General features: G+C 45.0%; 3 protein-coding genes and 1 long non-coding RNA gene across 8 annotated transcripts; 3 read left to right on the forward strand and 1 right to left on the reverse strand.

Annotated features, from left to right (window-relative positions):
- Positions 1–1,326: 1,326 nt before the first annotated feature.
- Positions 1,327–30,320, forward strand: Sephs1 (selenophosphate synthetase 1). Of its 5 annotated transcripts, none has more exons than NM_175400.6 (9): positions 1,327–1,623; positions 4,095–4,368; positions 8,946–9,049; positions 11,350–11,457; positions 12,948–13,102; positions 16,452–16,542; positions 19,227–19,326; positions 25,235–25,447; positions 26,344–30,320. In NM_175400.6, the coding sequence occupies exons 2-9, from the start codon at positions 4,176–4,178 to the stop codon at positions 26,556–26,558; spliced, it is 1,179 nt and encodes a 392-aa protein (NP_780609.4). In that variant the 5' UTR covers positions 1,327–1,623; positions 4,095–4,175; the 3' UTR covers positions 26,559–30,320. The 5 variants fall into 5 exon arrangements, with proteins under 5 accessions (NP_780609.4, NP_001349638.1, NP_001349639.1 ...); NM_001362707.1 differs by lacking the exon at positions 1,327–1,623 and adding an exon at positions 1,990–2,338; NM_001362708.1 differs by lacking the exon at positions 1,327–1,623 and adding an exon at positions 2,601–2,709.
- A 48-nt stretch (positions 30,321–30,368) lies between these two features.
- Positions 30,369–36,219, reverse strand: Gm46728. The gene is made up of 3 exons (XR_001783222.2): positions 35,909–36,219; positions 34,722–34,829; positions 30,369–30,542 (listed from the first exon to the last, which is right to left on the reverse strand). It is a non-coding gene; the product is annotated as a predicted gene, 46728 (long non-coding RNA).
- Positions 36,220–38,758: 2,539 nt separating this feature from the next.
- Phyh (phytanoyl-CoA hydroxylase) lies at positions 38,759–58,506 on the forward strand. Its single transcript, NM_010726.2, has 9 exons — positions 38,759–38,907; positions 42,591–42,649; positions 45,361–45,471; positions 47,113–47,281; positions 48,434–48,515; positions 50,476–50,657; positions 55,732–55,881; positions 57,439–57,573; positions 58,070–58,506. The coding sequence occupies exons 1-9, from the start codon at positions 38,833–38,835 to the stop codon at positions 58,121–58,123; spliced, it is 1,017 nt and encodes a 338-aa protein (NP_034856.1). The 5' UTR covers positions 38,759–38,832; the 3' UTR covers positions 58,124–58,506.
- Positions 58,507–61,847: 3,341 nt separating this feature from the next.
- On the forward strand, positions 61,848–62,312 carry Gm13194 (predicted gene 13194). The gene has a single exon (XM_030252281.1). The coding sequence runs from the start codon at positions 61,937–61,939 to the stop codon at positions 62,306–62,308; it is 372 nt and encodes a 123-aa protein (XP_030108141.1). The 5' UTR covers positions 61,848–61,936; the 3' UTR covers positions 62,309–62,312.
- Positions 62,313–70,345: the final 8,033 nt, after the last annotated feature.

Raw genomic sequence — 70,345 nt, forward strand, 5'->3', positions numbered from 1 at the left:
ACATGGGGTCCTGCTGTGTCATCCACTTTTTTTTTTTCTCATTGTGAAATCTTTTGAAAAAAAAAATCACTTTTTTTTTTAACTAAGTGAGGAACAAAAAAAAGTTACATTGTTTAAAATGCAAAATCAAATTTAAAAGGCAGAACCGGACAAATGTAACTGTATAACCCTTTCCCTCTGGCTTTGGAGTCCTGGTGTGGTATCTGGTGAGGCTGTGTTTGTGTCTTCTGACCATTCAGAAGAAACTCCACGTTCATCAACGATAAATCGATGTCCGAAGTCTGATGCTAAGGAGCCCAGGTGCTACTGTATTCTCCCAAATGTATTGTGGAGAAAAGACACAAAGGCAGGAGATGCCTGTGTCCATCTCGCCACACTTTGCACCCTAGATCCCACTCCTAAGAAACAGGCAAATGGCAATTTCAGGAATGAAAAGGACATCTGCGGGGTGTACGAACCTAAAGACAGCCAAAAGATACAACAGTTCTGCTTCTAAATAATCGGGAAAATGCGAACCTATTCCTAACCAAGTTTGCTCTGCTCAGCTTTCCAGAGAAGTCCTTCGAAGGGACACGCTCTGCACCAGCAATGCAGTACGAAGTCGGAAATCTGAAGTTACTTCAAGTGAAACCGCATTACCAATGTCAATTCAAGCACACAGGATTAGTCTGCCATGTTTACTTGGACATGAGAAGAACAAATGGTATAACCCGGACAACATAAACTCTCCCTCCCCAAAATGCAGATCAAAGATTCAAGAAACTTCACAGAGCATTTGCATATTTCACTGGGACTCCAAAGAAATGCGGAGCTACGCTCAAACAATAGAATGAAGAAAAGATGGGAGTCACTGAGAATGGAGCGCGGGGTTAAGTTGGGTTTTCAAATGTCTCACTGGGGGCGACCTTGGCTCCTACACTCTGCACATTGTTCCCATGGGCACAGTCTCACTGCAGCAGAGATTCGGGAGCAGGTATTGCATCCCGTGGGTGATGCGGGGATCGCACCCAGCCAGGTTGTGCAAAAAACAAAAACACTCTGTTCCCTTCTCGCGGGACAGAGATGCGAAAGTAGGTGGCCCCCATCACTCAAGGTTGCTGCCAGTGCTGCTCGCAACTTTTGAAATCAATCTACCCCCCCCCCTTTTTTTTCCTTTCTTTTTTCTTTTGCATCATGCAACGGATGCCACCGTTCCTGGGGTTTGCAACCCCCCACCCCCTCCCCCGAGACCAATCATTGCCGCGCTCGGGCCTCTGCACAGCGCCCCCGCCCCCTTCCCGGGCCGCACGCAGCCACCACCGCCGCTGCCACCGCCACCAGCAACCCGGAGGCGCTCCGGCCACCGGCCCGCCGCCTTAAAGGGAGGTGGCCGCTCTTAAAGGGACCCTCACGCGCCCGGCCGGCGGGAGCGCGGCGGCCCGGTTCCCGGAGGGCCGCGCCCAGCCTAGGCCGAGCTCCACGCGGCGTCCGAGCGCCCGGCGGTGCCGCCGCCACCGGGAGCAGCATTTTTTTTTTTTTTTTTTTTAAATTCAGGCGACGCTTAAGGGAGCCCAGCGCGCCCGGTGCATTGTGGGAGCGCCGCGGCCCGTTTTCGGGAGGAGGCGGAGGGCGCAAAGCGAGCCGGTAAGCGGCGGGCCTGGCGAGGGGGGGCGAGGCAGCAGGCTTAAAGGGGAATAGCGGGCCGCAGGCCCGGCGCGGCCGTTGCAAATCCCCCTCCGGGCCGCCCGGGACCGCCGGGGAGCCGTGCACCGGGGCCCTTCGCGCGCCCTGCCTGGAGAGGGGGCCGAGCCCAGGCTTTGGTGGGGCCGCTTTAAAAAAGAAGCGCCGCCCGCGCCGCTGCCTCCTCCGCCGTCGCCGCCGCGGCACGCGGGGCCGGGGTTGGGAGGGAGGAGCGGAGGGGGAGGGCGGCGGCGGCCACGCAGGGGTTAATCTTTTCGCCCGCCGACATTTTTGTGTGGCGGCGCGGACGGCGAGCCCGCGCGCGCGCGCGCTCTGCCTTAGCCGCCCAGTGTCCTGGCGCCGAGCCGCGGGCCTCCCCGCCCCCACTCGGCCCTCGGGTCCCTCCGGTCCCCGCCGGCGACGGTCTCCGCGGCAGCGGCGACGCGGGGCCTGCGGTGCAGCATGGCCCTGCCGGTGGCCTGCCCGCGGCAGCCGCGCGGCGCGGTACAAAGAACGCGGCCCGCGCCCGCCGTGCCTTTAAAGGCGGCAGCCTGAGACTTAAGGTGTCCCCTGAGTGGCATCCTCCGCGCCCGGCCCCATGGAGGGCGCGGGGTCCCGGCGCGCACGCCGCGGCGCCCGGGCCTGTGAGCACGCGCGGGGCCTGGGGGCTGGCGGGGAGGTAGGTGTGCTGCCCCACCGCACCCCGCTGCCCGAGCCCGCCTCCCGCGGGAGCGAAGGGGTTAAACGCGGGCTTTAAATATTCATGTCATTGTTTTAAAGGTGTAAACATGTGGCTTCCAGGTCGGACGCACTCCCTCTACCCAAAGCACACCCCAAATTCCATCCTTTTCAAATAGCTGGAGTTTCCTTTGAGGCCAAACCGTGTGACTTAGGTCTCCTTGCACTTGGGAGTTTTTTAACTGCTGAGTTTTCTTGATGTAAGGCGTTTTTAAACTTTCCTAACCAGAAAGTGTAGGGAAAATAAGGTAAAAGAAAGGTGCTCTTCGGAGTCTCTCTCCTGCCTTTTGGTTGAGGCCGTGAGGATTGGAGGTAGGAAAATAGATTCTTTATAAAGGGAAGTCTTCCCGTTTTGTACCAGGTAGAGGTGAGGCAGGCATTTTTTGCAAAATGAATGTGATTTTCCAAACCTTTCTTCGAAGGTGAATTTTAATTCGCACTCTTTCCAAACTGTTAAATGGCTTCAGAATGCCCATTTCGGAAACTTGCTTGGCTCACACTGCTCTGTAGAGAAGTTTGGTTTCTATGAACGATGAGCGAAATCCGTGTCGGTAGTTTCCCGCTGAAATCATTGCTCATGTCATGTTTGTGATGATGGTTTGGATTGCCGAATTTGGGCTTTGTGAAATTTAGTTTAAATGAGTGATGTACTTCCTGGGGGATGGAAAACTATATAAATGGGAATTATGTTTTCAATCATAAATTTTATGGGAGAAACCGACCCTAAAACTTAGGGTGTCTGTAATCCTATGCCCAATAAAGCATCAGTCAGAAAGTGTGTAAACCCCGGGAGCACTTAACTGGGTTTTGAATTAGATGCAACCGGAAGAGCTGGTGCGGAAATGCAGTGCGTGGTACCCAGTGCCAGACGACTAGTGATCTCATGAGATACTGTTTCTTTTTGTAATGAACTAGCGAGTTTTGTCAATGGTGTGTGTACTGGTTTGTTAGGCAGGATGTTTGCTTTCTAGGAATGTTAAAAAACATCAGCGAACTTTGCAAGCACTCTCTTGAACGGCATTGTGTTTTACAGCCATGGGAAGCCTTGGGGGGTTTTGTTGGTTTTTAAGTAGTGTCTCCTTCAGTGACTTCTCCCATTAGTTTGGTACTGTTGGTTCAGAGGGAGACTTGTTTTTTAAATTAGGATTTAGTATCTGGAAGAATTTCACAGGGAATGGTGGTACACACCTTTAATTCCAGCACTCAGGAAGCAAAGGCAGGCACATCACTTTGAGGCCAGTCTCAATTTAAAAAAAAAAAAATGCATGAGATGCGTTTGTGTCCTCCTTTCTACAGTTTCTGGTGACTGTTTTATTTTTCTCTGTGAGAGAGCAAAAGACAGTCAGAGGTTTTTCCAGGAAAGTCGCTGTAGCTAGGATCTCTGCTCTCTAAAGCATAGAACTTTTAAGCTAATACATAGTGAATACCGACCAGTTCTCTTAGCCTGCACCCTAGAACTACTAACTTCAGAGTTTACTGCCCAAGTGGCAGGTGTCACGTGAGTGAGCTTCCCCTTGGAGCCACAGTCATACATTCCCATCCTCCGTGATTCCCCTGATGTCATTATCCATTACTCCAGTTTACCCAGCACCCTAACTAACAAACTATTTCCCGGTGTGTGTCTCTGGTGTGTACTCATTCACTTGATTCTTGAGTCTTTTAACAATGCCTTCTTTTTATGTTTTGGTGGTACCTAGGTGGATCACAAGTAGAAAGCCCAGTGGATCTAGAGAGAGGGAGGGGAGGGGCTGAGCTGTGGAGAGTGCGGCCCCAGAACCATGTCTACTCGAGAGTCCTTTAACCCGGAGACTTATGAATTGGACAAGAGCTTCCGGCTAACCAGGTTTACTGAACTGAAAGGCACAGGCTGCAAAGTGCCCCAAGATGTCCTACAGAAACTGCTGGAATCTTTACAAGAGAACCACTTCCAAGAAGATGAGCAGTTTCTGGGAGCTGTTATGCCACGACTTGGTATGTACACCATCTTTTAACACCCAGAAATGTAGTCAACAGTCAACAACCAGATGCCTCCTCTGTGTTGCTTCAATTCTTGAAGCTCTGTCAGAGGACCTCAGGATCCAGGGTGACTGTTTTTTTGGTTTTCTCTTTTGTTTGTTTGTTTTTTTCCCCAATTTTTAAAATTTTATTAGATATTTGCTTTATTTACATTTCAAATGCTATCCCAAAAATCCCCTATAATCTCCCCCCGGCCTGCTCCCCTACCCACCCACTCCCACTTCTTGGCCCTGGTGTTCCCCTGTACTGGGGCATGTAAAGTTTGCTAGACCAAGGGGCCTCTCTTCCCAATGATGGCCGACTAGGCCATCTTCTGCTACACATGCAGCTAGAGACACGAGCTCCAGGGGTACTGGTTAGTTCATATTGTTGTTCCACTTATAGAGTTGCAGACCCCATCAGCTCCTTGGGTGCTTTCTCTAGCTTCTCCATTGGGGGCCCTGTGTTCCATCTTATAGATGACTGTGAACATCCACTTCTGTATTTGTCAGGCACTGGCATAGCCTCACACGAGACAGCTATATATATCAGTGTCCCTTCAGCAAAATCTTGCTGGCATATGCAATAGTGTCTGGGTTTGGTGGCTGATAATGGGATGGATCCCCGGGTGGGACTCTGGATGGTCCATCCTTTCGTCTTAGCTCCAAACCAGTGTGACTGTTAATGCCACTTAAAGAAAGAATTTAAAAAGCATCAGGGCATGTGGTTGGCAGGTTTGATTTTTAGTTTGTTTGTTTTTGTTTTGTTTTTTGGTTTTTCGAGACAGGGTTTCTCTGTGTAGCCCTGGCTATCCTGGAACTCACTCTGTAGACCAGGCTGGCCTCGAACTCAGAAATCCTCCTGCCTCTGCCTCCCAAGTGCTAGGATTAAAGGCGGGCACTCACTGCCCGGCTCAGGTTTGAGATTATAGAGTATATTGTGACATCATTACCCTACAGTAGGGCATTTTTACTTTAATTTTATGGTTAGCTGAGAACCAGCAGAGCTCCTTTCTGTCTTTTCTCTCAAATGACCTCTACACTGCTGCTCTCTGCATTGCCCTAGTGAGGGTGTTACCTTACGAATCTTCTTCTTTTTTTTTTTTTTAAATTTTAGATTTTATTTATTATTTATTTTATATGTAAGTACATTGTCGCTGTCTTCAGACACACCAGGGGAGGGAGTCAGATGTCATTAAGGATGGTTGTGAGCCACCATGTGGTTGCTGGGATTTGAACTCAGAACCTTCGGAAGAGCAGTCAGTGCTGTTAACCGCTGAGCCATCTCTCCAGCCCCCGCCTTATGAATCTTAAGAACAGCTTTAAGGCCTTTGCAGGATGTATGGGCTGAGGTTTTGAGTGGGCCACACAGACTGTTGCCGACTGGGAAAGTAGCTCAGTTGGGAAAGTTCAAGGGCCTCAGTGAGTTTGATCTCCCAAACCCATATCTTTAGAAACAAAAAGTGTGTGTGTGTGGTGCAGTGTGTCGGAGAGGGGAGGCAGATGTGTTCTGGGCAAGACATTGACAGACTCTGTCTAAGAAAAAGAACTGGCCTCTGAGGTTGTACTCTACCCTGCACATGCATGTACACATATGCAGCTGTACCATATGTACACAGACGCACATACGTGGATTTGAGGTTGATCCCAGAGTGCCTAGTGGAGCTGAGGGCACTCTTGCTTTCTTTCCTGAACTCTGTGTATGGTTAGTGGTTTATCTTTCTCAAACACAGAGCTCCTCCCAAATGCTGGGATTAAAGGAAAGCCCCAGAATGCATGGCTCTGTGAATCTGTTACTTAAAGGATGAGCCTAAACATACTTAAAGATCTACATAATTATTGTATGGCCTCTTAGTGAGGGGCTCTAGTGCTTCGATGAAACACCTTGACCGAGAAGCAGTCTGGGGAGGAAAGGGTTTGCTTGGCTTACTCCACATTGCTGTTCATTATTGAACGAAGAAGTCTGAACAGGAGCCTGGAGGCAGGAGCGGATGCAGGGGCCATGGAGGATGCTGCTTACTGGCTTGTTTTCATGCTTACTCAGCCTGCTTTCTTCTAGAACCCTGGACCACCAGCCCAGGGATGGCACCACCCACAATAGGCTAGGCCTTCTCCCATCAATCACTAGTTGAGAAAATGCCCTGCACCTGGGTTTTGTTTGTTTGTTTGTTTGTTTGTTTGTTTGTTTTTGAGACAGGATTTCTCTGTATAGCCCTAGCTGTCCCAGAACTCACTTTGTAGACCAGGCTGACCTCCAACTCACAGAGATCCACCTGCCTCTGCCTCCCACGTGCTGGGATTAAAGATGCCGGGTACCACCAATGCTTGGCTATGGCTGGATTTTTTTTTTTTTAAAGATTATTCATTTATTTTATGAGTACACTGCAGCTGTCTTCAGACACACCAGAAGGGGACGTTGGATCCCTTGGTTGTGAGCCACCACGTGGTTGCTGGGAATTGAACTTTGGACCCCTGGAAAAATAACTGCTGAGCCATCTCTCCCGCCCCAGAAAGTAGGTGTTTCTTAAAACCAGTCCATTTGTTTTCTATACTTGGAAGCTGTCAAGTATGGGTTATTGGTACAATAGTATTCTTTTATTTATTTGCTCATTCATTCTTATAATTTGGCTTTTTTTGGAACTCACTCTGTAGATCAGGCTGGTCTCGAACTCACAGAGATCTGCCTACTTCTGCCTCCTGAGTGCTGGCATTAAAGGTGTGCGCCACCAGCTCCCAGCAAATGTGTTCTATTGATAGAGGTTTCTGTCTTTGAGAAGACCTAGACTTCGTGTAGCTTAGCATCAGCTTCTCAGCCTTACACATAACCTCCTGGGACCTTCGGAAGAGCAGTTGGCGCTCTTAACCACTGAGCCATCTCGCCAGCCCCCCTCCTCAGGTTTCAAGAGAGTCTCCTCTTCCATGTGCCTCCCTAAGCTTGTCCAGTCTGAACTTTATGTAGGAGTTCTGGCCCCGATTCCACTTACCAAGGTCTCTCCTTTATCTTACTGCATCAGAGTTGTGGCCTTAGGTACAGCTCTGACCTGCCGTGTGTTTGTGAAGAAAATTGCACTGGAATGCAGCCTCACTCAGCATGTCTGTGGCTGCTTTGGTGACACTGGAGTAGAAGCCTGAACTGCTTACTGTTTGTCCCTTATAGAGAAAGTCCTAGTTCTGGTTTGCATTTCTGTTGCTGTGATAAACACCATAACCAAATGCAACGTGGAGAGGAAGGGGTTTATTTAGCTTACAGGTGTTTCCTCATCAAGGAAAGCCAAGGAAGGGGAGTACTGTGTGCTGGCTTGTTCCCCCAGCTTTTTGTTGTTGTTGTTGTTGTTGTTGTTGTTTTTGATCGCCCAGCTCTTTAAAGCAGCGTAGGGCACCTGCTCAGGGATGACACTGCCCACAGTGAGCTGGGCCCTCCTATATCAATTAGGCAGCAACCAAGAAAATGCCCACTAGGCCAGTTCTATGGAGGTAATTCCTTAATTGAGTTTCTCTCTTCCTGACTGTCTAGATTTGTGTCATGATGACAAAAACTAACAAGCATATTGTCAACCATGGCTATCTTTTTAATAGGATCCTGAACTTCCAAAAGATTTTTCCAGCATCAGATTAACCACATCTAAAAAGTCCCCAACTTGCCCACTCCAGGGGCATCAGGAAGTGATTTTGAAACCAAGTACTACAGTACAATACTGGATAAAAGAAATATCATGTTTCACCGAGAGCCATCCTAGCTGAGGCTGAGTTTCTAGGTTCGGTGAGAGGCCTTGTCTTAAAAAATGAGGTGAAAGTAAGGTTGGGAAGAAAGCAGATGTTGACTTCTGTGTCTGGGTGCACATGTGCACATACAGAAGTATGTACGGACACACAAAGGTGAGGAAAGTGCTTTGGGGAAGCAAACAAAGAATTGAATTACCCAGATACTGAGTGATTTGGTCACACTTGGTTGGGAACTTTGTATTTCTGCTTTGTTTCCTTCAGGCTAAATGTAATATTAACTGCCATTTTCTTTATGAGAATATGATACAAATACTATCTAGGAGGTTATAATAACATCCAGTAATTAATATCAAAGTAGCTATAGCAGTTCCATTTGTAGAACTTTATCATGCAGAGAAATTCTATATGAGGCAGCATGGTGGTAGCACCATGCCTTGATAGCACACACGCCTTTATTCCCAGCACTTGGTAGACAGAGACAGGTGGAGCTTTGTGAGTTAGAGGCCAACCTGGTCTACACAGCGAGTCTAGGATAGCCAGGGCATCAATCACAGGGCTCAGGAATATACAGTGTTAAAGACTTCAGTAAGGTTCAGGTTTTGTGCTGTCTTGCAGTCTTGTTGATTAACAATTCACGTCCTCCATCCTATGCTGGTTCTGATTCACAGTCATTTCAGTAGCACTTCTTGATAGCGCACACATAGATTGGTTGGCAGTGTGGGTTTGCTGTCTTGTAGAATTCCTTCCTGCTCAAAGTCCTGCTCATACACGAATAAACGCTTTTCTTCTCTCCTTTTATTTTTTGGGTGCTGGCAATGTCACTCTTGCCAGGCATTGGGATGGATACTTGCGTCATTCCTTTGAGGCATGGTGGTCTTTCCTTGGTTCAGACCACAGATTACATTTATCCTATCGTCGACGACCCGTATATGATGGTAAGTTTGTGCTTTTTGTAATTGGAACTGCCTTGTGCTTTGGTTGTGGTTTCGGCTGCGTTTATGTGTGCCTTTGGGTTTGGGTTTTATGTTTGGCTGTTGTGTTTTTCCACTTTTGCTGAATCCACATTATATTACCGTTCCCTGACTCCTGCCTTGTGGGGCTGACCTTTCTCCTCTCGCTTGACATGGAATGAGCCAAGTGGCGTGGAGAGGGAGACCTGTCTGCTGCCTTCCTAGTGTGTGCAGAACACCTACCATCTGCTGTTTTGAGAGGATACTAAGGGTCGATGGTGTTCTCTGTTTGCTTTCCTTGTACCTATCTCTCTGATGTTCGTAAAAGTCACTGTTCCTGGCTGTTCCTGGCTGTGCTTCATAATAACACTGATTCTAAATGTTTCCTCCCACACAGTAGAGGAACTTGAGAATCTCATCACATGACTCCCCCTGAGGCAGGGTTTCTCTGTGTATCCCTGGCTTTCCTGGAACTGTCTAGTTAGATCCTCACACTCAGAGATCTGCCTGCCTCTGCCTCCCGGTGCTGAGGGCAGAGCACCAGGCCTGGTTTACTTTACAACTAGGCTTCAGGGTAAGTTGGTTACCAGCTACCCAGCCACCTCCATGCGCACTCACCACTGTACCATATGGTACTCTGAGATCTACCTGACTGTGGCATTCATGTTATAGCTGCCAAGGCAAGGGAGATGGCACAGCAAGGAAAAAGTACTTCCCCATGTAAGCAGGAAGACCCCAGTCTCCAAGTAAGAAGCTGAGTGTAGCCGCACATACCTATAGTACTACTCATGCTTAGAAAAACAGACAGGAAAATCCCTGGGACTTGCTGGCCCGCCAGTCTGCCTAATTGTTGAGCTCCAGGTTCAATAAGAGATTTTGTCTTGAAATATAAGGTAGAGTTACTGAGGAAGACACCTAACATCAACTTCTGTCCTCTCCAGCATGCACATGCTCGAACACACAAAGTTGTAGCTACTGGTCATGCCGTCTGCAGACACATTTCCAGCCATGTGTTACATGCTACAGCCAGCAGCCTTTCATCTGCTGCCTAGTCTTTAACCAACCAAGAGAACACTGAAGGAATGGGAATATCCCACTTGTTTAAAAATGTCAGCTATCCTTCCTGGTTTGCAGGGACACTGGATCAAGCTTCACATGTAAGGATGTGGGCCATGGATAGGAAAATGAGTGCAGTATGAGTAGAGGTTATGGAACGTACATTCTCTGTAAAGGAGCACAAGTGGCAGAGGAGTCACCCAGAGTCTGTCCTTCTCCAGCGTCTCTTAGAAGCATGTGAGAGTAGCTAGCTATTGCATGTTTGCCCCATGGCCCGAAACTCAGTCTCTAAGTTCCTCATTGACCAGGCTTGCAGAAGGCTGCAGGGAAGGCTGCCTGGGAGTCCCAAGAACACACACAGCAACTGAAAATGATGTGCTGCGTCCATGAGGATTATCCTGTGTCAGAAGAAAACCCTGTTATTTTTCTCTACTATCTATAAAAAGATAATTTAGACAATGACAACTTAACATTTAAAAATCTTCCAGAGCAGTAGTCTTTATTAGCACATCCTATTGGATGTTGTTTAAACTCCTCATCAAGCAATACAGTTTACTAGGAAATGCTATTTCTCTCTCTCTCTTTTTTTTTTTTCCAAGACAGAGTTTCCTTATACAGTCCTGGCTGTCCTGGAACTCACTTTGTAGACCATGCTGGCCTCGAACTCAGAAATCTGCCTGTCTCTGCCTCCCAAGTGCTGGGATTAAAGGCATGTGCCACCACCACCCGGCAGGAAATGCTATTTCAATTTTACTTCAGGCCTGTGTGTTTCTTATTTCTCCTACTTTTGTTTCCTATTTACCTCTTCAACTTGAAACTGCAAAAGTTTCTGAATCCAACAACGTAAAAATCACCTTTCTGTAACCAGCAGAGGCAACACTTGCTGTGGTCTGCTGAGTGCTGGCTTCCAAGGTTGCCTTGAAATGACTGTATCAGGCCTCTCTCCCAGACCATGGTGCTAACTAACTGCTTCTCTTCCCGATCCCCCACCCTGACCCATCTTGAGCTGGATCTCTGAATCTTAGATGGGAAAAAATGTGAACTCTTTATTCTCCTCCTGTGGGTGAGTGGGCGCCCGACAGGTCACTGAAGGTGCCAGCTGAGAGTCATGTCCGGGAGCCGTCCTGCTGCAAACTCCCACGGTCTTGGAGTTTTGTGTGCCTCATTTTTGGTTCTACAGATGGGGGGAAAAATCCCTGGCTTTTTCACATCTCTGCTCTCTTTCGTAGGGCAGGATAGCATGTGCCAATGTCCTCAGTGACCTTTATGCAATGGGTGTCACGGAGTGTGACAATATGCTGATGCTCCTTGGAGTCAGTAATAAAATGACTGACCGGGTAAGTCACAGACGCACATTCGCCGGTTCCATTGTTTCGCATTTACAGACGGGACCTTCAGTATCGCAGCTTTCCACTTCGGGGCATCGATCTGTAAATTCTAACGAGAGTACCTAGCCTCTTCTTCTCCCACCTGCTCCTCCTAAACTCTTCTCTCTGTCTCTCTGTCTCTCTGTCTCTCTGTCTCTCTCTCTGTTTGTGTGTGTGTGTGTGTGTGTGTGTGAGAAGGGGAGACTTTGTGTGTGTGTGTGTGTGTGTGTGTGTGTGTGTGTGAGAGAGAGAGAGAGAGAGAGAGAGAGAGAGAGAGAGAAGGGGAGACTAAATAAAGCCTAGCTATATTAACAGTCCCTTAGTGCCAGGCGTGTGGGTCAGGTTCAGAACCCATGACCCTCAGGGGGAGAGAGAGCAGCCTCTGCTCAGGGCAAGGCCCTCTCGCTTTCACGTGCTCACGTTTCTGTTACTGCTTGGCACTCTGTTCTTTTACCTGTTCTTCGAACCAAGGATGAATTCCTATTTAGGTTATTTCTATTTATTTTCTTTTATGTGCATGAATATTTGCCAGCATGCACATGAGTCCACTGCATGTGTGCCTGGAACTGCAGCTAGAGATAGTTGTGAGCTGCCATGTGGGTGCTGAGCGCCAAATTTTTATGCATAATCTCAACCATTGAGCCATCTCTGTGACCCAGTTACTTAGTTTATGTTAGCAGGGTGTGTTTATTTCTTTTCTCTTTCTGTATGCGCTCCCTAGTCAGTTTGTCGTGATTTACTGATAGAAAGCCCAGTTGTCTGTGGTCTTTTTTCCTAGCAGTTTGCACTTTAAACAGTAGTTCTCACAGGAAGGGCTTCTCTGAGGATGGGTTACATCGAATCTCTCAGCGAGTCTTCCCACTTCTTGGCAAACAAAATTCTTTTTGAAAACAGGGCTGTGTTTGTATGGTTAGCTTGTCTGGTGTCCTTCAGGACCAGCCAAGAGTTGGCCTCTAATAGTCACCCATGTCTGGGCCAGGCCTGTGGGCAAATGGCACATTATAACCCCTACCAGTTAAGAAACTGGGCTTCGCAGGGCAGTGGTAGCACATGCCTTTAATCCTAGCACTTGGGAGGCAGAGGCAGACGGATTTCTGAGTTCGAAGCCAGCCTGGTATTCATAGTGAGTTCCAGGACAGCCAGGGCTATTCAGAGAAACCCTGTCTCAAAAAAAAAAAGAAAAGAAAAAGAAAGGAAGGAAGAAAGGAAAGAAGGAAAGGAAAGAAGGAAGAAAGAAAGAAGAAAAGAAGCTGGGCTTCATTGTTCACTTTGTAACCCAGAATACACTTGCCAGCATGCTTGCATCAGGAAACATGTCCCTGCTTTATTGCACTCTACCCTGTCTGTCAGCTTCTGCTCTCTAGAGGGTTTTATCTCTTTATAACTGCAAATGTAGAGCCATCCTTTCTGGGGTTTGAACAGAATTCATGACTTTTCATCTCTGTCCTTTTAAACCCTAGGAGAGGGATAAAGTGATACCGCTAATTATACAGGGTTTTAAAGATGCGGCAGAGGAAGCGGGAACCTCTGTAACAGGCGGCCAAACGGTATTAAACCCCTGGATTGTTCTGGGAGGAGTCGCCACAACGGTCTGCCAGCCCAATGAATTTATCATGTAAGTTGGCTTTTGTTCATGTCGGAACCTGTTTTTCTCTCATCCTCTCTAAAAATAAGGTATATTAAGGTGTCATTCAGTTGCTGTACAAGTCACCCATTGAGAGTATGCAGTTCAGTGGGTTTGGGCCTTTCCAGAGCATAGACTCACCAGGATCCCTTCAGCACTTTGATCACCCTGAGTGGAAACTCCCACTGGGGTTATCACTTGCTCATCCTTCAGATACATCTTGGTTGGTTTCACGTCCTGTATTGGCATAGTGTTTTTATTTTCATGCACGTTGTAGCATTTGTCAGTACTTTGATCCTATTCCTGAGCAAATTTAGACTTTGTAAATTTCAGGTGACAAAGACATGTAACATGGTATTCAGCATTTCATGTGTCCGTTTTCTGGTTTGGTTTTTGAAACAAGGTATCACTTTGTGTCTCATGCTGACCTCAAACGCATCCTCCTGCCTCACCTGCTCAGTCCAAGAGTTGTGGGAAGGCTGCCTCCACAGCTTTTCTGATTTGTTTGGTTTCTTGTACCTGGCCTTGAACACAGCTTGTTGTGTCTGCTAAGCGGGTACTGCACCGTAAGCTCTACCTCTGTGTCAGCGTTTTAAGTCTACAGTGGTTTTGTGAGTGCAGGCTTGAATGAGCATCATCCCGTCAGCACCCAGAACGTTGGCTTCCCTTACCCACGCCTGTCCTTATTTGCAGACATTTCTAGTTTGCCCTTCCCGCAGTGTTCTTTGTAAGGGCAGCCTGCTCTGAGCACTGTGATAAATGGAACCGTGCTCTGTAGGACACTTTGTACCTGGCTTTACTTGCTCTCATATCATCAAGTTGTAGCACAAATCCATAGTGCTTTTTTTTTTTTTTTTTTTTTTTACTTTTTTGTTCTGTTTTGTTTTTTTAAAGATTTGCTTATTTTATGTATATGAGTACACTGTAGCTTTCTTCAGACACACCACAAGAGGGCATCAGATCCATTACAGATGGTTGTGAGCCACCATGTGGTTGCTGGGAATTGAACTCAGAACCTCTGGAAGAGCAGTCAGTGCTCTTACCTGCTGAGCCATCACTCCAGCCCTCTTTGTTTTGTTTTTTAAGAGTGAGTTTCTCGGGCTGGTGAGATGGCTCAGCAGGTAAGAGCACCCGACTGCTCTTCCAAAGGTCCTGAGTTCAAATCCCAGCAACCACATGGTGGCTTACAACCATCCGTAACAAGATCTGACTCCCTCTTCTGGTGTGTCTGAAGACAGCTACAGTGTACTTACATATAATAAATAAATAAATAAATAAATCTTTAAAAAAAAAAAAAAAAGAGTGAGTTTCTCTATGTAGTCCTGGCTGTCCTGGAACTTTTTTCTGTATTTGAACTCACACAATCTGCCTCCAGCTCCCATGTTCTGGGTTCAAAGGTGTATGCCACCACCACCACCACAGTACTTTGTTATGGCCTAGTAAGCTATTGTCTGTATATACCTCAAGTTTGTCTGTTGACTGGTGGACTTTTGAGTTGTCTTCTCCTATTACTATAAACCCCCTTCAAGTGCAGTTTTGTTTTGCTCTTTTGTGTGTGTACAGACCCAAGTTCTCCACATCCCCTCTAGAAGTTGTTTTTTGTTTTTTTTAAAGATTTATTTTATTAATATATGTAAGTACACTGTAGCTGTCTTCAGACACTCCAGAAGAGGGAGTCAGATCTTGTTGCGGATGGCTGTGAGCCACCATGTGGTTGCTGGGATTTGAACTCTGGACCTTCGGAAGAGCAGTCGGGTGCTCTTACCCACTGAGCCATCTCACCAGCCCTAGAAGTTGTTTTATGATGCCATTCTCCTTCTGCTCAGAACCAGTGTAGTGGTACCTGCCTACACAGGTGCCATCCCATGTGGCTTTGACTTGCGTTTCTTTAATGAGTAGTGGTGGCAAGCATCTAGTCTTAAAGCTTTGTTTGGGGTGAAAAAACATTTCTCTGTATCCTTTAGAGATGGATTTCAACATAGATTGTCACGTTCCATGTTTGATGTTCAGAGAGGCACCCTGTCCTTCATTTATTTGGTTTAGATTGATTGATTGATTGATTTCTGTGGTGGGAAACCACTTGAAGGACCTGGTTCTTCTCTCCTGGGGAGTCCTAGGAAAGAAATTGAGCCCAGGTTCTGAGAGTTGATGGCAACCAGGTCCAGAGAATTGGTGGCAAGCACCCACTAAGCCATCGACTGACCCTCACTTCAGTTCTTAATTAGTAACTGGCAGGTAGTATGTTGACCTGAGTCAGAATGTAAAAGATGTAAAAAGAATCTACAGTGCAGTGGTCATGATCTGTGTAGAGGCTCAAGTTTCCTGCCAGACTCTCCTCCTGTTAGTTTTGTGTATTTGCTATTGCTGTTTCAATTATGTTTGGTTATTTTGATGCTGTAACTAATGTTCCAGGCATAACCTTGGAGCAGGTCATTGGGACTAGTTCTAAGAATCCCTAGGTCAGGTGGGGTGTGTTAGTAATGCTGAGAGCCTGCCTGTCATAAAGGCTCTGCCAGGTTCCACTCCACAGCAGTGAACAGGCAGGCCAGATTCCCCGGATGGCGATTGCCTGGGTTTACAGACCTGATCTCTGCTCTTCTGCTTTGTGGTTTTGCTTGCTTGCTTGCTTTTCCATAATAGGGAGTTGAACCCCAGACCTGAGTGTGGAAGGCAGTGGCTCTGCTGTTGGCTACATCCTCAGATCTCTACACATCACACACACCCCATCTCTCCCTTTAACTTGTTCCTTAGGGCTGCCATGTCAAGCAGGCTTTGATCTCCCTGCCCTAGTCTCCCAGGCAGCTGAGGTGACAAGTGAGTAGCACCATAATCTTGCTCAGAAGAGAGAAGCTGAGCACATTGTTCATGTTTAGCCATCTTTTCATTAGTGGAAGCTCCTTTTACTCCAGTAGCAGATGGCGTGCCCAGTAAGCATCCTGCATCTATTTGGGGCAAGCATGAGGACCTGAGTTTTGTCTCTAGCAGCCACTTAAAAACTAGTTATTGGCAGTGCTCACCTGTATTGCCATCAGGGAGACAGACACAGTCAAGTCCCTGGAGCTCACTAGCCAAAATGGTAAGTCCTGGGCCCAGTGAGAGACCTTATTTCAAAAACTAAGCTGGAAAATATTAAAGATAATGTTGACTTCTGGCTTCTACCTAACCCACATACATGTGCATTCACACACACACACACACACACACACACACACACACACACACACACACACAGGAAAGGAAGAATTGTTGCAAAACGTTTATTTTAAACAAGATTCCCTTTTTGCTTTACTGTTGCCGCCTCCGTTAGTGTGATCAGAACGTGCTCTTTTCTTTTCTGCAGGCCAGATAATGCAGTACCTGGGGATGTGCTGGTATTGACAAAGCCCCTGGGGACACAGGTTGCAGTTGCTGTGCACCAGTGGCTGGATATTGTAAGTAAAAGCAGTTCAGGACTGGGGCTGGGCTGAGAGTAGGGGTGGGTGGGACAGTTAGCTCTCACAGTTGCTCTTTAGTTTCAGAGTGGTTTGTGCTTTGTTTTGTTTGAAGCGGGGGGGGGGGGGCACTTGTGAAATGAAAACTTTAAATTTTACCTCTATAAAATTATCAGTAAAGTCCTTAGGTGAATTATCCATATTCTCATAAATGAAAATTTAAGCCATATAAAGGGGTGCGAGTCCCAGCTTGAGGAATCAGGTCAGGTGTTGACATAATTGTCATGGAGTTTGGGGGTTTTTTTTGTTTGTTTTTTGTTTGTTTAATTTTTATTTACTTATTTTATGTATATAAGTTACACTGTTGCTGTCTTCACACACCCCACAAGAGGGCATCAGATCCCATTACAGATGGTGTGAGCCACCATGTGGTTGTTGGGAATTGAACTCAGGGCCTCTAGAAGAGGAGTCAGTGCTCTTAACCGCTGAGCCATCTCTGCAGCCCCCGGAGTTGGGGGTTATTGTGATATGTTCGTATTGTCTTTAAATTGATTAATAGTGAAGGACATACAGATGTAGTATGTGTAGTGGAGGACAGACAGGAGGGTATTTTTGCTAAGCACTGACCCGCTGCCGTGTCTCCCTAACAGTCCACAGTGACTAGGATTTTACCCTCACGTATCATGGCGTGTCTAATTTCTACAACTATCGTCTGAAACTTACCAGTCTTGAACAGTTGGAAAAATGATAAAGACTTATATCACTTATTGGCCGTTTATCGTGACTTGATGTAGCCAGTAAGAACCCTTGGAACTGGAGAGGGGTCTCAGCAGCTGAGAGCACAGGCTGCACTGCCAGGGGTCCTGGCTTCTCGTCTCCCTTCCGTGTAGTGGCTAACAAAAGTCTGTAACCCCAGTTCCAGGGGATCCAGTGCCTGCTTTTGGCCATTCTGGACACTCCATGCATATGATGCATAGACATACATACCTATAGGCACAACACCCAGATACATAATATATAAAACATTCTCACTGGGCAGGAGTGATGCATGGCTTTAATTCTGGCACTCAGGAGGCAGAGGCAGGCGGATCTCTGTGAGTTCAAGGCCACCATGGTCTATAGAACAAGTTCTGGAACAGCCAGAGCTACACAAAGATACCCTGTCTTGAAAAATGAAATAAAGTCTTAGAAATGGCCATATTATTTACTTACTTTCCCTCCTTCTCAGTGATGTGAAGCAGTCTGGGAAGTTGCTGAGGGGGCAGTCTACAGAGGTGCTGTCTAGTCTAGTATGGCCTGCACTGTCTCCACTTCTGCTTCACACATCATTGCTTTATTATTGATTTTTGGCAAATATTCAGAATTTTTAAAAGCAAGTTCCAAATGCAGTGTAATAGCATAATGTTTGTTTCTTTAATAAAGGTTAGAGGCATTGCCATATAGTTTTAGAATCTATTGTCTGAGGATCCTGGGTTTTGACAGGCAAAGAATGATAGATACAGATATCAAAGTGGGTGTTACTTCTTTTTTTTTTTTTTTTTTAGATTTATTTATTTATTATATGTAAGTACACTGTAGCTGTCCTCAGCTACTCCAGGAGTGGGCATCAGATTTCGTTACAGATGGTTGTGAGCCACCATGTGGTTGCTGGGATTTGAACTCGGGACCTTCGGAAGAGCAGTCGGTGCTCTTCACCACTGAGCCGTCTCTCCAGCCCGTGGGAGTTACTTCTGAGAGTGCTGGGAAGAATGGGATTAAGGGTAGATCAAGTTAGTCCTAATGTCTAACAGTGACTGGCAAGTATTGGCTTTTGTGATATGGGCACCAAGCTCAGCCTCACGTATGTTAGCAAGTTCTTACCTCAGCACCTCAGGTTTTGTTTATACAGTGTTCAAAACACTTAAGTGAAGATACATGCATCATAGAGCAATTAGTGGTCTGTGGTTCCGTGTACCATGAACCTTTACATCATGATGCTAACTTCTTTCAAAATCAGACAGAGGCCTTTTGTCCTTTTAATGACAACTTTATTTGCTCACCCAAAACTGTCCTCAGCATGGACAGCTGAAAATTTCACATCTGTTTGTATCAAAATCACTTCCCTGCAGGAGTCAGTTAAAGTAGAAAAGGTATAATGTAAAAACAGTGCCATCAGCGTAGTAGAGGAGATGGGAAGGGAACCAAGGACATGGGAAATTCTCTTCTGTTCTTGTAGAACTCAAGGCTTTGTGAATACCGGGCAGGCTCTTGCCTGACATCTCAACCCTTGGAAACAGTGTTAATTACACCTGCCAGATGAGAGCAGGGTGCAGCTGTGTGCCCGTTAGGTGTACATACCCAACAAGCTAGGATATTTACTACAGAAATGTGGGATAAGCCGAAGACAGAATGATAGGTCCCCTGAAAAACACTAACCACGGAAGGGTATCGACTTAAAACACTTCTATGTCTTGACAACTAGGTAAATAAAATTCCCAGTGACTGGGGTGTAGCTCAGTGGTGCAGGAGGTGCTGGATATGTGTGGGACCTTGATATGTGGCTATATCACCAGCAATATGTACGTACATCAACATGCCCAGTCCTGGAAGATGACTAGGAAAAGTATTCATTTTGTACATGGTTAGAAGTAAAAATGAATCACGTTTTCTTTTTCTCTCTCTCTCACCTGTGTTCCTACGGCTAGCCCGAAAAATGGAATAAAATTAAGCTAGTGGTCACCCAAGAAGACGTAGAGTTGGCATACCAAGAGGCAATGATGAACATGGCCCGGCTCAACAGGACAGGTATGGGGCAGAAGCCTTTGTGCTCAGGGCTTAGCAAAGGTTCTGAGAAAGAGAGTAATAGATGGGAACTTGAGGATATCGGCTGCATCTAGTTTTTGTGCATAGTGGGGTTTTTTTGTTTTTGTTTTTTTCCTCAAGTCTTCAGTCATACAAAATAAGGAAATTGAGGCCAGGGGAAGAACGTGACTGGTGACTACACTCCTCCTCTTGGTGTCTACTTTTTTTCTATAGGTTACTGCTGGGAATCTGCAGGCAGGTAGTGTTTCATTTACAGTTTCACTTATGACAGCTTTTCAACTTGTTAATGTCAAAGTGACCTCCGTTGATTGAACCCTGTCGAGAGTTAAGGAGAACCTACATATGACATGTTCTCAGGAAAAAAGTGTTAAATGTGGCTTATATTAGATACTCCTCACTATAATGTCTGCATGTGCCTTCCTCCTCCTTCAAGCTAGTTGTCGGAGTGTGCTTACGAGTCCCACTGGGTGGGCTGGAGAGATGGCTCTGCAGTTAGGAGGGCTGCCTGCTTGCAGAGGCTCAGAGTGGGTGGTTGACCGTCAGGAGCACTTGGCATCATGTGCACATTCACACAGGCATGGACATAATTTAGAAATAATTTCTAGTTAATTTTTTAAAAACGTAGTAGAAACAGTTTGCCCTTTCAATTGTGAAATGGACTCTTAGCTACTTTTCTGTTGCTGTGACAAAACACTATATCCATACAGTTTCAGAGGGTGAGGCTGTTTACTTTCATGGCAGGGAGCCTGTTGCAGTACCTGAGAGCTTACATCCTTATCCACGAGCAGGAGAGAGACAGGGATAGCTAACTGAGAATGGTGTGGGCTTTTGAAACCTTAATGCTTATTCTGGTGACACACCTCCTCCAACAAGGCCACACCTCTTAATCCTTCCCAAAACAGTCCCGCCCACCTGCAACCAATATTCAAATGCATGAGCCTGTGGTAGCCATTGCTCTTTCCAACTTCTGTACAGGCTTTAAAGCCTGACTTTCCAGGAGTTAAGAGATAGTGGCTCGATTTACTTGAATGGAGATAAACAGTCTTGCTGTGTAGGATTGTTTTTCTTTTTGGTTATGTAAAAAAAAGTCACAAATCAGGTGCTATATAGTAGTCAATTCTTTTATATATGTGTATGCGTGTGTGTATTTGTGTAGGTGGGTGCATGCGTGTGTGTAGAGAGGGCAAAAGTCAATGTTACGTGTCCTTCACCTTGTTTTTTAACATGGGGGTCACTGACCTGGAGCTCACGTGTAGGCTAGGCTGCAGGCCAGCAAGCCCTGGGTATCCACTTGTCTATGCCTCCTCAGCATGTGGCACCGTGTCCAGGTTTTTGACTTGGGTCCTGTGGATTGAATCTGTATTTTTACTGACTGATTCAATCCATACTTTGTCCCTGGCCCTAAGTATTGTCGTAGCTGTAGTAAAATAGCTTCTTTGGCCATATATAAAATATGTGTACATAAGAGATGTAAGTAGACTGCTCTGGCTGAGCAGGTTTTGCCTATAGGTGTCAGAAGGTGTCAAGGAGAGCAGTCCTAAAGCCAGCTGTTGACTACAGGACAAAGCAATGGGGAACTGGATTTATATGTACCATGGAGTGTCATTTGTGTAGTTAACTGGTCATAAGAATTTTCCCACTTTGTGGTGTTTGTGTCAAATAACACAAAGATGTCCCAGCTACTCATGGTAAGACCCTTCAAACTGGATCTAAGTTTGTACATTCAGGGTATTGAGTTAGCTAGGACAATTGTCATATACCATGTTGGCAGTGGCTCTCCTCTTGTTCAACTTTCCATGCTTCCGATTGGGTGCCTCCATTCCTGTGTACAGTGTGTACCGTCAGACCTCCCCTCCCCGCCTCCCCTCCCCTGCCCCTCACACACTGTGATCAAATTACAACCAAGATTACTCTTAGCCGGGTGGTGGTAGTGCACGCCTTTAATCCCAGCACTTGGAAGGCAGGTGAGTTTGAGGCCAGCCTGGTCTACAGAGTGAGTTCCAGGACAGCCAGGGCTACACAGAGAAACCCTGTCTGGAAAAAAAAAAAAAAAAAAAAAAGACCATGCTTAGGGATTATGGCCTACTAATAAGCCTGTCACTTGCCACATGGCAGTTGTGAGAATAGCCATGAGAGCTTAGCTGTTTTTCTGTGATACGAAGAGTAAGCCATTCCTGGGGATTATCGCATAGCTTTAGCTAACTAGTGACTCCCAGATATCAGCCCACCTGTCTCAGCTCTGGGATTAAAAGTGTGCACCACTCTGTCCCACCTTCCTCTTCTAACAATGAGTCTCCAAAGTTGTTTTGTTTCATTTCGTTTTGTTTTGTTTTTAACCTCAAATCATATAGCCTGGACTGGTCTCCATGGCCCTTTTATTTGATGTTCACACTATTTAATATTTTATAATTAAGCAGGGGGCACCTCTCTTGGGTCTTTAAGAAGCCCTAAGCACTGTTTTTAGAGTTTTTTAGTTGGCTATACACTGCTCTCCTCCCCGCCTCTCAGTCACCACCATTGAGAATTCGCCTGTGTGGGTATGTGTATGTGTATGCTTGGGAACTTAGGGGAAAGTCGGGGAAGGTTAGGACACTTTGCATTGGTCTTCACCTACAACTTTGTGACACAGCTCACTCCTCTGTGTTCACTCCTCTGTGTGCCAGATCTATGAACTTCTGGGAAATTCTCCTGTCCCCATCTCACCTTAGGAATGGTAGAAATTCGGAAATGCGGATGCTGCGTAGGCCTGTGTCCATTCTGGGGGTCTGTACGCGGGGCCTTGTTTGCATGGCAAGGGCTTTACCCGCTGAGCCATTGCTCCAGCTACTACTGTTGTGATTGGCTTTGTAGAGAATTGCTACATTTGGCAGTAGAACACAGCCAACCCGTGCTGAACAAGCAGACATGCCAAGCCAACACATTATGACTATGACATAGCTTAGGACACAGCCTAAGCATAGACTCTGTCATTCATACACATTAACTCAGAGAGAACAAGAAGGCCCAAGTCCTTTACAAATATATTTATGAAAGAGGCTCAGAGGTCAAAGCCTGCCTGGGTGTAAAGTCGTTTATTGCCAGCCTGGGCAAAGTACCTGGAAGGGAAAAAAGGATGGGATTGTATGCTTCTGAGAGAGAAGAGTTTGTTATTGTTTTAATTTTCTTCTTCTTTTTTTTTTTAATTTTTTATTAGATATTTTCTTCATTTACATTTCAAATGCTATCCCGAAAGTCCCCTATACCCTCCCCCTGCCCTGCTCCCCCACCCACCCACTCCCATTTCTTGGCCCTGGCATCTCCCTGTACTGGGGCATATAAAGTTTGCAAGACCAAGGGGCCTCTCTTCCCATTGATGGCCGATTAGGTCATCTTCTGCTACATATGCAGCTAGAGACACAGGGGAGGGTACTGGTTAGTTCATATCATTGTTTCACCTATCAGGTTGCAGACCCCTTCAGCTCCTTGGGAACTTTCTCTAGCTCCTCCATTGGGGGCCCTGTGTTCCATCCAATAGATGACTGTGAGCATCCACTTCTGTATTTGCCAGGTACTGGCATAGCCTCTCAAGAGACAGCTATATCAGGGTCCTTTCCGCAAAATCTTTCTGGCACATGCAATAGTGTCTGGGTTTGGTGTCTGATAATGGGATGGATCCCCAGGTGGAGTAGTCTCTGGATGGTCCATCCTTTCGTCTTAGCTTCAAACTTTGTCTCTGTAACTCCTTCCATAGGTGTTTTGTTCCCTATTCTAAGGAGGAGTGAAGTATCCATGCATTGGTCTTCCTTCTTCTTGATTTTCTTGTGTTTTGCAAATTGTATCTTGGGTATTCTAAGTTTCTGGGCTAATATCCACTTACCAGTGAGTGCATATCAAGTGACTTCTTTTGTGATTGGGTTACCTCACTCAGGATGATATCCTCCAGATACATCCATTTTGTTTTAATTTTCTTTTTTTTTTAAGATTTATTTATTTATTATATGTAAGTACACTATAGCTGTCCTCAGATACTCCAGAAGAGGGCATCAGATTTCGTTATGGATGGTTGTGAGCCACCATGTGGTTGCTGGGATTTGAACTTGGGACCTTCGGAAGAGCAGTCAGCGCTCTTAACCACTGAGCCATCTCACCAGCCCTTGTTTTAATTTTCAGTACAGTGTATTTATGTCACATTGTTCCCCTCCCTAGAAAAAGGTTAAACCAATACAGATGAGTAGAGCAACGACACCCCTGACAGTTGCCTCTTGTCTCTGCCTGACTTCTGTTGGAATGAGTACTTTTCTTTTAATGTTTGAGTTTTGCTTTGGGTTTTTTTTTTTTTTTTAACCTATTGTCCTACTACAATAAATCTCTTGTTGGTGGAAATTGTTCTAGAAAATGCTATTACAATTCCACAAAATATTTGATTTATTTCTTCACATAGGAGGGAAACATTCCACTGTGTAAAGGTAAAGATGACCTTACAGTCATGACAGCTCTGATACATAATTGATACTGAGTCCTACACAGCGCTTACCAGCACTGCTGCTAGAACATTTGGGAGTTGGGACTGCATGGTACTTGAAAGGCCTAGCTAAGTTTCAGTGCATAGCAGTTATACATGATTTCATATTTATGTAATAGAATGAAATGTATTCGTATTGAGATAGAAATGTAAAGACAGCTGTAGAATGTGTCTGTTATATTTTCATATATGCCTCATTTGTTTAGAGCATAGATATCTTTTTAGAAATCTTATTCTAACTGAATAAGGCAAAATGAGTACTGTAACTGAAAATATTTCATAGATCTTTGTCATGTTTCCCTTTTTAAAAAAACAGCTATGGTAAATTATATTGCTCCTGATTACACAGAACTTTGTGATTATTTTAAAATAATTTTATATTTCCTTAAAAATATCAGCAAAGGGCTGGAGAGATGGCTCAGTGGGTAAGAGCACTGACTGCTCTTCCAAAGGTCCTGAGTTCAAATCCCAGCAACCACATGGTGGCTCACAGCCATCTGTAATGAGATCTGATGCCCTCTTCTGGAGTGTCTGAAGACAGCTACAATGTACTTACATATAATAATAAATAAATCTTTGTGCTGGAGTGAACAGGGTTCCTGAATTCAATACCCAGCAACCACTTGTTGGCTCACAACCATCTGCACAGCTACAGTGTATTCATATACCTAGAACAAATAAATAAATCTTAAAAAAAAAAAGGAAAAAAAGAAGTATAGAAGAAACTTATGCACAGTCCTCCACCCAGAACAGCTTGATCTGTGTGTTTAGGTCTTACCTGCTTCCTGCAGCTTCCTGCTGTTGCCTTGCACGCGCACTTAGCCACTGCTTACTCAGTGATGGCGTGCTTCCATAGAATAAAGAAGAAGCTCTTTAGGAAAGAAGGAAGGAAGGAACAAACAAACAAAGAAGAGCTGTGTTACATAGGCACACTGACATCTGGCCGTGGAGCTGAGCCAGAGCAGCCGAGGCGAGGCGGACTTTTCAGCAGGTGGTGCTGGAACAAGTGGATATCCATATGCAGCAATAAATATGAAGGCCTTTGTCTTTCCTGGAAAGTCACTCACAGAGCTAGAGATCTGAGTACACCAGACAACTATAGGCCTCCAGGAGCATGGCATAGAGGAGAGTTCAGGTGATAGTGGGTTTGGAGGTGACTTCTTAGATTAAAAAAAAGATGTAACAGAAATCTTGTACTACCCAAAAGAAAACAAAGTGGGTGTTGGGTGTACTTAGAAGAAATTGTTCTGTACACCCCTGCTAGGTGATGAATGAGCTTGGGAACTAGCTCAGTTGAGGAAGTGCTTGCCCGTTTCATGAGGACTTAGGCTCGGGTCTCTGGCATGCACATAAAGGGGTTTTCTCACGTCATGCCTCTGCCTCTCTCAGCTGCAGGCCTCATGCACACGTTCAATGCTCATGCAGCCACTGACATCACCGGCTTCGGGATTCTGGGCCACGCGCAGAACCTGGCCAAGCAACAGAGGAACGAAGTGTCCTTCGTGATTCACAACCTTCCTGTGCTGGCGAAGATGGCCGCTGTGAGCAAAGCCTGCGGAAACATGTTCGGCCTAATGCATGGGACCTGCCCAGAGACGTCAGGTAAAAAGGGCGGGGTGGGTGCTGTTCCCTGGCCTGAGGGTTCAAGTCTGAGCCTGACACCCATGCCTTCCCCCTGCTGGGAGTTTGCAGTCCCCTCCAGAGAGACTGAGGTGCTGTTTTGAATCGAATGTACCTGTGTTCTCCTTTTTAATGGTGGTGTGGAAGATGGGAGCTCAGGAAAGACAGATCGAGGTTGATTCTCTGGAAACTTAATCCTTGAATTCCAACAACACAGATAAGATTAAACAAATTGGCTTGTTGCCTTTGTGGGGATTGTTTTGTTTTGTTTAGCATTTAAACTTGGTGTTTAGCACAGCATGTCTACTCCTCAGGAAACAGGGGCAGGATGGTTACAAGGCTGAGGCCTCTATCACAGAAAAGCCCAGTCGGTCTCAAAAAAAGAAAGAGCCAGGTGTGTCTTGCCATGCTTGTAGTCCTAGTGTTCAAGAGGCAGAGGCAGGAGGATGACTTCAAGTATGAGGTCAGCCCAAGCTAGAAACAGGAAGGAAATTTGGTATGTTTTTTTGTTTTGCAGAAAGTTAAGAGTCAAGGCCAGTGCCAGATATTTTAAGTTTCAAATAAAGCTTAAAGCATCCTTCTTGGAGGAGCCCGTGCAGGGAGCACAGTGAGAGGGGCCTTCTCTTGTCTGCATCTCCTAGTGTGGAGTCAAAGGTGGGACTCGAACCCCACACGCCTTGCTCCTCTGTCGTGTGGAGTGGAAGGTCTGTCCCACGTGATTCATAGAGGCCATTTTCAGTTGACCTTAGCTAGGTGGTTACAGTAACGGTTTACCAACAGTTGTTTTAACTCATTCCCAGAGTGTCAGCTTTGCTGGAGGCCCAGGAAGCCGCCCCCTCTCCCGGCCATACAGAGTAACTCTTCTCTTTCTTTGCCAGGAGGCCTGCTAATCTGTCTACCCCGTGAGCAAGCAGCTCGGTTCTGTGCAGAGATCAAGTCCCCCAAATACGGCGAAGGGCACCAAGCATGGATTATTGGGATAGTGGAGAAGGGCAACCGCACAGCCAGGATCATCGACAAGCCTCGGATTATTGAAGTCGCACCTCAAGTAGCCACACAAAACGTGAACCCCACACCTGGTGCCACCTCCTAATCCAGACAGAGCTATTTGATTTTGTTTTTAAATAGATCTATTTCCTTTATCATCACTTCAATTAAAGACTCTAAGAACAACAAAATCTCATTGTGTCTACACATCTGGTGACCCTAGGTCGGTTTATGAGTGGATGCAATTAATAAAATGAAATCCATGGCCGCCTTTTCCTGTTACATTAACTGAAGATGCACCCGACCTCCAGGCAGCTTCTGAGTTGAGAGTGATCCTGTTATCCAATCCTGTTGATTCATTTTGAATCTTTAGCTGTGTGTCTCTTGCCGCATAGGCGCTCTCTAAAGGTGCTTTTCTGCCACTCGGGCATTGCTGAGAGGAGTGCCACTAGCCTTCTGTGTCTTCTCATTTCTGCCTCTCATCTCAGTCTGATCTGTTGTCAAGTGTCTCAGTTGACATTCTAGAAAGACAGAATGGTAAGTGACATGATGGTCTCCCCGTAGTCAGAGGGTTGCATGGCTCCTTCGAGTGTTTGATTTGTAAAGTTGAGTCGAATAACTCGAGGGACTTCTTATCCAGTAGCTCTCTCAGTTCAGTATGGCAGGTGCTTTGCTTGGCATGGAATGCACTTGGAATACAAAAAAGGAATGTTCTTTTAGAACAAACAAAGCTTTCCTGAGACTTGCAGTAATACCATTAATGGTTTTTACTAATAGGGAAAAGGATACTTTTTGCAGTGTTCTTTAGATGTTCTATAGTGCGACGAGGAACTGCCTTCCGATGCGGGGGTTCATGTATAATACTCATTTATAATTCAATATATAATTTACTTCGCAAATAATTTTTAAATATAATCAATACTAAGGACTGTTGTGTGGATGGTAGTGTTGAATACATTTTATATTTTGTATTGTGATTCCAGGCCTCTTGTTTAAAATCAGCAGCTCTTTAGCCCAAGTCTTAGCACATCTTGTCTTGGCACATCTTGTCTTTGTGCACGAATTCTGTGATTTGTGTTAAAAACCTGCATTGTCAACATTGCAGCTCCAACATAAAAGTTGTTATTCAAATAAATATTTAATTTTTTTAATTGCTCTTGTATAATCAGATGCCCTTTTTAGTATTATTTTAGAAGCATTTGGGAGGATTTTGCCTAAAATACAATTTATTGGGGGAGACTAGATTTTAGTTTTATAAACTTTTAAGTCTTTCATGGGACCTATATTTTCTTGAATTAAATTTTGTAGTTCTAGAACAAATAGGCAATCTACAAAGGTGTTATCTGTGTTTCTTAAAACCAGGCTTCCTTATCTTCCTTATCTGTTAAGCAGCTGGGGGATTCCCGTCTTTAAGCACAAGGGCACTGGGTCCTCAAACGCCTGACTTCAAAAGAGAAAAAGCACCAAGTCTTCAGGTTTCACAGGGCTTCCTACTAACAGGACAGGCCCCAAAGCTGAGCTCTGCAAACTCACCCAACCTCACTCCTCAACACGGAACACCAGAAAACCGCCACTGGACCAGCGGAACTGCGGAAGGAAGAGGCTGCCACGTGCTTGTGTCCCCAGAATCTCCTGTAAATGCACCTCTTACTGGAACTGAAGCCACCAGAGTCTGGCCCCAGCAGAGGAAGCTGTCACAGAAGGACACTAATTGGACACTATATAGGAATCTATAAGATGTTGGTCCTTGAAAGTATGCACCAGTGGTCTGCAAAATAAAACATGTTGGAACCCTCTGAGTGCAGAAACTATACTGTTGGACTTGCTTCTATTTTGTTTTGTTTTGTTTTTTAAATAGTAGGTGAAATTGGAGCTAACTCTGTATGTTCTGTTCCCCAAAGCCACTACTTTTCTTGGAGGCAAGCCTGTTGGGAGGAAGTTAGATGGTTAATGTTCTGAGCAAATTAAAGATTCATATAAGGAGAAAATGCCAGGGGCTTAAGAGATCCATGGATTCGTGATCTAGGAAAAGCCTTGTCTTGACTAGTGTTTTCAGGGTGCTCGGTAACCGATGCATTAGAATCCCCTGGGTGTTTGTGGAGGAGGCCTTTCTGCACTTTCCTGAGACCCAGAGTCAGTTCTGGCTGTGGAACCAGGTAGTCCATCTCTCCAATGTACCCTGTAGGGCTCTGCATAACAACCCTTGAGAACCACTAATCTTAAAAGGAATGTTGGGAGAGGTAAAAAGTGGGGCTGCCGGGGGTCACTCTAGTCTTAGCCATTCCTCTTTATTTTCAGTGGCTCTATGTGTGTGTGTAAAGTTCCTTGACTCAAGTGACTGTCATTGTTTAATAAGTTTGGCAAAGTCTACATGGGACTCTTAATGTGTCCAGCAGTCACGCCTTGCCGACTTCTGGTACCAGTCTAAAATTCCACCCTGGAGAAATTCCACCCTAGTGTCAGATCCTCTCATAATTAAAGTTTAGCAGGTTATTTCCACAGGCTGGGTTGAAGCAACAACATTCTTGTTCTTTTTTTGGCTCAGTATTTTGAAATATCTAAGTCTTCCAAATTCTGCATGAGTTGTAATGAATAAGTGGAAGTTTCTGATTGTTCTGATGCATGAGCGAGCGGCCCTTGCATCTGAGTTCAGCATTGCCTTTAAATTGTTCTGTTTTGAGCTGTGTAAGATGGCTCAGCGGGTACAGCGGCTTGTCTCATAAGGCTGAGCTCCATCTGTCTGCAGAACCCATGTGCAAAGAACAGTGACCTGCACGTACATCGTGTGCTATGTACTCATGCACCTAGCAATAAATACATTAATATTTCATTGTCAGAGTTCTAGATCTTCATTTTATTCTGTAGAAACAGAAATAATAGCTATACTAGTTTATTTTTACAGATGCTTAGCACAGGCAGGTGTTTGAGAGATCTGATGGTGCGCATGCACACACACAAACCCTGCTTGAACGCTCGTTTTCATATCTGACCAGGTGCTCACACAACATACTCTGCTTCCAACACTCGAGTATCCCATTCTCATTAAGAATCCACATAAGGATTGCAGTCATGAAACATCAGAGGCCACAGTGAAAATCCAAAGTCCTTTTGAATGAGGAGTGGGTGGATTAGACCAGGCCTGAGTCAACTAACAGGCAGCATCTCTAGGCATCCAGACATGGTCAAGAACCCCTGGAAGCCAAACTTGCTGTACAAGGGTGCGCTTGTGGTTTGTCTGGTGAGTGAGTATTGGGTGCATAGGTCTTAACATTCTCTGCAGTTTCCTATTATGATAGACCTCACATATCAACACTGCTGGCATTGATGGTCCTTGCTAGGTCGTGCTGCCTTTTAAGAGGTTAATGCCCAGGACAACAGCATGTAACAAAGTCCAGCGACTGTGGAGCTGGGTCTAGTGACACAGGGCTGTAATCCCACATACTCAGGAGGCCGAAGCAAGAGGACCTCGTTCAAAGTCTGCCTGGGCAACCTAATAAGGCCCTGCTTTGCTCTCCTCCAGCACAAAGGATCCTAAAAAGTTCGAAAGTATAGCTTAGTGGTAGAGTATTTGCCTAGCATTCACAAGGCCCTGGGTTTAGTCCTCAGTAGCAGCAAAAACCAAACTTGATGAAAACAAGATTAAACGTCACTAGTTTACTGTAATTACAGTGTGATTGTGGGACAAGGCTGATGCAGCCACCATTGTATTTCAGGAATAAAAACATGTACGTGGAAATATATAGAATGTAATGTTTATCACCCAAGCATATTTTGCACACTTTTAAAGCAAAATTATATAAAATTTAATGTCTAGGATATATTCCTGGGTTTGGGTCCACTTTGAGAAATAAAACTATAATAGTTTAAACTTTCATGTCTCTGTTTACTAAGTGCTAATTTTTGTTTGAAGTGCAGTCAGTAATTTGAAAAAAATCAGAAATGCATGTTTCTCACTCGTGAGGCTAATTCAACTTACCCAGGCAGCTGCAACAGCTGTAAACCTCACTGACCTCCATCCATCTTCTGCAAGTCCATCCAGCCCAGTGCGTCTGCTTCCAGTGTTTTACACCACTCGAGAGTCCCGAAAACTCTGAAAATGTAAGCATAAAAACATTCTTATGAAGAAATTAAAACCAGAACAGGTACTAGAAATGTCTGTTTTACCACCTTTCCTTTTGTTTTATATATGGATACATATATATATCCTATATATGCATATATATATATATATTATTACTAGTAACTGCATGCATGCACACATCATTGGAAGAGACACTTGCATAAGTGAATTGCTGATGTGGTTAGTGGGAGTGGGTAAAAATTTACCAGTATACAACATCCTTCTTTTTTTTTTTTTTTAAGGCTTACTTATTTCATGTATGTATGTACACTGTCACTGTCTTCAGACACACCAGAAGAGGGCATCAGATCCCATTACAGATGGTTACGAGCCACTATGTGGTTGCTGGAAATTGAACTTAGGACCTCTGGTAGAGCAGCCAGTGCTCTTAATGGCTGAGCCAGCTCTCCAGTTCCAGTTACAATGTCTTTATTCAGATCATCCATATGTTCCTCCATATGCAGCCCTCAAGGCAGTGGTCCTGGGATGTGAAAGGAAAATGGCTGAAAGAAATGAATGAGCATACCTGATGCTAACATGGCTCCCGCCCTGATTTCCCTCAGTGATGAATGGGACAGAAGCTGAAAAAAAATGCATTCCTCCCCCCAAGCTGCTTTTCATCCATGGTGTTTGTCACAGCAGAACCCAGAGCATTCTTTGAATGAAGATGCCATAAGGATATCTCAGGAATTGGCTGAAGCCCCAAAGGTGAAGACATTTTAGCTTATGCCTCCCCCACCCCCAAGAAAAGTGTTTCCCTCTACCTTCAGCCATTCTGGAAATCTGAGGTCCCTGCAGCCCTAGTACCAAGGTTCCAGGCTGCAACTCAAGAAAACCTCAGCATCCTTCATGTTGTGGTTTTGCAATGTGCAGAGGAAATGTCTTGGATTGTTAAGGGTAGAACAGCTTTCAACTAGATTTCAAAGACCTGGGAGGCCAGGAAACTACATCAGGGTAAGAAACCTTCCAGGCAGTTCCCAGGCAGGCGTGATGTCTGAAGCTCTGGGATGGAAGCTGGGGCTTCAGTGGAGACCCCAAGGAAAGCTGCAAGCAGGGAGTAGAGCCCACCGAAAAGGGACCATGTGGATCACCACCAGCAAAGCTGCTGGGGTTGGAGCTTGCATTTTAACTGCACATGCTCCAATCCTGGGCACCGAGCTGGGTTTAATGTTTGTCCTGCTGACATTTGATCCTGATTTGATCTGACCATTTCTTGCTATTTCCTAATCCTTTTCGACTGGACATACACACAATTAAGAATAAAAAGATTTTAATTTTTCTTTTGAAGTTTTGTTTTTTTTTTAAGTAGTTCTTAGCCAGAATGCCAGAACTGACTGATGTTTAGGCTAAGCATGAGCATGGTTTTTGGCCGAGCACTCGCAATTTATAGGGATCCAACATCGGGTGCTCACACGGGAGCCTATAGGGGATATTTCACATTCAAGCCATACCCATGACTGCCATGTTGGTATTTCAGCTGTGGCAATTACTGCAGATGCTGAACTCTTCTGTAATTTTATGCAGCAGAAGTATTCCTTGTATCTTACAGTCTCTTGTCTAATTGGAACCAAGACCCAGATAGAAGTGTAAACTGAGGCTGGTGACATAGGTCCTGGAGTTTTGCAGACCTATCTGTCAGCCTGACTGCAGAGCTGTGCACAACATAGTCCATTCTCGATCAGCCCATATTTGGAAAGGCACACATCTGAGTTTATAGAGTGCAGCTTAAATGAACTGGTTTGCCAGGGACTGTGTGCTATAAGAGCTGATTCCTATAGGAACATCGACTAAAGACCCCCAAAGAGGGGGGACCCTCACTCAAGTCTCAGGATGACATGACCCCCCAAGAACTCAGGAGAGACCGTCCTTGCTGCAATCACACGAGGTTTATTGATAGGAACCAGCACGCTGGGGCCGACTCTGGGAAAGGGGGTATTAAAAAAAAAATAACCCAAGGGTGTAGGGAGGGTGTTATTGGAAAAATCAAAAATGCCAGTGAAAAATCACAAGGTGGAACTAAAAATCACAAGGGGAAATTCCCTGCTTCTCAAGATTTTAATCTAACTTTTGTGGTCAGCCAATTCCTGGAACAGGCTGCTTCAGGGCCCAACTATTTTTCTTTCTTGGCTCCAACTTGGTCTAGGGATCAAACTTAAATTTCCTGCCTTACACTATGAAGAATGCATCCATAGCTGAGATTTTTCAGACCTGCTTTCGATGATGGTTCTTAAATGCTTTAACCTCCCTTCTAGCCCACCACCCAGCAGAGGCAGTGGAAAAGAAGTGGACCTGTTTAGAAATTGGTCTCATTCTATTAGGCAGAATATCACAGTTCCTGTTAGATCAGTTGAGGAAGGTGTTCTTCACTTCTTGGAAGATCCGAGGTAGATAGCAGGACAGGTAGAGACCATGGGTAGGTAGTGTGGCACTTTGAATAAGTATGGCCCCCATAGACTTAGGTGTTTGAAATGATTGGGTAGTGTGACCTTGTTGGAGGAAGTGTGTCCTATAGGGGTAGGCTTTGAACTTTCCTATGTACAAGCAATACCCAATGTGGCACACGGTCCCCTCCTGCTGCCTGTGGATCAAGATGTAGATTTCTCAGTCCCTCCACACCAAGTCTGCCCACACCCTGCCATGCTTTCCTCCATGATGTGTGGGGCAATGGGCTATGCACAGACAGCCTGGTCTCCAGTCCAGCTAAGGTCTTGAACCCCGGGTCTTGAGGTGGGACCTGGTGGGTGGTAAATTCCACCTACATGGGACAGAAGGCATTCGATCATGTCTCCTGGACCCCTGGTTCCTGTCGAAGTTACCGCCCCCATAGCCCCCCCCCCCCTCTCAAGAGAGGCTTGTGGCTATCAGTCACGTAGACAATGTTCCAAGCTTCTGGCATTCTGGCTAGACTCCTTCCCACAGTTACCTAGCAACAGCAAGATAGCCAGCCCACTATAAGAGGGTCTGCTTGGCCCCTCCTTTCTCTCTCTAAGCTTTTACCTCTCTTACTCTGATTATTAGATAACCTCTCTCTCTCCCTCTCTCTCTCTCTCCATGTGACCATGGCCTGTCTCTCTCTCTTTTTACTTTCTCTCCTTTCTCCCTGCTTTTCTACAATAAAGCTCTAAAACCATGGACCGTCTCTGTTCATCAAGGCCCGCTGAGCTTGAACAATGGGGATAGGCTTTCTCCTAACAAGCTGAGTCTAACCTCCCGCCAGAAGGCCTTCCTACACTGCAGCCACAGACTGGACTAAGGACTCTTGCCTGTGTGGGAGCCACTCAGTGCCCCCCTCTAACTCTGCCCTCTCTTCCCTTATCTCTGGGCCAAGTGCTGCCCCCTGGGCCCCTATTCTGTTCTCTGCTCCTTCGCCAGATTCAGCGTGGGATGCCAGAGGCTGAGAACCTGGTACCTGGAGTTGCCCCTTGTCCACAACCCGCTGTGTGGGGTAAGTGGCTTGACACAGGTGCCCACCTTGGGCCACACGGAAAGCATGCACAGTCCTCCCGTGTCTGCCCACTCAGAGCACTGGAACTCTGGTGGGATGTGGGTTTTCTCCCATTCCCCTTTTTCCCCTACACCCACAGTCCCGCAATGATGATAATGGAATATGCCTCTGAGAATGTAAGCCAGCCCCAAGTAAATGATTTCCTTTATCAGGGATACATGGTAATGTCTCTTCACAGCAATAAAACCCTAACTAAGACAGATAGTATATCCCCAAGGGCTCACCTCCAGCTAGGCCCCACACCCTGTTTCCTAATATAGTGCCACCTCTGGGGGAGAAGCATAAGAAACATAAGCCTTGGGCTGGAGAGATGGCTCAGTGGGTAAGAGCACTGACTGCTCTTCCAGAGGGCCTGAGTTCAATTCCCAGCAACCACATGGTGGCTCACAACCATCTGTAATGGGATTTGATGCCCTCTTCTGATGTGTGTCTGAAGACAGCTACAGTGTACTCATATACATAAAACAGACCAACAAATAAATATTTAAAAAAAAACAAAAAGAAACAAACAAACAAAAAAAAACCCAAAAAGCCTGGGACTGGATAGGATGGTGTGTGCCTGTAATTTCAGGACGTGGGAGGGGGAAGCAGGAAAATCAGGAGTTCAAGGTCATCTTCAACTTTATAATGAATTCAAGACCTACCTGTGCTTCATGAAGATCTTGTCTCAAAAGTGGTGGAGGTAGAGAGATAGCTGAGTGGTTAAGAGCATTGGCTACTCTCATAGAAGACTCAGGTTCAATTCCCAGCACCTACAGAGAAAGAGAGAGCAAGAGGTTTCCTTCTGATGTGTTAGACATTTTTGTAGAGAGAATCTCTTAGAAGCATCACCTGTCAATAAAAAAGCCTATGGCCAATGAGCTGAGGCAGAATAATGGGAGGTGGGACACTGGCAGGAAGAGAGAGGTTCTGGGAAATAGAGACTAAAGGGAGATTCAAGAGAGATGCTAGGGAGGACCCTGAAGGAGGCCAGTAGGGAAAAAGCAGTCAGAACTGAAGGAGAGGTAATAGGTAACTAACAGGAAGGTAGATGAACTCAGGGTAAAATAAAGGGAGATTTGCCAGGGACCACTGAGGAGGCAGAAGCATGAGACCTGAGCAGAGGTAACAAGTCACCCAGATGAACTCAAGAAGCATGAGATCTGAGCAGAGGTAACAAGTCACCCAGATGAACTCAAGAAGCATGAGATCTGAGCAGAGGTAACAAGTCACCCAGATGAACTCAAGAAGCATGAGATCTGAGCAGAGGTAACAAGTCACCCAGATGAACTCAGGATGGAGTAACAGGAGAGATTTCCCCAGGAGCGCTGGGGAGACGAACATAAACCAGCGGGTAGCTGCCCTCACTTTAGGATGAAGAGGATGCCCCAGACTTGGACAGAAAGCTGAGGACAGGTGACTAAGCATGTGGCAGACAGAGAGCAGTTTGAATGGTTAAATAAGTTTTGAGCTAGTCAGGGAATGAGCCAACGATAGTGGCCTAGGCATTTCTTAATAAATAACTAGTCTCAGAGCTTCACTCCTGATCAGAGGCTGGGAGGGAAAATGGATTTATTCTTTATATAAATCTCAGTGGGGAAAGAATCTGGAAAGAGAGCTCAGGATGAGGGGTGAGAGGTGACAGAGTCCTGCCATAAATCCTGGGACTCAAACTCCAGAGAGCAGCGTCAGGGTGCAGATGTGAGTTTATTGTGCATAAGCTTACATACAGTGAGCCAGGCCCTTAAATCCTCAGCCAATTGTGTCTTGCCATACCATCACCATGCCCCAATGAAAGCCCTGCCTAATAAGGTCACTCAAAAGGGGGGGGGGGGGCGGGGAGTGTCATCACCTGTTAGGACTTCTGTGAAGAGGCGGGGCAGCCACCATCTGGCCCGTGTTCCATTTTGCTGTCTCACAGGTGTTCCGGGAGCCATCTTAGATCAAATCCCAAGTACAGCAGATCAGGGCTCTTCGATCCTGTGGCGCTTCTCTCTCCATTCCACTTTTTCCTTCACAAGGTTGACCTCCACATCCCCCACAAAGGAGGGTGGTGATGGTCTTCACCTTTGACCCCAGCACTTGGGAGGCAGAGGCAAGTGGAGCTCTGAGTTCAAGGCCAGCCTGATCTATAGAATGAGTTCCAGGGAACTCTGTTGCAAAGTGAAAAAAAAAAAAAAAAAAAAAAAGCAGAGAGAAAAACAGAGACACAGAGAGACACAGAGAGAGGTCTTTGGACACATAGTCTGGAGTTTAACATTCCAAGATAGGGTTACAAATCTGAGATCTTCTCCTGAAGGCTGAAGTTTAAAGTCTGAGGCTGGAGGAGGTGACTGAGAAAGCTGGTTTTCACAGAACGAAGATGTAAAAGGACTGACTACAGATCTCAGGAGAGGGAAGGTCAGTCAGAAAAGGAGGGAGAGGAAGCCACTGCGGGCCTACTCCACATGGCCGCACGCAGAGGATTGCATGGGATAGAATGCAGTGAGACAGAACCCCTAGATGAGCACATGGTGGCCGCTTGCGAAGAGCAGCTCGTTAGCAGGATGAGCTCAGAAATGACCTGGGCTTTAGAGAAAATCAGGAGAGAGAATCTAGGACTGCAGATATCATCTATCATTCTTTCAGGATTGGCTATGAAATCATTTCCTTTGCTTTATCTGCTTATTATTTTTATTTTTGTTTTATTGTGTGTGATAGCTTACTGTTAGTGTGCTTGCCTCTTATGGGGGATTCTGGGTTCTAAGCTCAGTTACCACAAGACAAACAAACAAACAAACAAAAATACAGGTTAGGAAACGTTACACACAGAGCCAGGAGGAAATTCTATCTTGAGTGCCACAATCTCTCATCCTGTGCTGGTCTTATGTCAGTTTAAGACAGATTAAAGTTAGCTGACAGGAGGGAATCTCAAGGAGAAAACGCCTCAAGAAGGTCCAGATGTTAGGCATTTTCTTAACTAGTGATTGATGGGGAAGGCCCAGGGCATGGTGGGTGGTGCTATCCCTGGGCTGGTGGCCTGGGTTGGTGGTCCTAGGTTCTAGAAGAAAGCAGAGGCTGAACAAGCTATGGAGAACGAGCCCAGTTAAGCAGCACCTGTCATGTTCTCTGCTTCAGCTCCCACCTCCAGGATCTTGCCCTGTTTGAGTTCCTGTCCTGACTTCCTTTAATGAGGAACAGATCAGTAAAAATGTAAGCCGAATGCACCCTTTCCTCTCCAACTTCCTTTTTTGGTCATGGTCATGGCGGCAATAGAAACCCTAAGACAGGCCCCAAAGCCATAATTCTCTCTGTTTTTTAGGGAAACCAGTCATCCTCAGAATGACGGTCTTAATCTTTCAATTCTGCTTGAGGTGACCCAAATTCAGACTAATTTCAGTTTTGTTTTCTTCCTTCTCCCTGCAGTTCCCATTTTGCACCAGGTGAGGGCAGTAAGAACACACCTATTTCCCAAGTGGGGGGTGGGGGGGGAATGCAGTCAGTCCTGCTTTTAAACTGTGGGCTAATTAAGCCGGTCTCTCAGGACATGGTCAGGCTTCCACCAGGTTGCTCAGGCTGGACAGATGAGGTTGGGAGATAAGCAAATGACCAAGCCGGCCCTGGGAGCTTCAGCTAAGCGAATCTCGTCCTAAAGGTCAAGGCACAAAGGGCAAATCTCTGCAACCTGAAAACAGGAAGTAGCCAGCTGGTTACTTGCTTGTCTCTCCTGGACTATGGCACTGTCACCAAATTATCTAATGAAAGCATTTAAGAAACAATAACATGTTTATGGAGTAACTAGAAGCAATCTAGAAGTAACTCTCTTAAGAGACCGAGAGACAAAGAGATTGAGATTATGTGTAGTGGTTGAATTTCAAAGACTTTAGGAAAACAGTTTTGTTTTGTTTTGGGTTTGGTTTGGTTTGGTTTGGTTTGCTTTTTCGAGACAGGGTTTCTCTGTGTAGCCCTGGTGGTCCAGGAACTCACTTTGTAGACCAGGCTGGCCTCGAACTCAGAAATCCCCCTGCCTCCGCCTCCCAAGTGCTGGGATTAAAGAAAACAGTTTTTAGCTACATAAGAAATTTTACATGTTATACTGGCTGGTGAGATACACAGTGGTTAAGGGAGCTTGCTGAACAAACCTGACCATCAGAGTTCGATCCCCAAAACTCAGGTGGTGGAAAGAGACTCAACTTCCCTGAAGATTATTTCTCTGATCTCCACAAACAAGGATGCAAACATACATACATACATACACACACACACACACACACACACACACACACACACCACACCCCATCACCACTACCACCACCACACACAAAAATGTAATGTAAGTTATCCTAGACCGTGTGGATCGCTCTTCTTAAAAACTAACAGCCAAACTTTCTAATATTTTAGGATGAATTCACGCTAAATTTAATGTCTCTTCTGAATAACACAGATGATTTTAATTTTTAGTGGGAGAACTAGTCACATAGATTAGTTGTTCATAGATTAAAACTACCAAGTTAAAAGGGTGGCTCAGATCCCTAACGGCCTCGGGCTGCTCGGCTTGCATCACCCCAGTCGCAAAATTTCGGACCTTGCAGATTAGAACAAAGACACAGCGGCGGGGAGCAAGGACTCCAGACAGCCTAGGCTCGCTCCCTCATCCCCAGCTCCCCAACCCCCAGCCTGGGGGAGGTGGCGCTGTGTCCTGCCCTTGGACAGAACTCCACCCTCTACTAGGAGGCGGGGCCTTGCCGTAAGTTAAGTGTGACCTGGGCGCAGCAGTTTCGTCTGCTGGCCCCCACCATGAATCTTACGCGCGCCGGCGCCCGGCTGCAGGTCCTTCTGGGACACCTCGGCCGACCCTCGGCCCCAACGATTGTATCCTTTGGGCTGTGGAAGGGCTCACAGGCTCGAAGGAGCCTCTCCGCCCTGGTGGTGGCTTCAAGGACATAAGAGAGCCTCTGCGCCGCCATCTCTTCCCTGTCTCCATCCCTAGGGTTCCCGGGTGGAGGCTGCATCCCCAGAGAGCCCTCGTCTTCTGGAAGGGCTCTCTGGTGGGACTTCTCTAGGCAGCATTTTGAGCCTTCAAGAAACCGTGGTTTCTTGCTGGTGTAAAGCGGGAAGCATAAAGCGAAAGGTGACGACGTCATCACAAAGAGGCTTGCCATTTTTTGAGTTGACTTCTGCATCCAGAAACACCAAGGACAGTTGCCCACAGGTGCTTGCCTGTGACCAAGGCCGGCAGAGGCAGGGATTCTCAGAGGTCAGGAGGAGGCGCCAGTCGCCAAAAAGAGAAGGCTCAGGACCCTGTCCAGCAGGTAGCTAGCTGCCCATCTCCACCTGCCCTCTGTCTGTCACCATCCCACTAGCTGTGTAAGCTCCCACTCCAGGGGCCAGGTGTCCCCAGTCTCCTGAGGACTGAACTGGTTCCCGGAAAGCGACTTCAGAAGCGAGTGCCTGGTGATAAATGCTTGTGATCCCCCTGGGAGGTGCAGGTGCAGACTCGAGGGTTGGTTGGTTGGTTGGTTGGTTGGTTGGTTGGTTGGTTGGTTGGTTGGTTTTTCGAGACAGGGTTTCTCTGTATAGCCCTGGCTGTCCTGGAACTCACTTTGTAGACCAGGCTGGCCTCGAACTCAGAAATCCGCCTGCCTCTGCCTCCCAAGTGCTGGGATTAAAGGTTCGTGCCACCACCGTCCGTCCGGCAGACTTGAGGATCTTAATGGCCAGCCATCCTGGCCAAAAGTGACAGACGGTCTAAAAAGCAAAACAAAACACTAAACCAAGGCTTGGAAGCAGTTATGCACACGAACACGTGTGTGTACACACACATCACACACAAACACATACATGCATACACTCAGACTCTTGGGGGATGGGAGGAAGCATCAAACTGTTGGCCCCTCGCCCTAGAAATTGCTAAAAATGAATGGTTTAGGGTTTTCAGTGCCTGCCACCTCCGAGGCTGATCATAATAGTTGTTTATTTGGCCTTCCCTGTTATTCTGCCTGTGGGGCTTTTGGTTTATAAGCAGCGGTGTGCCAGGCTTACCTCAAGCTTAAACTCTACAGGCTAATAATGTAACTTCATTTTACACTGAGAAACTAATGGGGAAAGACCCTGATTAGTGTGTATTGGACTAAAGCAGTGGTTAGACCTGCAGGCCATGTAGGGATGGAATATCACAGTCTGGTTTTTTCTTGGCAGTTGGATGTTTGCTACATTTTGAGAACCTTGGATATACTGGTACTAGATGTATTTGGACTGAAATTGATGCAGTCTCTTCACTACTCTTTGGATCTTATTGGTTGCTTGATTTTTGAGACAGAATCTTATCACGCATCTCTGGCGAGCTGGAATTTGCTATTATAGACTGGATTGGCTTAGAACTCACAGAGACCACCACCTCTGCCTCTTAAGTGCTGGGATTAAAGTATACACTTTTTTTGTTTTGTTTTGTTTTTCGAGACAGGGTTTCTCTGTGTAGCCCTGGCTGTCCTGGAACTCACTCTGTAGACCAGGCTGGCCTCGAACTGAGAAATTCACCTGCCTCTGCCTCCGGAGTGCTGGGATTAAAGGCGTGCGCCACCACGCCCGGCAAAGTATACACTTTTAACTTGAATCATTTTTCAATTTAAATGGCCAGATGTAGCTAGCAGCTAGTATTGGATATTAGATAGTGCTGACCAAGAGCCATAGGGAATATATTATGTAAGTAGAGTTCTAGAAATTGAGGCCGTATCTCCTCAGCCTTAATTTGCTTCTAAGCAGTGTGGATGCTGGGCAGTGGTGGCACACGCCTTTAATCCCAGAATCTGGGAGGCAGAGGCAGGCGGATTGGATTTCTGAGTTCAAGGCCAGCCTGGTCTGCAAAGTAAGTGAGTTCTAGGACGACCAGGGCTACACAGAGAAACCCTGTCCAAAAAAAAAAAAAAGCAGTGTGGATTAGGGAACAAGGAATGTTTTGTATTTGCATAATTGGGGTCATCCTGGGTCACAGCTTCTGCGTCTCTTTTCACTTTACCCCACCCACACCCCCATCTCTGTCATATATTTCAATATCATTTAACATTTCTCCCACATCATCAAAGTCCAAGAAACAGTGGAGAAGGGCCGAGGTGACCAGTTTGGAGCACTGAGGTCTATATGTCCTTGCGGCAATGCTATATTGGGAAAGTTGAACAAGAGTGGGAATTGTGAGGCTGGAGATGTGGCTCAGCAGTTAAGAGCAATGACTGCTCTTCACACTGGCTACTCTTTCAGAGGTGTCCTGGGTTCAAATCCCAACAACCACATGGCAGCTCACAACTGTCATCCAGCAACAAATGACCTGACACTCTCACACAGACATACATGCAGGCAAAACACCAATATGCATTAAATACGTAAATAAAAAAGTAAATAAATAATAGATAGTTGGCAATCACCTTTAATCTCAGCAGAGGCAGACAGTCTCTGTGAGTTCAAGATCAGCCTGGTCTACATATCAAGTTCCCAGTCAGCCAGGGCTACGTAGTGGGATTCTGACAAAAAAAAACAAAAAACAAAAAAAAAAAAAACCAAAAAAACAAAGGACAAAACAAAACAACAAAAAACAGAAGAGAAAGAAAGCAAGAAAAACAATAAACCGCATATGGTGGTGCCTGTCTATAATTTCACCTGGCAGGAAGTAAGTGGGGGGCAGGAGGATCAGTTCAAGATCATACGTGGCTACATTATTAAGCTCAAGGCTAGCTCATGTAGCATGTTCTCTGTCTCTAAAAGTCATAAAGCCTTAATTAATTAATTAATCAATTAATCAATTAATTAATTAAAAGCAATCCAGGCCTGACAATGCACACCTGTAACCCCAGCACTTGGAAGATGAAGGCAGAAGAAACTGAGATCAGATGGGCTATAAAACACCCAGGCCCTACCTTAGGTGCACAGTGAGATCCTGTTTCAATAAATGAGTGAACACGAGTAGATGGCAAGTTCATGTGAAGTGACATTGTGGGTCTCTTGGTGGGTTTGAGACCCACAGGCTTTCACTGTGTGGCCCTGACTGGCCTGAAACCCACTCTGTAGACCAAGCTGATGAAACTCAACCCCCCCCCCCTTTGCCTCCCAAGTGCTGGGTTCCACCCACACCTGTGTGGAACTGACACTCCAAAAGCAGCAACACACGGTCTACAGAGTGAGGTCCAGGACAGCCAGGGCTACACAGAGAAACCCTGTCTCGGAAAAACCAAAAAAAGAAAAAAGATAACAGAAAAGGGCTGTTCCTAACCCGTAGTTACTGAGTGACGGTTCAGTGTTTACTTCACTGGTGTGGCTTGGACTTTTTGTGCCCTAATGACGTCCAAGCTCCTTCCAGTTTAGCCTGCAGTCACACGAGGCCCAAGCTGTGCTCTCCCTTCTAAAGCGTGACCTTTGGTATCTTATTTGCTCAGTAGCTTAGCACAAGGAAACCCTGGGACTGGGGCTGACTGGAGCTACAGGTATAATCTGGGGGATTTGTGGCTGGTGTTTGGCAAAAAGGTTGTCTCCTGCCTTCTTCTTTCTTTTCCTTAATTCTCCCCTAGGTAGCCCAGCCTGTATCAGGGTTGGCTTCCCCTGCCAGTTTCCAGCCTGAACAATTCCAGTAAGTAGATCTCATTTTTGCCTGTTACTTCACTGTGTATGTGTTCTGACTAGTGTGTTACAGCAGCCTGACACAAGAGTTAATCATCTAAGAATCTGGATTGAGAAATGCCTCTATAAAATTGGGCTGTCGGCAATCTGGTGGATTTCTTAATTAGTGATTAATGGAGGAGGGTCCAGCAGCCCATTGTGGGTGGGGCCATCTCTGGGCTGGTAGTCTTGAGTTCTATAAGAGAGCAGGCTGAGAAAGCCATGGGGAGCAAGCCAGTAAGCAGCACCTCTCTATAGCCTCTGCATCAGCTCCTGCCTCCAGGTTCCTACCCTGTTTGAGTTTCTGCCCTGAGCTCCTTCAATAATGAACAGTGATGTGGAAGTGTAAGCCAAATAAACCCTTTCCTCCCCAAGTCACTTTTGGTCATGGTGTTTCAGCTCAGCAATATTGACCTTAACTGAGACAGCTTGTAAAAGTTTTTCTAGTAGTAGCTGGGATAGAATGTCCACTGTACAACCAGGTAACATAACATGCAGCAAGCTACCCAACTAGAATCCATGTAGAACACACTTTGCTTCCAGAAAATGGTCTACCAGTACTGCTTTGGGGAACTATGGAGAACCTAAGTTTTCTTAACATAGCTAAGATCCAAAAAGAAGTTAAAAAAAAAGAGAAAGAGAGAGAAAGAAAATACATAATTTTACCCTTGAAAAATCCAAGCATCACATGTCACGTTACTTTACTTCTATATTGGTGTTATTGACATATTGGCTAGCATTTTGAAAGAGAGAGAGACACACAGAGACAAGAGAGTCAGAGAGATGAAGAGACACAGAAAGAAAGACACAGAGACAGAGACAGACAGACAGATACACACACACACACACACAAAACACAATGGAGAGAGATTGTGTGTAAGAAGCAAGGTCTCACCAGGTCTTGAGCTTAGGACTCTCCAGCCTCCTGAGCAGCTGAGACAACTGTAGTCCAGCACCTGACATGAGTATTGCCTTGTTTTTAAGGGGAGCACCCAACCTTCATGAATATCGTAGACAAAGCCACAGCACCAACCTTAAGGAGTGGGTGGGTTGCTTCTGAGAGTGTACTGACTAGACTACTTAAAATGTATGATTTGGGTGTGGTGTGTTCCTGGAATCCCAGACTTTGCTAAGGCAGGAGGTTCCAAGTTCAAGACTGCTACAAAGTGAGACCCTAACTTAAGAAATATTTATCTTATACATATCACATATACTTCATTGAATTGATCTTCCATTTGAAAGACAATGCTTATTTGTAGCCATCCAGTGGCTTAAGGTCGAGCAGGGTCACCTGAAAGGAGCGCTGGGAATGAAAAGGCTGTGGGCCATAGAAGAATGGAACCAAGACAGTGTTCTGGTCAAGGCTCAAAGTTTATTTCTGCAGCTCCAGCCTATAGGCACTTCAGCCATCAAAGCCTCTTGAGAAAATCCCTTTACAAACTTAACAAAGATAGGAGCTCCTCTTGGCTACACACCCTGCTCCCATGACTTTGGCTACACACTCTGCTCTCATGACTTTGGCTACACACACTACTGTCATGGCAGTTCTCTGGCTCTTCACACTGTAGAAAATTTAAAATTCAGAATTTTAAATCATTACTGAAAGGCAACCATTGTTTTAAAACAAAACTGCTTTGCAACTGCTCAGCTACAGACATTGACATGCCCTCTCTCCTTCCTCTCCCTCTGTATTTTGTTTTATATGATTTTTATCCTATTATAATAAGTATGCCCACAGTATTCTGCCCTTCATTTTTAACATCTATTGTACAGATATAATTCCTTGGTTAATATTTTTTTCAGTAATACACATTTTTGGTGACTGTACCTATGTTTTGGACTTAACACTCTAAACTTTGTCCTCACTACTTCATTAAAGCAATACACATAGAAATGTTGAGTTGAAAAGTACAAATGCAGGCAGGCTGTGGGAGTACATATCTCTGGTCCCTTTACTCAAGAAGCAGAAGCAGGCAGATCTCTGAGTTCAAGGCTAGCCTTGCCTACCTGGCAAGTTCCAGGCCAGTTAGATTTGGATAGTAAGACAGATTCTTGGTATGAAAGACCTCCGTGGGGATAACCCCACCCGAGTCAAGAGATAGCGTGCACCCAAAGAATCAAGAGAGACCATCTTGACGTAAACACACAAGGTAGTTTAATGACGGAGCTCCGGGCTACACGTATCTCACGCAGGAGACAGAGGTGTTGACCCTAAGGCTCAAAAGTTAGGGGTTTATATAGGAAAGGAGTGGGGGGATAGGGGAAATTGGCACAGTTACACACAAGTGGGCAGTTTAAACATCAGTGAGCAGTATGTGACAGTAACTCTAAATGGAGGGTGTTTATCTTGGTTGGCAGGGCATCTGGCTAAGCTCAAACCATATCAGCAGGTAGCCCATTACTCATCTGAGATTGTCCTTGCCTTTTTTTTTTTTTTTTTTTTTTTTTTATCTCAGTGGCTAGTTGGTTCCTGGGATGACTTTACAGCCTTTGTGTCCACCCGCCCGACTCTCTTATCTTTATGGCTTTAAGTCTGTAAACCTTCTGACTAGGGCCTTGAATAAACCTTCTGGCTAGGGCTTTGAAGCCTTGAATTTAGTTTTCTTTCTTTCAGGTATACTGCTAGCTTGTAATTTAAAATGGGGACTTACTTGGAGGCTCTTTTTTTTTTTTTTTCTTTAGGTATACTCTGGATAATAATGTCCTCACCCTGGAGCAGAGAAAATTTTATGAAGAAAATGGGTTTCTCGTCATTAAGAATCTGGTATCTGATGATGACATTCAACGTTTTCGGTATAATACTTCTGTTTATGATTTTACAAAAAGCTACATTATATTGCGTCTCAGCCTTTTGGCTAAGATCAAGTGCAAAAAGCTGCATTACATGAATGCAATGGTAACACAGGTTTAGACTAGCTTCTGCGTGTTCACAGTTTATGTGTGTGGGTTCCAACTCATGCATGTGGAGGTCCTAGGACAACCGCACTGTCTGTCTGTCCCCTTTGTTCTCCCTGCTTGGGACAAGGTCTCTTTTTTGTTTGCTGTTGTTATTCACTGGCCTGAGAGCTTCCTGTAGCCCTTCTGCCTCTATGTATATCTTACAGAAGTAATGAAGGGAATATAGCTCCACACTCTCACATCTGCCTTTCTGTACTCCTGCCTTGAGTGAGCCAGCAGGTGCTTGACTCACTAAGCTGCCTCCCTAGATGAGTTCAGAGATTCTTTTTTAAGGATGATTTGTTTGGGAGTGTTTAGAAATGGAAACTCAAGTGCCAGACTCTCTGGCTTGGGTCTTAGTCCTACCCGTAATGTGCTTGGGCAATCTGCGTATGCCTCAGTTTCCCTGTTCTTAAAATGGGGCATTTTGAGTCTACTGGTGTCTTCGTGTTGTGGGAACAAAATAAGGGAAGTCAGTGTCAGGCTCTCAGACCAGGGTTGACACCCCAGAGGTACTACAGAAAAGTTTGCTTTTCCAATTTTTTTGCATTAGGGATGTTCAACCTTCAACATCAAATAAATCTCACTGCCAAATCTAAAGCCCCCCTGAGTGACAACATGGAACAATAGCTGGAAAACCCCTCACGCAACCTCTCGTGAAGGGGTGAAGTCAAAATAGGCAAAAATGATGCATAAGATGCCTTTAGGCCTGTGTACAGGTTGTAACGGAAACACAAGTGAATTCTGTGTTGCCCTGGGTCCCATCATGAGGTTATCTCGTTATGCATATATTACAAGTATTTAGTTTTTAAAAACTGAAATCCAAGACAGGTGTGGTGGCACATACCTTTGAGTCCAGCACTCAAGGAGCAGAGGCAAGCAGATCTCTGTGAGTTTGAAGCCAACCTGGTCTACAGAGTGAGTTCCAGTATCCCCAGGGCTTTAAAATGAGACCCTGTCTTAAAAAAAAAAATCTGAAATCCAAAACAGTTCTGTCCCCAAGCACTTTGGATAAAGGATGCTCAGCCTCTATTATTACAGTGTCACTTCTCAGGCCAGAGACGGGGGCTCACTGTGCAAGCTTAAGGACCTGAGTTCGAATCTCTGGCATCCATGTAAAAGCCATGAATGGCAGTATATACCTGTAGCCCAGCCCTGGGGAGAGGAGCACTCAGTGGCCAGCCAGTCTAGACTGCACACACACACACACACACACACACACACACATACACATACACACACATACACACACACACATACACACACACGCACACGCACACACACACACCGTTTCCCCACTGGTCTGCTGTGGAGGAGGTACTTTGAGGTAATAGTTCCAGGTAGAAGGCAGGACTTCTGGCCACGTTTTCCTCCTCCCCACAAGCATTTACTCTACTAGATCAGAGAAGCAGTCCCAGAATCTGCAAAGTTCTCAGCAGAGCCAGCCAGGTATTTGGAAGCCCACATAATAACGCTCTTTGTAAATCTCATTTCTAGAGCAGAGTTTGAAAGAATCTGCAGAGAGGAGGTGAAACCACCAGGGATCGTTATAATGAGAGATGTGGCCCTTGCAAAACAGGATTATATGCCAAGTGATAGGATGGTTTCAAAGATCCAGGATTTCCAAGAAGATGAGGAGCTCTTCAGATACTGCCTTCTCCCCGAGGTGAGAGCCCGGCCTGCCTTCCTGTTTAATGGCCAGTTTGTAAGTCTGTCTCCAGCATCTGCTCAGGTCACACCATCCAGCCCCATGTCCCTTTCCCATCAGCTTCATGGCAGGTCTGCCTCCTTCCAACTCCTCTCTATATAGGGTGCTGGAGCTATGCTCTTAAGTGAAAATGACTCTGCCCCACACTGGCTATTGTATTGGCATCTGGAGACATTGTTAGTTGTCACATTTGGGGTGGGGTGGAAGAGCTGATAGCTTCTAATGGGTAGAGACCAAGGATGCTATCAGTGGGACCCAGAGATCCTACAGTGCACAGAGACTCTACAATCACCTTCATTCCAAATGAAGAATTATCTCACTCCAACTCTCCATAGCATCATGATGGAAAGGCTTTTCTATGGACTGGGCTAATTATGTTTGTTGTGAAGAACAAGAGACCTCATCTAAGACTCAAAAACAGGGTACCAACAGTTATAAAACTGTTACTTGTCAATTTATTTATTGTAATGGCTCTGTCAGTAGCATTATAAGATTAGTTTGTTTGCTTGCTTGTTTTGATGTTGCTTATCCAATTCAGAGCCTTGTATACCCTAGTTAAGGTGTTGCCCTGCCTCACCCCCTACTTTAGGTTCTAAAATATGTGGAGTTTTTCACTGAACCCAAAATATGGCTGTCACACAATGCTGATAAACTCCTGAACTACACTGCCAGTCCTGCATTTTTGGTGTTAATTTGTTGTTGTTGTTGTTGTTGTTGTTATTTTAAAGATTTATGTATTTAATGTATATGAGTACACTGTATCTATCTTCAGACACACCTGAAGACAGCATCAGATGCCATTACATATGGTTGTGAGCCACCATGTGGTTGCTGGGAATTGAACTCAGGACCTATGGAAAAGCAGCCAGTGCTATTAACCCCTGAGCCATCTCTCCAGCCCCATTGTTTGTTGTTGTTATTGTTGTTATTGTTACTGTTTTAGATGGAGTCTTGTTCTATCTAAAACTGGCTCTGAAACTCCACGTCCTTCTGCCTCAGCCTGCTCCGCCATCTTGGTTCTTCTGTGGATCATCGTACGTGATGCCACTTACTTATGCTTCTGACTTCCTGTGAAGTTGTTTTATTTGTTTTTAACTGCTTTTTTCTTAGATTCTGAAGTATGTGGAGTGTTTCACTGGACCCAATATTATGGCTCTGCATGGGATGCTGATCAACAAGCCTCCAGATGTTGGTAAAGGAATCTTGTTTGTTAGGGAAAAACAAAAGGAAAGTATTGTTAGACTAAATATGTAAAGTTGATATTTAAACCATGTCCTGTGTACAACTATCAAAGTTTAGATTAGGGAATGTATGGACTTTTATTTAACTCTTAAAACAATTTATAATATAGCAACACTGAAGAGTAACTGGTTTCACATAGTGACTGTAGGGGTATTGTAAATAGTCACATGACAGGCTAAGAGCTTAGCAAACAATAGACTGTATATCATAAACTCCTCTTAGTCACTCTGGGGTTGTTTCTTTGTTTTTTGAGACAGGATTTCAATTAAAGGCGTGCGCCAGCACTGCACAGCATGTCTAAACTTTTCAACCTATTTTTAAACTATATGTATGTGTGCTCACCTGTATACAAGCGCTGCCACATGTGCCTGTGCTTATATGCCCATGAGAGGGTGTGTGCGTTGACGACCTTGGTGTCCGTGGGAATTCTGCCTGTCTCCCTGGAGGCAGGATCTCTCCTTAGCCTGCTGCTCACCAATCAGGCTAGGCTGGATAGTCAGGGAGCCCTGGGATCCTTCTGTTCTGTCTCCCCAGTGATAAGATTGTAAGTATGCTATCAGGCCTGGCATTTCTACATGGGCTCTGTCTTAGTCAGGGTTACGGTTGCTGTTGTGAAACATCCCGACCAAAGAAAGTTGGGGAGGAAAGGGTCTATTTGCCTTACACTTCCTTCTCACTGTTCATCATCAGAGGAAGTCAGGACAGGAACTCAAGTGAGGCAAGAACCTGGAGGCAGGAGTTCAGACAGAGGTCATGGTCCTGCTTACAAGGCTTACTTAGCCTGCTTTCTTGTAGGATCTGGGACCACCACACAATGATGGTCACAATGGGCTAGGCCATCCCAGGTCAATCACTAGTTAAGAAAATGCCCTACAGCCAGGTCTTCTGGAGACATTTTCTCAGTTGAGCTTCCCTCCTTTCAAATGACTCTAGCTTGTGTCAAGTTGACATAGATTAGCCAGTATAGGTTCTGAGGATTGAATTCAGGTCTTCATGCTTGCAAGACAAATAGCTTACCCACAAAGCCACGATGACTCTAAGCTGCTCTTAGCTGTGGCAGCGTGTCTGCATCCCTGTCCTGAAAGCATTATGTGGACTAACACAATTCAAGCTATTATTTTAAATTACACTTGAACTCTTACGACACCTTGGACTTGCTTACATGTATATTCAAAGAACTCACTATACCAGAAATAGCATCCAGGTGTATACATTTGTATACTGCACTTGGCTCTTGACCCATATGGAGAAATCCTGCTGGCAGAAGAAATCAGCCATGAGAGCCATTTACTTTTTCATGTTTCCTTCTAATAGCAGGACAAAACAAAACAAAACAAAACAAAAAACAAAACAAAAACAAACAAACAAACAAACAAACAAAAACCCAACCAACTAACCAACCAACCAAAAAAGCATAAGATTACCATGTTTCTTTATTCAAGAGCCCAGGAACAGATGATCCAAGGGCAAAGCCAGGGAGTGTGGCAACGGTTGGATACATGTCTGTCATCTCCCTGAGGACAACTTCTGAGAGAGCCTTCAGCCACTTCAAAGGGAGAACTAGGGAGTGGCTTTATAGCATTCTCCTTAGTATCATTACTCCAGCTGCAGTGTGCTCCTTATTGAATGCTGCCCTGTGACAAATCCCAAGCGACGCAGGAATACAGTGTAACAGAGACTGTGTGATTGCAGGCAAGGACCACTAACCACCCCTCCTGTGGAGCCTGCAAGGAAGGAGAGGATGTGGAACAGTTGTTGATACTTTGATGCTTTGTTGCTTATCTCTTCAGACTGATTCTAGACACACTGTTTCATTCCGTTGGTTTTGGTTAGCTAGGTCAGTATTCCAGGTTTTCAGGCAATGACAAAAATCCCAAGACTTTTGTCTTTGACAGCAGGTTCTCTTGCAGGCAAGAAGACATCCCGGCATCCCTTGCATCAGGATCTGCACTATTTCCCCTTCCGACCTAGCAACCTAATTGTTTGTGCTTGGACAGCCATGGAGCACATTGACAGAAACAACGGTTGTCTGGTTGTGCTCCCAGGTACCCACAAAGGCACTCTGAAGCCACATGATTACCCCAAGTGGGAGGTAGGTCTGCATAACTGCTTAATCTGTGTGTGTGTGTGTGTGTGTGTGTGTGTGTGTGGTATGTGTGTGTTTGCACATGTGCACCCCTGTGCACACACATGTGCATTCCTCAGGTGCCATCTATCTTTTTCAAGCAGAGTCTCTCACCAAGTAGGCTAGACCAGCTGTCCAGTGAGCCCCAGGAATCCCCCTCCCCCTTCCTCCCCAGCATGGGGACTGAAACAAACATTTGCACACCCGACCTTTTCTTTTCTTTCTTTCTTTTTAAAATTATTTTTATTTTATGTGTCTGAGTGTTTTGCCTGCATATACATCTGTGCACCACATGTGTGCCTGATGCCTGCAGAGGTCAGATCCCATGGAACTGGGTTTACAGATAGTGGTAACCACCATGTGGGTGCTTGGAATCAAACCCAGGTCCTCTGGAAGAGCTGCTGGTACTCTTAACCACCTCTCCAGCTGCCTTTTTTCTCCTTTCTTCCTTCCTTCCTTCCTTCCTTCCTTCCTTCCTTCCTTCCTTCCTTTCTTTCCTTCTTTTTTTTTTCTTTTTCTTTTTTTGTTTTTTTCGAGACAGGGTTTCTCTGTGTAGCCCTGGCTGTCCTGGAACTCACTCTGTAGACCAGGCTGGCCTCAAACTTAGAGATCTGCCTGCCTCTGCCTCCTGAGTGCTGGGATTAAAAGTGTGCGCCACCACGCCTGGCTTTTCTTTCTTTTTTTAAACATGGGTTCTGAGGACCAAGCTCAGGTCCTCATGCTGGAATGACCATCTCCTCAGCATCCCTACTGAGTCTTCCCAGATGCCTTTGCTGTTTTAATTTTGATCAGTGTACATGAGGAGTCTAGGGAAGAGGCTGTGCTTCCTTTCTTAGCAGAGAATCATCTTGAGATACACAGTTAGAATCAGAGCAAATCTGAGGATGTCAGGTAAAATATCCAATGGTATCTCCTTCCCACAGGAGTTTGAAAGCCAGGCCAATGTGGGGGACTTGGGCAAGTGCTACATACTCTCATAAAGGCCATTCTTAAACAGTTCAGCCCTAGACATGTGGTAAATGACAACTTAGTCTTACTCACCAACTGATGGTGGATCTCAGAGTGAAAAGAGAGCCAGACTGTCACATGTAGTTGCAAAAACCAATAGAGACACTAAAGCATTAGTTCTCAAAACATTCAGTTGCCTGTGGGTGGCAACTCCCTTGGGGGTGTCCAATGACTTTTTTACATTGGAAAACACAGGTATCTACATCACAGTTTCTAACAGTAGCAAAATTACAGTCATGAAGTAGCAATGAAAATAATTTTATGCTTGGAGGTCTCCAGAACATGAGGAACTGTGCTAAAGGGTTGCAGCATTTGGAAGGTTGGGAAATCACTGTGCTAGAGAGCCCTGGTGACTGAGTTGAGCATTGAGGGTCATGGTAGAACTCCCTTCTAGAAAGGAGGTGGAGGTCGGAGGTCAAGGCATCCACAAGCATGCTAGAGAGCAAGCAGAGCTTGGTACTCATAGCACAGTTGGGCTGGAAGCTGCAGGGACATTAAAAAGATGGGCAGAAGGAGGACAGACTGAAAGGACCAGAGAGAGGGGGCTTACTATACTCTGTTTAGGGTATAATTGTTAAGTAACTATACACATGTTTAGTATTTAATTTGGGGAGTGCACATATGTTGGTTATCATACTCAAGCCTGGCATAATGACATATGGCTGTGATGCAGTAGGATGGGAAGTTTCAGGATGGCCTGAGCAACGAGCAAGAGGAGCGAGGAGAGAGAAAGGGAAAGAGAAAGAGAAAGAGAAAGAGAAAGAGAAAGAGAAAGAGAAAGAGAAAGAGAAAGAGAAAGAAAGAGAAAGAGAGAGACAGAGAGAGAGAGAGAGAGAGAGAGAGAGAGAGAGAAAGAGAGAGAGAAAGAGGAAAACTCCTCTCTCTGCCTGTTATCAGAAACAACCACTGAGCTGTTTTCCATTTTTTTTCAGATTACTCTGCACTTTCTAAGATGTTGTGTAAACACAGTTCTATAACATTCACGCTTTTGTATGGACACAGTTCTATAGTATTCACTCTTTTGTATGGACACAGTTCTATAGTATTCACTCTTTTGTATGGACACAGTTCTATAGTATTCACTCTTTTGTATGGCTTCTTTTGCTTAGCACACTGATTTCGGGATTCCCTGATATGCTGTGTGTCTTAATAGTTCAGTTCGTTAATTGCCAAGCTTTCTTTGGCTGCTCAGCTGCACCCTGGTCTGCTAACCCACTCAGCACTTGCTGTGGGGAGCTAGTAAAGGCGTTTGCTTCAATGAATGAGGAGAGCAAACAATTTCTTCAAGAACGAATATTTTGGGGGATGATATAAGATGCACTGAAAATTTGGGAAGCCAGAGCCCAAGAACTAGGAGAGAGATTCTCAGCATTTCAGATCTCAGGCCAGAAGATCCTGAACTCTCAGGTGAGAGGGTAGATCATATTCCACAGTAAAGGCAGGGGACTGAGCTCCTGGTGGAAATGGAGAACCCTGCTCTCTCTCTCTCTCTCTCTCTCTCTCTCTCTCTCTCTCTCTCTCTCTCTGTGTGTGTGTGTGTGTGTGTGTGTGTGTGTGTGTGTGTACAGGCATGCTTGTGTGCACCATTGCATAGCATGAATCCACTCTCTTCCACTTTGTGGGTCCTGGAGGTCCCTCTTGGCAGCAAGCACCTTTACCCACTTCTTGTGCGCGCTCGACTGGCCAGGAAGAACGACGCTGCAACAGGATCTTTCTGTACACGTTTATTGGGAGAGCTTGATTGTAGAGGCGAAAAGACTTCGAGCCCAGAACTGGTGCTGCTTTTATAGGCCTAGGAGGGGCGTGTCTCACACCCGGATTGGTTATGCACTAAGCCTCATTTGCATGTTCCTCATCTGATTGGCTACTCTCTCTCAGTACCTTACAGAACCTCATTATCATACCTCATTTGCATGTCTCACATCTGATTGATTATACTCTCAGTACCTTACAGAACCTCATTATCATGCCTGGGCCAGGCAGTGTCTTTGCAAAAAACTTTACTGCATATGTACACATTGGTTGTTTGTCCAATCTTATGCGTGGTGGCCAGCAGTAGTCAGTGCCACTCTGCAACGGCACATGTGGCTTCCCACACCCACTGAGCCATCTACCTAGCGTGGGATGTTGGGATTCGTAAAAAGATACTATGTAACATATTATTATGAAAATCCTTTAGTCTGTTAATGATGGTAAACCTGAGATTGTGCACTTTATCAATTAGGGTCAGAGATGGCTAAGTAGGTAAGCATACTTCTGTGAAGCCCGAACAGTGCCCGGACTCACTGGGCCGCACGGGGGAAGGAGAGAAATAAGTCCCATGAGTCTTCCTGTGGCTTCTGCACATGCGCTGTGGCATGGGCGACCCCTCCTCGTGAAGCTGGGCTCTGGCTGGCTTAAGCCAAAAGGAATGGTCTAGAGGATTCCCAAGCAGCAGCACTTCCTGGCCAGCTTAGCTTGGGTAGGGTCACACACCCACCCAGCTGGGAGAAAAGAGCCCTGGGTTAAAACTGCAACAGTAGCCCATAGGCAAATGGCCATTTCCCAAAAAGAATCTGGGATAGTCTTAGTAAGAATTCCTGCTGGAGCTAGAAGGATAGCTTAGACAATAAAAGGCTTGTCTTGAAATCAATCATGAGGGCCTGAGTTTGATCCCCAGAACTCATTTTTTAAAATAAAGAAATAAAGCTGAGCATGGTGGGAACACTTGAAATCTCTGCTGAGAGTGGAGACAGTCTGATCGCTGGGGCTCATTGACCAGCCTAGCCAGCTTGATGAGTTCCAGGCAAGTCCAATGACCTCAATGGGTCACACACAGAAAGACAGGTGATGGAGTGGGAGGAAGCCTGCTAGCAAGTAGGGCACAGTGGGGAAAGGAGAGAGGGGTATGAAATGGCTAAAATTCGTGTGTGTGCGTGCGTGTGTATGTGTGCGTGTGTGTGTGTGTGTGTGTGTGTGTGTGTGTGTGTGTGCGCGCGCGCGTGCGTGTATGTGTGTAAGTATGTGTATGTGAATGCACATGTGCACTTGGGTGTGAAATTGTCAAAGAACAACAATTGTATAAATAGGAACCATGGTAGACAGTAGCTGAGGAGCACCTCCATGGGCTGATGTATGTGTGGGGCTCTGTGTCTCCGCCCCCAGGGCAGGGATTACAGCTATGTGCTGCCATTCCCTGACCTTTTTTTTTTTTTTTTTTTTCCTATTCTTGGTCTACTCTGGGTGTGATACAAATATTTTGTATTTCCCTCCTGATTGGGGGGCGGGGGGGGGGAGTTGGCTTCCCCATGATACTCCTGATATGCAGGAAAATCTGGTCAAGGAGACTGCCATGCTAGGTGAGATCATTGCCGGTTCAGGTTGGACAAGACAAAGGTCTGCTTGCCTGTTCAGTTAGTCAGGGCTCGGTAGAGGGCCAGGACTGAGGGGGATAGGCATTATGTATATAATTTATTAAATCAGTGCACGTTAAAATAGCAGCAACAGTGTCTTTCGAAGCTGAGTGCTTCAGCAGTCAAAGTAATCAGTGCCACGGTGGCAGCCTCACACAGGAGAGGCCCCAGTAGTTGCTGCTCAGTTGACTGGGCTGAGTGGCTCAGCAGTCCCCGTCTGATGTCTAAAGCCTAGAAGGTTTCTGGAGGGCTGATGCTCCTTAGTCCAGGGTAGAAACCTGGAAACATGGCTTCTAGCATTATCAAAGGAAGCAGCAGCAGCAGCAGCAACAGAGACAGCAAAGCACCAAAACATAGACAGTCCTTTGGCAGCCCCATTTTACCTAGTGCTGCCCCTAATTCTTCAGGGGAGGGAGATCCTGAAACATATCAAGTTAGTATTAAAATTAAGCACCACACCCATGTTAGCCACTTGAGTCAGTTGTAGTTCTCAGATATATATATATATAAATTTAGAGTCTAACTTAGACAAGCTGCCTTGGAGACGTTCAAGGACTCTCGCTTCCCCTGCTGCATTACTGATGAAGTCTTGTTCACGGTGGCACCTTGAATATGAATGTGACTTCTCTTATGTGTTCTAGGGAGGTGTTAACAAAATGTACCATGGCATCCAAGACTATGACCCCAACAGCCCCCGGGTCCACCTAGTGATGGAAAAGGGCGATACTGTTTTCTTCCACCCTCTGCTCATCCATGGATCTGGTCGGAACAAAACTCAAGGCTTCCGGAAAGTACGGACTCAGATGGCTACCTCTCCAAAGATGAGTGGTCTAGAACAAAGCCTTCAAGATACATTAAGATAGCAAAGACTGCAGGGCTTCTTACTGAGGGACCAGCTTGTTGACCAAGAAATGCATAAATATTCACTCTGTTAGGAGGAAACAAAATATTATAGGCCCCTAATCACTGAGCCGCGACTGTCCATAGAGTTCTCAACAGCAGTGTCCTTCTCTGCACTCAGCTGCTTCTAAGGCAAAGACAATGGCTGAATTTCCAAAGGAGAATCATTTGGAATTTATAATGTTCACTCTAAGGCACAACAGGAAGCAAGTTTATAATATCTTCACTATTGAGAAATATAGCATTGATCCTAAACAGTACTGAGTTCTAAACTTTACACAGAAATCGGATTCAACAGGCACTCCTATTCCTTACCTTAAGAGTGTATACAACTTCATACACTGCTGCCTACATTAAAAATTCCCCACAAATGCCCCCTGCTTCTCACTTCCACTAGTCCAGTAGATCTGCCAGTCCTGTGGGTCCTCTCTTCCCTATGGGAACACAGGGGTCCATTCCAAACCTTAGGGCTCCTTTGGGTCTAAGTGGGGTTTTATGGTTTGTCACATGGTTCTCATCCAGCCCTGCTGCTCTTTGAGGGCAAAGAGAAGGTGCCAGACATAGCCTTCTCTTCACTTACGTTCCCTCTAGCTTGTCTGGAGCTTGGAATTAGGCAAAGGAGGCAGAGGAGCTGTCTTGGGACAAAACTGAGGGGTTGGTAAAACTCCAGCTATCAAGCTAAGTAATATTCTAGTACTTCACAATCCAACAGCCGTGCTGCCTACTACACCAATGTTTTAAAACAAGAGGCAGGGATGGCCCCGAGAGTCGTACAAGTGTGGGCTGTAGTCATTACAGTACAAAAAAATATACGTTCTGAAATCATGAATTTACCCTTTCTATTTTTTCTAGTGTCTTGAATATTCTAGAAAAATATTCACCATTGTTTCATAACAGAATGCACATGGAAGAGCTCACATTTCCCTCTTTTTTTTTTTTTTTTTTTTTTTGGTTTTTGAGACAGAGTTTCTCTGTATAGCCCTGGCTGTCCTGGAACTCGCTTTGTAGACCAGGCTGGCCTCGAACTCAGAAATTCGCCTACCTCTGCCTCCCGAGTGCTGGTGGAAAAATTTAAATGCCCAAAAATATTGAAGATCTCTTCAAGGACTAGACTTCCTAAATACACCTTTTAAAAAGAAGTGTCGCCGAACAGTGGTGGCACATGCCTTTAATCCCAGCATTTGGGAGACAGAGGTGTTCTCTGTATGTATGTCCTCTTGCGACATGCATACAAACACACACAAACATTGTTTGAAATTTTAAAATATTTTATAATTTCTCACTTAGCCTTGGGAGGAGACTGGTGTAAGATACTGTAGACCACCTCTCCAATTGAAAAATCAAATCCAAGTGAAACAGTTCTGTTCTCAGAGGGCTCTACTTGGCTTCGGGCATAACGGGATCGACAAACTGTTCCTCTCCAATCTTAGTCGGTCCTTTCTCTACAGGCAATTTCCTGCCACTTCGGCAGCTCTGACTGCCAGTGTATCGATGTGAGCGGCACCAGTCAAGAAAATATTGCAAGGGAAGTTGTCGAGATGGCAGAGAAAAAGTATGGATTCCAAGGAGTCATGGACTTTAAGGTACTGCATGCGATCACAGAGGAAACGCTAGGGGGCTAGGGGTCCCTTCCTTCGGGGTTAATCTGAAAGCAGACAGGCTTCTGTTTCGCGCTCACTTCAGAGCTGTGGCTGAACCCACTAAGAAGGGCAACATAGAGCTTTAGCTGTGCATAGTCCCTGTTGTTGCAGACCCGTTCAATCAATCCCCGTGGGCGGGCACATTCGATTTGGAAAGCTGGTTTTATTTTCTTTGTCATCACAAAGGCCGGCATAGGGCTCAAAGACAGAATCAGTGATGACTCAGGGCTGTTAGTACAAGGGGCACACAGAAGTCACACCCCATGTCACCAATCATCTACACTATCTTGACTGGAGTCCCAGAATGTAGTTTATCTATTAATCAATATAACTATTAATATTTTTCCTACTTAATCATTTATAAAGGCTTTTGAACCCTTTAATCATGGTGGGTAGGCCAATGGAAGTATTTCACAAACTCTGTTTGATCTTATTTTAGGACACTTGGATATTTCGAAGCCGACTTGTGAAAGGAGAAAGAATAAACATTTGAAACAGCCCTTCAAGAGTGAGGTACTGGGATGATAGTCTGAGACAGGAGCATCGAGAGTTCGAGTACAGCCTGAGCTACACAGAAGGATGCTATCTCCTCCTCTTTCCCCCATAAACAAAATGAAAAGAGTTAGCTCTTCCTTATAATTCCTTTAAAGAGGACATCAAAGCAAAGAAAGACATCTAAGGAAAAAAATTTTTAACTGAGATGATGTTCTCTTTTTATCACCTGTTAACAAGATCAAGATGCACGTATTGGGGATTCATGAATTTAATTAATGTGGTACTATTGTCTTAATGGAGTGAAATATTACTGTTTTAAGAAAAACTAACCTAGGGTGTAACTAATAAAGGTGACTGAGTATAATGTAGGCATATTAAGTCAATTTCTTTTTTTTAAGATTTATTTATTTATTATATATGAATACACTGTAGCTGTCTTCAGACACTCCAGAAGAGTCAGATCTCATTATGGATGGTTGTGAGCCACCATGTGGTTGCTGGGATTTGAACTCAGGACCTTCGGAAGAGCAGTCATTACTCTCAACTGCTGAGCCATCTCTCCAGCGCCCCAATTTCTTTCTATGCAAGCAGAAATGATTTCTTGGAAGCTCAGTCTACCTCACGTTGTACATCCCTCCCCTCATGAGCCCGCCTCCTACCAGCTTCCTATCATAGAGGTGTTGTTCTCAGTTAGAGCATACAGTGAATATTCACAGCTACAGTGCGCAGGAGAGAACCATGGAGGTGATAAAGGTTGAATCTCATTTTCTCACACACGATTCCTTGCATGACACCACCAGCCCAACACCTTCCATAAACACAGGTTAGTCGTCACCCTACTATCCTTTGGTGCTGAGGAGTGAAAACAAGGGTACCTAGCTTGGTGGGGTATGTTTCAACCCATCCAGGGAAAACATCTACAAATACTAGAAGGTATTTGTAACCATATTTTTCTGGCTTAACTTCTGCAAGGTCCTCCTCCCAATGAGCTCCAGGCCGTTCTCCCCTTGGTCTTTTGCCCTGTTTACTCTTGGCTGCATAAGCATTCACTTGCCAACATACCTTATACTGTTCTACTATCGCTCTGGACCAGAGCCTGAGGTCCATTATATATACACTTTAGGTCCCTTAACTGCTTGGACAAGCTTTTTTATCCCCTAAATGAGTCCATTGATGCATTTGGCCTTGTAAGTCTTTTGCTTGCTTTCTGGGGAGTATAGTTCTCCCTTCTTGTGTGCGCCATTGTTCTACCTTCTCTTGGTAATAGTTGGTAGGGTGGCTAGCAATCTGAGTCCTTTCTTCTTCTGTGTATTTTGAGTCTAGCCTGAGAGTCAGGACTCTGTAGATTCCTTCCCTGTCGCTTTTCTTTATTCTCTTTCTCTGCTCCTTTTCCTCCTCTGTCTCCTTGTTATGGTAGACTTTCTCAGCAACCTGAACTAAATTCTTCAATGACTTATTCTGTCTTTCTAGCCTCTGACACTTTTTCCTGATATGTCTACTAGCCTGGTCTATAAAAGCCATTGTCACGGTAGTTTTATGCTCTTTGCTGCTGGGGTCATAGGGTGTATATTGGTACTCTAGAAAGGCTGCGGGCAATTCATCTGGTCTCTGCTTAACCTCACGTACCTTGGTCAAATTTGTGGGCCGTCATGCAGTGGAATGTGGTGGGAGACCGTTAGGTGCGCCTTACATTTTGCCATATTAAAGTTCCAGTCAGGTCTAGTCAGGGAAAGCCCACTGTCCATGACAGCCTGGTCAATCGATGGTGCCCCCTGTGTCTGAGGGGGTATTCTTTCTGGCTTCTGGCTTCCTGCATTATAAATAAAACACTCTCAAAGAGATTAACCAGCCCTTAGTGGGAGAGCCACCATGGTATCAGGGGAGGTCGCTCTCAGACTTTATGTCCTCATGGCAGAGCAGGGAAGTTGGGAGTCTCCTCCCGCTCTTCATCTAGTAAAGGGGGGGAGGTACAATGGCCCCGGTCTCCTATGGGCTGAGGATCCCGGAACCTGTACTGGCAATGGTGGGACCATGGGGGGCAAGGGTAGGGAGATTTGGAGGAAGAGGGTCTTGGAGTAACAACTCTCTTGTTGAAGAGTCTTGGAGGACCAGAAGTTTCTCAGGTCTGGATCTCTCCTCCCAGACTTCTTTCTTCCTGACAGCCAGAGCCTGTGAGATGGGTCCTGGAAAAAGAAAGGCTTTTACCAACAAGGGGGTGTGTCCTCCACTGGATTTTTTTTTTTCAGGTAACTATATAGGGCGCTTGGTCTGGGTGCCCGAGGGATCCTGGCCCAAAGACTCTCTCCTTTCCTGCTTTGATCACCTGCAATTCGAAGATCCCTACAGGTGGCTACTCTACTCCGAAAGTGGGCCATTCGGAGGAACAGAGAGTAACTAACTTGTTTTTCAGTCTGTCCAATGTTCAAAAATATGTTTGTCAATCTAAGTCCAAGAACATAGATAACAACAAACACAAAGAAAAAAAATCAACCACACAGACAGCTTGACCCTGCCATGGCTGGGCGTCCAGGTCCAAGAACACAGATAAAGACAATCAACACACAGTTTGCCCCTTCCATGGGCCCAGTTACAGACACCAGGTGCTCCTGCCCATACAGTAGGCGCCAGATAAACCAGGTTATAACAAGACTTGGCTCCCGCGGATATTGTCTTGCGTTTCCAGACGGAGCAGGGCCCTCCCGGCTCTCTCCAGGGGGCCTGAAGCATCCTTCAGCCTCTCCTTGGTTGCAAAGTTAAGGCACATCTGCCTCTCGCAGTTGACCGCACCAGACACCATAAGCTCTCTGAGCATTCCTACGCTTGCAAGCAAAAGTTCAAACAAACTTACAGACTCAGACTTTGATGAACAGAAAGACAAACAGGAACCACGCTAAAAGCTCGAGACCTCTGATTCACTGTTCTAGTGTTTTCCCACAGGGAGTCACTTCCTGGCTCATGCACCAAATGTAAGACTCAGGGGAGCCTTAGCTTACTGGGGCTCCCCTTAGTGAACCACGTGGAGCCAGGATAGATGCAAAAAGCAAGAGGAATTTATTGTTCCAGTGCACTGGGGTTGTCCCAGACCCAAAGGAGAGGCAGCGACCCCCAGCACCCAGTTGGCGAGTTTTTATACGGTTTCCAAGGGCAGAATAGAGCATCAGCAACTAGGCACAATATGATTGGCGGAACAGTACACCCTTTAAACTGATTGGTCTTTAGGGACAAGAACTTCCCTTGTCTGAAGGTGGGCAACGTCTGTCCTGGGGAAAGTGTCCCCACCCACAGGCCAGTTCCTGCCCTTTGGTCTGAGAAATGTTAAATAGCCTCTCCCTTCCAGAGGGGCAAGTGTTTCATGACCTTTTCAAAGTTCCTAAACTGACCTTTTCAAGAGGAACTGATCTAAAAGTTTCTCTCTGTTCTGAGAGATCCCGGGGTACATTTGTATAGGGAGTGACCCTGTTTGAATGGTAACTGTTAACTTGTCAGCCATAAGTGCTTACTCATAAAGTCTTGGCCTTACTGGAAAAGTACTAGCTTAGTTGAGATCTCTATGGGAAAAGTTGAGACCTCTGTGGGAAAGAACTAGCTTAGCGGAGAACAAATCTCGATAGATCTTAAAGTCAAGTAGAACAACTAGCTCTAGATTTTAGTGGACAGGTACCTAGCAACCTGTTCTGTTCTTTCTGTACCCAGCCAATATCCTGTTCTTGAGAACAGGGCTTTCCCCAGAAGACTACGCAATCCTACTCCATCCCCCTCCCCATATCCTGCTTCTATTGGGTATAAAACCTGCCTGGGCACTCCTTCGAACATGGTGAACATGCCTAAGACCCGCCAGACATTCTGCAAGAAATGTGGGAAGCACCAACCCCACAAGGTGACACAGTACAAGAAGGGCAAGGATTCTCTGTATGCCCAGAGAAAACGACGTTATGACAGGAAACGGAGTGGCTATGGTGGGCAAACTAAACCTATTTTCTGCAAAAAGGCTAAAACTACAAAGAAGATTGTGCTGACACTGGAGTGCGTTGAGCCCAACTGCAGATCTAAGAGGATGCTAGCTATTAAGAGATGCAAGCATTTTGAATTGGGAGGAAACAAGAAGAGAAAGGGCGGGCTGGTGAGATGGCTCAGTAAGAGTTCAAATCCCAGCAACCACATGGTGGCTCACAACCATCTGTAACGAGATCTGACTCCTTCTTCTGGAGTGTCTGAAGACAGCTACAGTGTACTTACATATAAATAAATAAATACATACATAAATAAGAAGAGAAAGGGCCAAGTGATCCAGTTCTAAGCCGATTTTGTTATGAAGACAATAAAATCTTGACCTTTCAAACCCTTTGATTGCAGTTGGTCTTTTGGGAGGGAATAAATTAAAAGCTTTCAGAAATTTAAAAAAAAAAAGGGGGGGGGCCTGGGAAAAATAAAATTTGTCAGCTTGATCAGACTTTTCTGTAACTTGCTGTCCATTCTTTGTGTTTCTTTCTTTTTTTGTTTTTTGTTTTGTTTGTTGTTGTTGTTGTTGTTGTTTTTCGAGACAGGGTTTCTCTGTATAGCCCTGGCTGTCCTGGAACTCACTTTGTAGACCAGGCTGGCCTTGAACTCAGAAATCCGCCTGCCTCTGCCTCCCAAATTCTGGGATTAAAGGTGTGCACCACCAAGCCGGCATTCTTTGTGTTTCTTGTTCTCCCATTCTCTTCCAGATGGTTCCCAGTCCTCGTTCACCATTCACTGTTCTGCAGGTCAGGACACATTTGGTCCCTGAAACTGTCACTCTCCTTAAGGTCGGTCATTTTCCTGGAACATGCTGTGTGATGGGAAGATGAGGGAACAGAACTGTATTGGCTAGTTTTGTGTCAACTTTACACAGCTGGAGTTATAACAGAGAAAGGAGCTTCAGTTGGGGAAGTGCCTCCATGCGATACAACTGTAAGGAATTTTCTCAATTAGTGATCAAGGGGGAAAGGCCCCTTGTGGGTGGGACCATCTCTGGGCTGGTAGTCTTGGTTCTTTCTATAAGAGAGCAGGCTGAGCAAGGCAGGGGAAGCAAGCCAGTAAACAACATCCCTCCATGGCCTCTGCATCAGCTCCTGCTTCCTGACCTGCTTGAGTTCCAGTCCTGACTTCCTTTGGTGATGAACAGCAATGTGGAATTGTAAGCTGAATAAACCCTTTCCTTCCCAACTTGCTTCTTGGTCATGATGTTTGTGCAGGGATAGAAACGCTGACTAAGACAAGAACCTTCCTATGGAGGCCGGGTGTGGTGGCGCACACCTTTAATCCCAGCACTCGGGTGGCAGAGGCAGAGGCAGAGGCAGGTGGATTTCTGAGTTCGAGGCCAGCCTGGTCTACAAAGTGAGTTCCAGGACAGCCAGGGCTATACAGAGAAACCTTGTCTCGAAAAACAAAAACAAAACAAAATAAAACAAAAAAGAACCTTCCTATGTGTCCGATTTCAGTTGTACTACATGAATATATGACCAATTTGGAAACAAGAACACATTGTTGTAAACAGAAGCAATAAACAGGCAAAAGGGACAGTGACCGGCCCTCAGAAATGCAAGTAAAACTCACAGGGCAGTGGGTCTTTCTGCCTTAGCTCAGGCATCTGTACTTATCAAGAGCCATAGCCAGCTTTGCTCTCAGCTTTGCCTTCATTGACTCTGCTCTGCCATTGGCGCAGGTAGGAAGTTGGGAGCTAAAAACACTATTTGCAAAAACAGCCAGCATGCCAGATTTGCCTGAAGGCTATAGTTTGCCCATTTAGTTCTAATCAAAATACAAAATCAGTAAGCAAATCTGTGCCCTGGCAAGATGCACCTCACCAACAACAACACTTCTGGGGCCTCACGGCTACTTCTTCAGAGGCTGTGGGAAGGCTGGGCTGTTGTCATTGTCCCTAACCCTGAAAACAGTCTGTGGTCTGCTGAGGCTCCTTTCTCCTATCTCCCCCAATGGGGCCAACTTTTAATCTAGATTAAATTGGACATAGCATTTAAAATTCATACCCAAGAGGGGAGCAGCCAGAGGGGAGCCAAGAGAGGATAATGAAGGTGTAAGAATATAATCAAAGTATATTATAAACATGCTCCAAATGCATATCCATGCCTACTATTTTGTACAATTAATACATACCAACAAAAACCACTCATCCCTGGGGTCTCTGAAGTGTCACTGGTAACACATAAAGGACCAGCTCTGAGGTGTCCTGGAAGATGACCATCACTTCAATTCCAACTTTAGTCTGAACAACAGACTTTGACAATGAGAAAATTTTGAGGACAGGATTGTAGTCTCCCCTCCTCCAGCCTGAAACCTGCTTGCTCAGGGGTGGAGCTTCCTGCTCATTCGTTCTGCCACGCCCACTGCTGGAACCTGCCGCTTTGCTGTTTGGAGCCACACACGTGCTCACCTTTCTACTGGGCCTGAGATTATTCAGCGGGAATCGGGTTCCCTCCCCCTTCCTTTATAACTGAAATGTCGGAACTAGTAAAATTGAGCTTTGATCAGAATAACTGTCTTGGCTACATTTCTTTCTCTTGCCACCTAGCCCCTCTTCTCTTCCAGGTTTCCAAAATGCCTTTCCAGGCTAGAACCCAGGTTGTGGTCTGCTGGCTGGACACAACAATTGGCGCCCAACGTGGGGCTGAGAAACGGCAAAGGATTTTTGGAAGAGACACTGCTGGTTCGGAGCTCCATAAAATAAAGGATAAAGGAAATTTATACCGGAGAAGGTATGGGCTAAGCTGAGACAGCGTTAAACCCGAGCGCTGGTTCACTTAGGTTCAGCAGTGAGGAGCTGGGTAACAGGCGGTAGGTCGTAGCTCTCCGAAGCTACATGAGGCGTGAGAAAAGAAAGGGTTTATTAAAAGGAACAGGCAGATTGCCCCAGTTAATAAAAAATGCATCATAAGGGAGGAAAATGTCCCAAAAAGCAGAGAGAAATTTCTCTCTGGGCCTTATAGCAGGAGTACTCTGTTCCCTTTTGTGTCTCATCTAATGTCCGGTGCACCAATCTGTTCTCGTGTTCAATTCATGTATGTTCGTGTCCAGTCTGTATGAATGAATGTTCTATGTTTTGTGTTAGATAATAAAGATGGTATAAAAAAAAACTTTATCTGCAAAGCCGAGAGCTGCCACGTGTTTCAGCCAGAAATCAGACACGTGGCAGGAGGGCCCCTGCTAGAAAAACTGTTCGTTTTAGGAAATAAGGGTGAGTGCACAACCTCTTAGTTTCAGAGTAAAAAAAGCTAATAAATGGTTTGTGACTAATGTGTTTGACAATGGTAAAGTGTTTTTTTTTTATTCTATGATTGTAGCTACAAAAATTAATATTCTCCAATTAGTCTAAATATAACTGCTTCATTTGGTTCTTTTTTATTAAAAAATGTGCTCTACATGTCTTCACATTCAGCTCATAAGTTGTTGGTTAAGATTCATACTTGTTACATTGCTACAGATGGTTAGTGTTAAATTTGATAACTCAAGTTTAGAGTCCTTCCGACACGTGGCATAAAGCAGGCCAAGAGGCTGGGTCTCTAAAGATATTTCTAGTTTAGATAATAATTAATGTGGTTCGTATCCTAAATAGTAAAATTTAAGATAAGATTTAAAGCAATGCCTCTTTATTAAAGCATTAAAGCTTGCTTTAATAGGTATTCATAGGTATTAATTGACATCCAAACTTCATAATATGATAGTAATGCTTTTAATATTGATTTTAAAGATAATAAATTGTTTTAAACTTGGGTTTTGCTTTCCCAAGGTTGTAGGTATTATCCTAACCTCACACAAGAAACTTAAAAATTATGGTTAAAACTGCCGTTGTTCCATTGACTGAAGCTTGCAGTTTGATTTCAAATTTAAAATCTTTAATTCACATATATACTGTAATTAAGATAATTACAAGAGTAATCATCTTATGAGAGTGCTCATACAGCTCACTTCATACGAAACTGTGACAGAGTTATCTAGTTATGTTTGTCTTTGTAAATAAATTAGACAAACAGTTTGGCTATAGTTGCTGCCTGGCAGGAAACTGCAGTACGGGCAATTTTTTCACAACACTAAAGTTGTAAAGAACGTTTTAACTGTAAGTCATCTTAAGAAAGAGTATCAAAATTTAGAGGCGTAGACAGTTATATTGTTTCTCTAGAATCGGTCCTTATTACAAGAGGGCCAAGATGCTCAGATTAAAAAGTATTTTACGTTTGAGTCAATGCAGGGCTCTGGACAGCCCCAGAGCGGCTTGTGGCCTTCTTGTATTTTGCAAACAGTGCCTGAGAAAGTTTTTCCCTGTGTTCAAGAGAATTTCTTTTTAATAGCGTTACAGATCTATTCAGATGTTTAATAATGCTTAAATTCAAAGAGTTTTGCTTCTAGTGAACTGTAATCACTAGAAAATTCTACCTCTAGGTATGGGTAATGTAACTTTACATTATGTAAGAAAAATTTTTATTATTTCTACTTCTATACAAGAAGCTAAGAGTTTTAATCTTTCAGTGTATATTGATTCCTAAGTGAAAAGTATTTTATTAACTAATGCTTCTTGAAGTTTACCTTAAATCCTTGCTCTCACCCAAGAGATTCAAAGACAATATCCTTTTATTACTTAGGGTTTTAGTTTACTACAAAAGGTTTTACAAAAAATAAAGAAAGCTTTTATAATTGTTATTAATTGGTAATTAAAAATTGGTTGTGCCCAAAACAATTCTTTGGCCAGAAAAAACATTATTGTAAAGTCATTTTTCTCATCCTCCCAGCCGATCGTTGGCCCACGTGGGCCCAACTAGCTGCTGTGGGGCGGAGTCTTAAGACACACAGTTGCCCCTGTTCCAGCACAAATGATCTAGTTGTGTGCTGTAGATGTTGTTTTAAAATGCTGAACAATCAAACCTTAATTTGTATATTAGTAGTCAATACCATATCTCTGAGCTCACAATTGCTTAAATTGTTCATCCCTCAGTACTATTAATTCTCAAATTTACAATTGCTTATGCATATTTCTAGTTAATAAATAAATTATGCACATGTGACTCTTAATAACTTTACAAGCCTTCTAGTTACAACCACTCCTTAAGAAAATTGATTGAAAGTGCAATTAGTCACTGCCCCCTTTACAGCCAAGTATTTAAAATATTTTGTCAACTAGTTATTAATTCAAAAGTTTAGGTATTGTAAAATTTTAAAACTTTAACTTCTTAAAAGACAAAAAGGAGAGATTGTATCCCCGTACATACTATTTAGTGCATTCCCATGCACACTATTTAAATCTTACCTTTATTTTCAAAATTTAATATTTAAATGTCAAAAAATTTAATAAATGTTTTATAGTATCTTAAAGGGATCTACTTATTGGCTTATAGATTGATCCTAAAACAGCTACCTTATTAGAAAAGGGAAAAACAGGTTTTCTCCACAGAACGCTGCAGAAGCATATTAGTTAATTCCTGTGACGAGCTGGCAGGTAAGTTGACTCATGTCCTGATTGAATTGACTAAAAAACTAAATTGAATTCATGTTTTAGATCCATCCTTACTTGTCATTTTTCCAGTTTAGACTAGCTTCTAGCCTTTTAACTTTATGGCAATAGTACATCAGAGACTTAGTAAAATTAGTCATTTAATAGAGTCATAATGATTTTTCTCTTTTCTTCAGTGTGACCAGTCATTCTAACTCAATCTTAGACTGGTCTAATATTCAGTCCAATGTTAGAGATTCCTATATTCTAAATTACCTAGCAAAGTTAATTCAGAGCACATCCCCCACTTCCCCTAGATCCCTAACCTCAGAAGGATTGCTGGCCTTACAGCTAGTGAAAAAAGCTATTAAAGAGCAATTGGTCACTTAATACATTGGTAAAATAGAAGGACCCCCTGACTAACAAATGGAAGGGTCCAGATCCAGTTCTAATTTGGGGTAGGGGCTCAGTTTGTGTTTTTTCACGAGATGAAGATAGAGCGCGGTGGCTGCCAGATAGATTAATTCATCAGATGAACACAGATTCTAAATCTTCTAAAGTATCACCTTGAGGACTAAAATTCCTCTTTTGCTTAAAAGTCAGCTTGAGGACTCAGGCTCCCAAAAAGCTACTCTCTGAGCCAGCTCCCTGACAGGAGGCCGGAGACTAGCCTCAGCTTTACAATTTGCATTTGAATAAAGTACCTGGACTTCCCCAAAAGAAGTTCTGCCTTCCTACTTTCTCACTGTCTGAGATTTTGTCTTTCAAGCAGGTAAATCAACATTCTCGAGCCTGACCAGCAGATGTGCATCCCCGCCCCCCTTGAGAGCACAGGTGGCAGCTGTTATCTCCATTCCAAGGACATTCCAGCACCTGGCTTTCAGTCTGAGTTAAAAATTAGGTTTACCAAGAGGGCTAGAAAAGTAGATATTTCTATATTAATAAAGATTGGTTTTTATTTTGATAGACAGGCTTAGTCCCTTAGCTGACCTCTGGCTTTTCACCCTTGCTGTTACTGCAAGGTGTCCTTAGCTCCTTAGGCTGTGGAAAATACAGGGATGAGGAGGAACGACTTCCAGCTCCTATTTTAGCCACAAGTCGTGGTGTTACTAATGACATAATTCTTGCCTAGGTCTTGCTAAATCTGAGGTTGATAATTCTCCTTTAGGAGCTGCACAGCACTCAGAACTGTGCATACTGGTTTGTGATTGTACAAATTCAGTATGGGTATCGCTTGGTGCAGAGAGCTACTGCAGAGAAAGGTCCAGCTTGACCATTTCTGAGTTTCCTGTGAGATAAACCCGGTTTGAAGGAGGTTGGTATCAAATTTTGGCTAAAAAACCAAAAATATTTTCGGCTCTGCCTCCCCTCCCCAAAAGATACCGAGAGCCACAGGTGTGGGTCGTGACAGCATCCACGGGAGGAATCGGGTCAATGTCCACCCAAGCCAAGGTTAAAAGCCCACTCATCTACAGATGAAAAAATCTTTTGATCACCTCATTTAAGCGTTGCCTTATTTAACTTAATTAATAGGGGGGAGAGAGATTAGAGACCGTACTGTATTCACTGCCTCCCACCCCAAAATAAAAAAGCCAATTGGCCTTGTACTACGGAGCCAGTCATACCCCTTCTCCCTGTTTCCCACCTATCATCCAAAAATGCGGAAGAATATCAACTTAGTGTTATCCTTAATATAGTGTATTTCAAATTTGTTCAGTCAAACTTAGCCAGAGTTCCAACGCCCTACTTAAAATTCCACTAAAAAGTTACCTACTCAGTACTAATTAGCATTATACAGTCAGAGCCTGCAGCTCCAGGCTTTTCAGTTAGTTGTTTACTAAGATAAGAAAGGACAGTCTCAGCCAGATACAGTTTACCATAAGAAAAGTTAAGAAATCCCATGGAAGCAAGTTTTTTCCTTAGCCCTAGAATTCCGGCAGAACTATTGAACATAGATAAATTTTTTTCCCCCTCAGGCCAGCTTTTTCTTTTTTTAAATTTTGTTAATAAAAGGGAGGAAATGTAGTCTCCCCTCCTCCAACCTGAAACCTGCTTGCTCAGGGGTGGAGCAACCTGCTTGCTCAGGGGTGGAGCTTCCTGCTCATTCGTTCTGCCACGCCCACTGCTGGAACCTGCCGCTTTGCTGTTTGGAGCCACACACGTGCTCACCTTTCTACTGGGCCTGAGATTATTCGGCGGGAATCGGGTTCCCTCCCCCTTCCTTTATAACTGAAATGTCAGAACTAGTAAAATTGAGCTTTGATCAGAATAACTGTCTTGGCTACATTTCTTTCTCTTGCCACCTAGCCCCTCTTCTCTTCCAGGTTTCCAAAATGCCTTTCCAGGCTAGAACCCAGGTTGTGGTCTGCTGGCCGGACACAACACAGGATGTCAAGGGCACTAGGATGTCATAGCAGAGGCCAAAGCAGGGACAGAATAGGTTGGTAGCTGCGGGGATGGATATGATGGCCACTCCCTGCCCCATACCTGGATTCCTGGCTATAGAGTCAAAGTCCTAGGAATAGGGTCTACTGGACAGGTGTGAGCCACAGGCTGCCTATAGGCTGCTGCAGAGTTGGGGGTGGGGTGCTGGAAGGTCCTTTCTTTAAAAAAATTTTTTTAAAGATTTATTTATTTATTTTATGTATATGAGTACACTGTAGCTGTACAGATGGTTGTGAGCCTTCATGTAGTTGTTGGGAACTGAATTTAGGACCTCTACCAGTCAACCCCTTTCACTCTGGTCAGCCCGCTCGC

This window comes from Mus musculus, chromosome 2, assembly GCF_000001635.26.
Source record: "Mus musculus strain C57BL/6J chromosome 2, GRCm38.p6 C57BL/6J".
NCBI classification, from domain to species: Eukaryota; Metazoa; Chordata; class Mammalia; order Rodentia; family Muridae; genus Mus; species Mus musculus.

Bases quoted from the DNA above. Each gene is read 5' to 3' on its own strand.
- Sephs1 (NM_175400.6), top strand. From the start codon at position 4,176: ATGTCTACTCGAGAGTCCTTTAACCCGGAGACTTATGAATTGGACAAG. The intron at 16,543-19,226 runs GTAAGTAAAAGC...TCCTACGGCTAG, and splicing joins TGCACCAGTGGCTGGATATT to CCCGAAAAATGGAATAAAAT. The intron at 25,448-26,343 runs GTAAAAAGGGCG...TTTCTTTGCCAG, and splicing joins GACCTGCCCAGAGACGTCAG to GAGGCCTGCTAATCTGTCTA.
- Phyh (NM_010726.2), top strand. From the start codon at position 38,833: ATGAATCTTACGCGCGCCGGCGCCCGGCTGCAGGTCCTTCTGGGACAC. The intron at 38,908-42,590 runs GTATCCTTTGGG...ATTCTCCCCTAG, and splicing joins GACCCTCGGCCCCAACGATT to GTAGCCCAGCCTGTATCAGG. The intron at 57,574-58,069 runs GTACTGCATGCG...ATCTTATTTTAG, and splicing joins AAGGAGTCATGGACTTTAAG to GACACTTGGATATTTCGAAG.
- Gm13194 (XM_030252281.1), top strand. From the start codon at position 61,937: ATGGTGAACATGCCTAAGACCCGCCAGACATTCTGCAAGAAATGTGGG.